At 36.3% G+C, this 72,089-nt stretch overlaps 3 protein-coding genes across 3 annotated transcripts; all 3 read left to right on the top strand.

Moving 5' to 3' along the window:
* Nucleotides 1–6,218: 6,218 nt before the first annotated feature.
* Nucleotides 6,219–7,162, top strand: LOC101824617 (taste receptor type 2 member 116-like). Its single transcript, XM_013115453.1, is given in 2 exon segments — nucleotides 6,219–6,963; nucleotides 6,966–7,162. Coding segments are annotated over 2 exon segments (942 nt in total).
* Nucleotides 7,163–39,382: 32,220 nt separating this feature from the next.
* On the top strand, nucleotides 39,383–51,000 carry LOC101824350 (taste receptor type 2 member 113-like). Its single transcript, XM_021228832.1, has 2 exons — nucleotides 39,383–40,311; nucleotides 50,997–51,000. The coding sequence occupies exons 1-2, from the start codon at nucleotides 39,383–39,385 to the stop codon at nucleotides 50,998–51,000; spliced, it is 933 nt and encodes a 310-aa protein (XP_021084491.1).
* A 7,799-nt stretch (nucleotides 51,001–58,799) lies between these two features.
* Nucleotides 58,800–59,732, top strand: LOC101824083 (taste receptor type 2 member 125-like). Its single transcript, XM_005072967.1, has one exon. The coding sequence runs from the start codon at nucleotides 58,800–58,802 to the stop codon at nucleotides 59,730–59,732; it is 933 nt and encodes a 310-aa protein (XP_005073024.1).
* Nucleotides 59,733–72,089: the final 12,357 nt, after the last annotated feature.

The raw sequence follows: 72,089 nt of genomic DNA, 5'->3' as shown, positions 1-72,089 counted from the left end.
GAACATGCCAAACTGGATAAGAAAAGATCCACAAAGCCTCAACCCTACACAATGAACAACAGGTACTGAGTAAAGCTGGGAACAGGAGACATTTTCTTCCCCAAGGGAGAGCACACCAACTGGTTTTCCAGTGTCAAATGGTTATTCTTGAAAACATACATAAAAGTAACATTATATGGACTCAACAGACATATTTGGAAATATATATATACAAATGCATGCATACAGGCAATAACAACTGATGAAAATAAGGTCACGATTTTGAAGGGAGTGATTAGTAGTATATATAAGGTTTTGCAGGAGTAAAGGGAATGGAGAAATGTAATTAAAATACAATCTCAAATCTAAACAAAGAAAAAGAGTAGATTAAAAGCACATTATGAAAAACTATGCAATCTGAAGCAGTCACATCCAAAAGCAGTTAGTTTTGTGGGGAAAATTTCAGTTTGAATTTTCATTGTGCATAAAGTAACACAAAAATAAAGTGGAGAAATAGTTTTATTGAAAATAAATCATTTGATAAGTATGATTCCAGTATTTTTGTATTATGAGACATTAGACGTAAAGTTTGCAAATAAATGTTTGGAATAAGAACTAACTAAACACACTACACCCTTAAAAATACAGTTATTTATTTCAACACATCAGGATACTCAATACAGAATATGGTCCATAACACCAGCAAAATTACAGTTATGAAGTAAGAATGAAAATAATTTATGGTTGGCGGTCACAGTGTGAGGAACTGTATTAAAAGGCCACAGTATTAGAAAGGCTGAGGACAACTGTTCTAGTGTCAGCCAAGATCACTTACTGTGGAGCAGGTGGAAAGGGCTGGGGAGCCAGAGTGAGTAACCTCTGGAATACCTGGTCAGAGTCATCCTTCTAGTTGGGCATATTAATAACCTCTTCATCATTGCCAGAAACCTTGCTATAATTGTGTTGTTTTGCTTCTTCCACTGCATTGGTACCAGAACAAAGTTAGCTGAATTCCAAGGTGAACATGGATGTTTATGTTATGCTTGGAAAAAACAAACCTGCGCGCTTGTGCGGGCACACACACACACACGCACACACAAAACAGCAGTCCATTACTAAAATTTCAACATAGAAGCTGTGGCAAAAGTATTATATAAGGAATGAGAAATGAATTAAGACGTAAATATTCAAATATTCTGAATACATACAAATATACTTTTAAAAATATAAAGAATAATGAGACTATGTTTATTTTTTCCCTTGGGATTTGGAGACAGAAGTCCCTCTGCATAGCCTTGTTTGGTCTAGAACTTACTATGTAGAGTATGTTATCTGTAAAATCATCATAGAAATTTTCCTGTTTCTTCCTGCCAGGTGCTGGAACTAAAGGTGTGTACTCTTTGCCTGGCTGTGATTGTTATTTGAATAATCTATATTACTACTTTCCAATTAAGAATTTGCAGAGCTTATTTATTATTATCAGGTAAATGTGATTAGTTACTTACACACATAAATTAAAATATATTACTTTTTGTGATTATTATATAATTTCCCTCTTCTTTCTTTCCTCCAATTCCTCTTATATACTCCTCTTTACTCTCTTTCAAATTCATAGGCACCCTTTCTTGTTAATTGTTGCTACAAATGTCTGCATGTGCATGGGTGCATGCATTGTGGATGTGGCTGTTTATAACCTGCACAGTCTTTATGATGTTACTTACATGTTTTCGAGGCTTACCATTTGTATCTGATATCAGTGGTGCCTATTTCTTTAACTTTTACCATTCTGTAGTGGTCTGTAGTTGTTTGTCTTGGCATTAGGCCTTGTGAGATTTTACCCACTCATGCAAGCATGCTTATTGGTATTTTCCTTGTTAAAATCATGTCTGGGCAATCATGTTGAGGAGACTTCATGAATTTAGCTTCTGATATTCCTAGGGGACACATCCTCACAGTAAACACACTATTTCTCCATCTCTTGCAATCACTTCTATCCCCTTTTCTTGTGATGATCCCTGAATCACAGGTGCTGGAGTGTTTTGTACAAGTGTGAGTTGGCACTGGGCTCCACAGCTTTATCTGCATTTTAATTGGTTGTGGTTCTCTGCAATTGTCTCTGTCTGGTGCAAAAAGCATTTTTCTTGAGGAGGGGCAAGGACTTACCTGATTGTCAGAAATGAAAGATAAGTTCATGAAATTGGTCAAAATTGTTACTATATTACAAATGATGCTGCTATGAACATAATGGAACAGATGTCCTTGTCGTATGAATTTGCATCTTTTGGATATATGCCTAAGAGTGGAAATGCTGGGCGTTGTGGTAGATTGATTCCCATTTTCCTGAGGAATCTCCATACTGATTTCCAAAGTGGGTGTACAAATTGGCACTCCCACTAGCAGTGGAGGAGTGTTCCCCTCTCTCCACATCCTCTCTAGCATAACTTGTCTTTGGTGTTTTTGATTTTAGCCATTCTGACAGGAGTGAGATGCTATCTAAAGATGTTTTGATTTGTACTTCCCTAATGGCTAGGGATGTTGAGCACTTTCTCAAGTGTCTCTTGGCCATTTTAGCCTCCTCTATTGAGAATTCTCTATTTAGTTCTGTACCCCAACTTTTAATTGGATCCTTTGGTGTTTTGGAGACTTGCTTCTTGAATTGTTTGTAAATTTTGGAGATCAGCCCTCTGGCAGATGTGGGGTTAGTGAATATTATTTCCCATTCTGTGGACTGCCTTTTTGTCTTGTTGACTGTGTCCTTTGCCTTATAGAAGCTTCTTAGTTTCAGGAGGCCCCATTTGTTAATCGTCGATCTCAGTGTCTGTGCTACTGATGCTATGTTCAGGAAGCGGTCTCCTGTACCAACTCATTGAAGAGTATCTCCCACTTTCTCTTACAAGAGTTTCAGTGTAGTTGGATTTATGTTGAGATATTTGATGCATTTGTCCTTAAGTTTTGTACAAGGCAATAAACATGGATCTATCTGCAGTCTTCTGCATACCAGTACCCAGTTATGCCAGCACCATTTGTTGAAGATGCTTTCTTTTTCCCATTGTATAGTTTTAGCTTCTTTGTCAAAAATCAAGTGTTCATAGGTGGGTGATGCCACTCAGCTAAAGAGTGGCTAGAGAAAATGTGGTACATTTACACAATGGAGTATTACTCAGTAGAGAAAAAACAATGGAATCTTGAAATTCGCACGTAAATGGATGGCACTAGAAGAAACCATTCTGAGTGAGGTAACCAAGTCACAAAAAGAGAAACATGGTATGTACTCACTCATATATGGATTTTAGACATGGAACAGGATAGTGCCAGTCTACACTTACACTGACAGAGAGTCTGGGAAGCAGGAAAGAACCTAAGAGAGATATGCATGGTACCCCAGAGAAGAGGAATGAGGCAAGATCTTCTGAACAGATTGGGAACATGGCGAGGGGTGGGGGGGAGTGGACGCTGGAAAGAAGAGAGGGGGAGAAGAGGAAGAGAGAGTAGGTCATGGGGGAACAGAAGGTTGAGTGGGGGTAGAATAGGGGGAAAAGGGAATCATAGGTTAGAAGACAGACCTGGCACCAGTGAGACATCTAGTGATCTAAAGGGATGACACCGACTGGCAAGCTAAGCAATAGTGGAGAGACCACCTCGAATGCTCATTCCTGATAATGAACTTGATGTCTATAAACATCCTGGAGCCTTCATCCAGTGAGTGATGGAAACAGAGGCAAACACCCACAGTTAAACACTGAACTGAACCCATGGAACCTAGTGACAGAGAGAGAGGAGCGATGAGCAAATTGGCAAAGAATGGGCTGGCAAAACCAGCAGAGACAGCTGATCTGAACTAGGGAGAGCTCTTGGACCCCAGACTGACAACTGGGAGGCCAGCATGGGGCTGATAAAGACCTCCTGAGTGTGAGAGTCAATGAGAAATCCTGGGCAACCTATGGGGCCCTGGGCAGTAGATCAGTGTTTATCTCTAGCATACAAGCGGACTTCGTGTATCCATAACAAAAAGAAGGATGCTCTCACAGCCTGGACTCTTAGGGGAGTGCCTGGACCCTGCCTTAAGTGAAATGACAGACTCTAGATATCCCCTATGTGGAAGGAAGTGGCAACAGGGTGGGAGGCTTGGGGGGGATGGTGGGGAGCTGCGGGAGGAGGGGAGGGAGAGGGACGTAGGATTGACATGTGAAGCAAGCTATTTAAAATTAAAAGAATAAAAAAATAAAAATTACAAACTTTGCTTCATGCATAGACTTGTTTAAAACATCACATAAGATTACCTGTATACTATGTATATATATGATACAATTATAAATGATACTCATATATATGATAATATGAACCATAAATGAATTTCATGTTTATACTTAGGCCCCATTCCCAAGTTATCTCATTATATATAAAAAATGTTACCATATTTAGATTCAGATGTTGAGATACAGAAAGGAGAACACGGTGATAAAGTCTATATGTAATGTTAAATCTTCAGTAAAAGATGATTATATATATTTTAGAATACATTTGTTTATTTATGTGCATCAAAACATTCTTCAAATCACCGAGTGTATCCTTGGAATTTATTTTCTTGCCCTCACATTATCATGAATTCTTTCTTTATCAAATAGTAAATATAAATGCATGTTGAATATCTTTTACATGTGTTTTTGGAGAAGTTTTCTGTTAAGTTTGGAATCTATGAAATGAAAAATCAGTCTGTAATTATGTTAATATGAGTAGACATTTATGTGTGGCTATAATCTATGTTCTTCACAACATTTTAATGTTCACATGCATGTAAAGTAGTTTTTTATGTTAAGAAACTTAAATAAATCTTCTAGCTTATTTTACCTGTAGTTCAATTATAAATCACTAATTTGGGGGTCTTTTTGGTAGGCAATACATCGTCAGTCTTACAATGATTTTGATTCAGTTACCACTTCTGCCATTTGTGTTACAATGATAATGAATATCTAGGTCACTTTTCAGGGTTTTGAAAGCTGATTTTGATGAAAACACTGGTTCTCCACTGAGGCCTCTCCCATGACTCATAGTTGGGTACTTACTGTACCACTGACTACTGGTGATAAGGGAAAGTAACTGGGTTCAGGTGCAGTGTGTGCCTTCTGATAGGGAGACAACTACTACCACTTCTACATGGAATGTCAGCAAGTTCATTATGTACCATATAGGGAAGGAGTTATCTAGTCTTGGTAGGAGGTCTGTGTAGGTGAGGAGTGTTAGGCTGTAAACATCCAGGAGGAGGTCGCTGTAGTTGCTTCATCTGTGCACACTAGTCATGTTGAGATTCCTAAGGAAGCTGTTGCTGTCCAACTGAGCCTTACTGGGGGAAAGCTTTGCTGCTCCCTTGGGGTGGAGGCATTGGAATACTTGGCCTTACTGTGCTCAGAGTCAACAACACACTCAGGATATCACTCACTCCGGGCTTTCTCTGCTCCCTATATGTCAACCGATGTCCACAAGCGACTGGAGCACAGTGCAAAGGCTTGGCACATTTGGGGATCACAGCAGCAGAGTTCCATGCATGAACTACATGAATCATAAATGCTGCATAGGAGAAAAAATATGTTAACAAAATGGGTTTGAATTCAAATGTGTATGAATATTGGCAGTGCATACCTTTGTATAAAATCAAATGATGAATAGATATTTTCTCAGTACTGAGCTTTTGACAAATGACGATTTTCATAAGATTATTTGATTGTGAACAGTTTGCTAGATGTGATTTGCATATTGTGAAAGGTCTGGAACATAGTTTTTAAAGATATGTGGTATTAAGGAATTGCAAGGCATAAGTTCAGATTTTTGCTGCCCTATATACAGGATAGAATTTTTATGTAATTTGCCCAGTAATCATGACTAGATTAATATATAGCAGAAAATGAGAAACATGATGCAAATAAATATATCTCCATTTGTATCTTAGCAAATGACAGATAAGCTTTTCCTTCATCAAAATTTGCAATGTCTCTAGGCTGCTGTGTGTAAGGCACGCCACATCTAGATGACGCTCAGTACAGCTGTCTGGGAAAATACAAGACTTTTATGATGGAAAATGTGAAGCAATTAGTAAGGCTTAATGGCTCATTTCGTATTATATTTGGAAGTTGTTCAAGAGAATATGCTATGGGGTTTTGAGAACTGAATATGCACAGCATTTTAGTAGTATGTCTTAAGAAATCTTAAGCAGTGACAATAGAAATTGGAACATTCACTAGAAGATGAATGATGCCCTGCAGATCACATTTACAGTCATTCTGAGTATGGAATTTATAATTGGCAACTTTGGAAATGGTCTCATAGCAGTGGTGAACATCATGGACTTAGGCAAGAGAAGAAAGATATCGTCAGTGGATCAGATCCTCACTGCTCTAGCCATCTCCAGAATCGTGCTGCTGTGGTTAGTATTATTGAATTGGTGGTTATCTGTGCTTTATCCAGGGAGATGGATAAATGAAAGACTTGTTGGGATAATACACAGCATCTGGACAGCATTCAACCAGTTTAGTCTCTGGCTAGCTACAAGCTTCAGCATCTTTTGCTGTTTCAAGATAGCCAATTTTTCCAATACCATTTTCCTTTATTTTAAGGTCAGAGTTAAAAACGTGGTGACAGTGACATTGTTTGTGTCTTTGCTTCTCTTATCTTTAAATATTGTAGTTATTAATGTACCTGGGAACATCTCAATAGCTGAATATAAGGTAAATATGTCTTACAGCTTGAGTTTGAACAACACACATATTTCAATTCTATGGTTTTTATTTGCCAACACCATGTTTGCATTCATACCCTTTGCTGTGTCCCTCATCACTTTTCTCCTGCTCATCTTGTCTTTGTGGAAGCATCTGAGGAAGATGCAGCTCAGTGTCCATGGATGCAGAGATGCCAGCACCACAGCTCACATTAGAGCCTTGCAAACAGTGATTGCCTCTCTCCTCCTGTATGTGCTTTTCTTTTTATCTATTGTTGTAAAGTTTGGGGGTCTCTGCTTCTGGAGAAAAGGATGATACTTTTTTTCACACAGGTTGCAAGAACTGCTTTTCCATCTGTGCACCCCTGTGTACTGATTCTAGGAAATACTAAGCTGAGAAAGACTTTTCTCTCTATGCTGCTGAGGTGCAGACACAAAGACAGGGACTCTGTGGTGCAGAGAATCAGGACTTAATTGTGTCATCATCCTGTGTACCTTTGAGAAATAATGGATCACAAGAAATTCTTGTATTTAAATATTTTCGGTTTCTGAATTGTATAAAAGTGTGTGCTATCCATATGAAGCCATTTTCTATCCCATGTATCTAATTATTACAGAGTGATAGTCTGAATTCAAGGCACATAAACCTTGCAAACACATCTTCCTTTTGTACATTCCTCATATTCCCTTTACATAAATGAATTTGACCCATCTTGATGATTTCTTCAAAAAAGTCTATGAATTTTGATTAGATTATTTCAAGTGTACAAATAAACTTGGAGACTCAACCATCAAACACTATTCAGTCTTCCAAATCATGAACATTATGTTGCCCAAATCATTTTTCTTCTTAGCTTCATTCTGAACTCCTTCATAGTTTCCAATGTGGAAGTATTTTTAAAAGCTAATAAAATTATTTCTAAACATAAAACAGTATGCTATCTTTTCAACTTGCAAAAGTGTTTTGAGTAAATGCTATCTAAGCATGGTACACTCTGTAGAACATATGAAACATGTATGTTAACAAATAGATGCTAAAATTGTATAAATGCAGATCACTTATAAGTAAGAAATTATTACAACAAACCTTAATTTTATACCAGTTAATTCCTTTCAAACATCTCAGAACTAAAAATCTAAATAAAGGATATATATTTACACATGTTCCCTAAAGGAGAACTTTATGATTTTTGTATTCTGTGCTGGTTAGTTTTTTTTTTTTTTATCAACTTGTTACAAGCTTGGGTCATCTGGGAAGAAGATATTTCAACTGAGAAAATGCCTCCATCAAATTGGGCAGTAGGCAAGTCTGTGTTATATTTTCTTAATTGATGGCATATAGGTAGGCCCAATTATCTATGGGCAGTACCACCCCCAGGATGGTGGTTCTGGGTTGTATAAATAAGCTGAGCAAGTCGTAGAGAACAAGCCAGTAAGCTTTGGTTTTCCTTGGCATTTGCATCAGTTTCTGCCTTTATTTCCTGACTTGACTTCCTTTCTTTATTGACTGTGAGCGATAAGCTGCAATAGCCCCCTTCATCCCTAAGTTTCTTTTGATCATGGTGTCTATCACATCATGAGAAAACAAACTAGGGCATGCACTTAAAATGTATTTTTATATAGAAAGTATTAGTAAATATTGTATAAGAATTGACATATAAATTATGTATTACTGGAAATGAAATATGCTGTCCATCATTTAAAACAGCAGATTCGACTCACAAATTTTAAAATTTATTATGACATCATGCACCTATGTTTTACTAGGTTTGAAGCAATCAGGTTACCTCAGGAAAGAGGTTTAAAGTTGTAAGTGGCCAATATTAAAGAAACATCGATGTTTTATATGCTTCCATGTTGCTAGTATCCAGTGATATAAAAGAGAGGTAAATAAAAACATTAGGTGAAGTTATAAAGTGAGATGTTTCTTAAATAATTTAGGTGCAAGAGGGATATAGAGAAGGAAGCATTGCATGTGCTGTGTGTCCAGTGCTGTTTAAATCTTTAGGGATAGACAGTGCATGTTTAGAAATGATGACTCTTGTAATTAATCAAATAAATAAATTTTTTCAAATTGCTGTTTTCTTTGTTATTTTGATGTGGTTTTTTTCCTTTTTTTTCTTCTCATGTGCCAGGTCCTCTGGCAGGTAGAGAGGGGAAAGGGCCTGTCCAGTTGGTCTCTTCCTGGGGCTGAGTGGGGTGATGAGTGTCAACTCAGACCTCTACTAGTTACTGGGGGGTGGGGAAGTTATACATACTGAGTCGGGAGTCTGTGGAAGCAGGATCTCAGTTTATTCCAACAGGTAAGAACTCATATAGGGCTGAGGTTGGGGATGGGAATCTTAGGATAGGGTAAGGTGACTTGAGGAGTTAAGGGCCAATAGTATTCCACCAAGCAGGCAGGTAGCTAGGCAGGGGGCAATCTTACATCAGGTCTGACAGAGTCACCCCCACGTGGAGGTTACAGGTCAGAGAAAGGTCACCAAACTCTAGCCAGGCTCAGGAGGTTACCCTGGGCCTCACCTCCAAGCCCTAAACTCAAGTCAGGCTCAGGAGCTTACACTGGGCCTCACATCTGAGCCTTTCTTTGGCCCAACACTCATGTAATGTTTTCATTTATTTGTTAAAAAACTATAAAATGTCAAAAATGCCAACAAATGATGTCTATTTTTATGTTTTTTTCTTATAGATTATAGATAGTTTAAACAGAAACAGGTGGCATAAAATAAAATGTGGGTATTTTAAATATAAAGGAAGGTTTTTATATTAAGTTAACAGATAAACTATGTATTTCATCTTTTAATTCTTAGAAATGTTTGACTAAATGACATTTCATGTGAGGAAGCCAGGTTTCTGAGACACAAAAAGACTTAGCAGTACATTGAGTTGCTAGTAGATAGCTTAAGAAATGAACTTGGCGAGGCTGTGGATTGACACGTTTGTGAATGCCCAGGAAACCCAGTAAATGGAATGTTTCCCATGGATGAAACACCAAGAGATTAAGCCGATATACACCTGAAAGTTTCTTTTATATTGGCAAGTTTCACAATACCAGACACTCATCTCCTGGCAAAGACATGCCACCTTTCTGGTTGGACTTAATTTCCACACTTAAATGAAATTCATACCTGGCACCATTGTTAGTCCAAGAGCCTGAGACGATGCAGGCCACAGACCCTATGGGAGAACCTACTACTCTGATTTTGCTAAATTGCTAACTGGACATAGAAATAAGACAACTCCTCATGACTATATTCATAAGATAATGCATCTCTCAACTCCCATTAAGGAAGCTTCTGTTTATAATAGATGGGAATCGACACAGAGGCCCACAACTGGTCAAGATGTAGGGGATAAAAGACTGTGGGATGTTCAGCCCTAAATGAGACAACTGTGTCACATTCCTTTCTCACAATACTCAGGGATCATTGCAGTAGTTGAGGTAGGAAGAGTATAAGAACCAAAGGAAGTGGATGGCTTCAAGGAAACTTTTCTGGAGGATATAAGGAAAGCTGCATATATGAAATCATAGTTGTCCTGATAATGTGTACAAGACCTGCAAAAGCTCAATGCAGATCAAATCCTAGCATGGAGAGGGGATGAGGGAAAGGAGACCCACAGCCAAATCAAAGATATTTTGGTAATAAATAACTTCAGGGCAATAGAGACTCTATTCTTTTTTTCTACCCATTTTTTATTTTTAGAAACACTCTTATTTACATATCCATTCCCCCATTCCATCATGCCCCCATCCTCCCATGCTTCCCACCAACCCCCCCAACCCAGACACCAGCCACTCCCCAGGGATAGTGAGACCTTCCACGGGGGACCAGGCCTTCCTTTCTATATCTGGGCTGCAATAGTATCCCTCCATAGGGAAAGGGCTCCCAAAGTCCATTTGTGACCTAAGAATAAACACTGGCTCCATAGTTAGAGGTTTCATAGACTGCCTTGGCTTCCTGGCTAGTACCCTCATTCAGAGGGCTTGGCTTGATCCAATGATGGTTCCTCCACTTTACAACTAGGGTTTGCGTGGTCTCATTAGGTCTGGTCAATTGTTTGTGCAGGTATCTCCAGTTCCTTCTTGGGTCATTTGGTCATCTCTCCTCACTCTCCACAACTGGATTCCGGGAGTATGGCTCAGTGTTCAGCTGTGGTTGTCTGTTTCTGCTTCAATTAGCTATTGGGTCAAGGCTCTAGGAATGATACCCAAGGTAGTCATAAATCTCATTATAGGGGAAGGGCTTCAAAGGCAGCCTCCCACCACTGCCTAGATTCTTAGTTGTGGTTATCCTTGTGGATCCCCTACCATTTCCTCTGTGCCAGACCTCTCTCCAAACATGTACTGGCTCCCTTTATAAAGGCATCTCCTTCCATGACTTTTCTATTCCTCCCTTGTCTCAGTTCTTCTCTTCTCTGTCCTGCCTTTTTCTCTTCTCCCCTTCTCTGCTTTCCATCACCCTTCTCGGCCACCCACTCCCAATTTGCTCAGGGGTTCTTGTCACCTCCCCTTCCTTTCAGGAGATCATGAGTTTTTCTCTTGGGGTCATCCTTGTTTCCTAGTTCTTCTGGAGGATTATAGGCTGGCAAAGCCTTTCTCTATGCCACTCTATACACGAGTGAGTACATACCATGTTTGTCTTTTTTGAGACTGAGTTACCTCACTCAGGACGGTTTCTTTTAGTTCCACCCATTTGCCTGTGATTTTCAAGAGTCCAGTTTTTTCCCCACTGAGTAGTACTCCATTGTATATATGACACATTTTATCTATCCACTCTTCAGTTGAGGGACATCTACGGTGCTTCCAGGTTCTGGCTATCAAAAACAATACTGTTATGAACATAGTTGAAGAGATGTCCTTGTTGTATGAACGTGCATTCCTTGGGAATATGCCCAAGAGAGGAATTGCTGGATCTTGAGGTAGACTCATTCCCATTTTCCTGAGAAACCACTATATTGATTTTTAGAGTGTTCGTACAGGTTGCACTCCCACCAGCAATGGAGGAGTGTTCCTCTTTTTGCACATCCTCTCCAGCATAGACTTTCATTGGTGTTTTTGATTTTAGTCTTTCTCTCAGGTGTAAGATGGCATTTCAGAGTTGCCTTCAGTTGCATTTCCCTGATACCTAAGGATGTTGAGCACTTTCTTAAGCGTCTTTTAGCCAGTTTAGACTCCTCTATTGAGAATTCTACATTTAGTTCTGTAACCCACTTTTTAATTGTATTGTTTGGTGTTTTGGTGACTAGCTTATTGAGTTCATTGCACATTTTGGAAATCAGCCCTCTGTCAGATATTTTCTCATTCTGTTGGCTGTTGTTTTGTCTTGCTGACTGTGTCCTTTGCCTTACAGAAGCTTCTCAGTTTCAGGAGGTACCATTTATTAATTGCCCTCTCAATGTCAGTGTTATTGGTATTATGTTCAGGAAGCATTCTCCTGCACCATTTTATTCAAGACTACCTCCCAGTTTCTCTTCTAAGAGTTTAATTGTGGCTGGATTTATGTTGAGGTCTTTAATCCATTTGGTTTTAAGTTTTGTGCATGGTCATAGACATGGATCTATCTGAAGTCTTCTACATGTCTACATCCAGCTATGCTGGCACCATTTGTTGAAGGTGCTTCCTCTTTTCCATTGTATGACTTTAGCTTCTTTGTCAAAAATCAGGTGTTCACAGGTGTGTGGGTTTTCACTTCAATTCCATTGGTCTACCTGTCTATTTTGTACCAATACCAAGCTATTTTCAGGACTATGGTTCTATAATCGAGCTTGAAGTCAAGGATGCCTCTGGAGTTCCTTTATTATACAGGGATGTTGTGGTGATCCTGGGTGTTTTGTTTTTCCATATAAAGTTAAGTATAGTTCCTTCAAGATCTGTGAAGAATTGTGTTGGGATTTTGATGGGGATTGCATTGAATTTGTAGATTGCTTTTGGAAAGTTTGTCATTTTTACTATGTTGATCCTACCTACTTAATAGCATGGGAGATCTTTCCAGTTTCTGGTATCTTCTTTAAATTCTTTCTTTAAGGACTCAAAGTTATTACTGTACATGTCTTTAACTTGTTTGGTTAGCATTACTCCAAGGTATTTTATGCTCTTTGTGGCTATTGTAAAGGGTACTGTTGTTCTGATTTTTTTCTCAGTCCATTTATCATCTGTATATAATAGGGTTACTGATGTCTTTCAGTTAATTTTGTATCCTGCCACTTTGCTGAAGGTAATTATAAGCTGTAGGAGTTCCCTTTCCAATTTGTATCCCCTTGATCTCCTTTTTTGTCTTATTGCTCTAGCTAAGACTTCAAGTACAATATTGAAGAAATATGCAAAGAGTGGATGGCCATGTCTTGTTTCAGATTGTAGAAGAATGGTGTTCAGTTTCTCTCCATTTAGTCTGATGTGGGCTGTTGTTTTGCTGTATATTATTTTTATTATGCTTAGATATATTCATTTTATTCCTGATCTCTCCAAGAATTTTATCATGAAGAGGTGTTGAATTTTGTCAAAGGCTTTTTCAGCATCTAGTGAGATGATCATGTGGTTTTTCTTTTTCAGTTTGTTTATATGGTGGATTATATTGGTGGATTTTCATATGTTGAAACATCCTTGAATCCCTGGGATGAAGCCTACTAGATCATGGTGGATGGTTTTTCTGATGTGTTCCTGGATTTGATTTGCCAGTATATTGTTGAGTAATTTTGCGTCAATGTTCATGAGGGATATTGGTCTGTAGTTGACATTGAGGGATATTAATGACCATTGATTGTTGAATCCTGTTTGGTTTGGATTTATTGGTAGCGGTATTATTGTGTGTGGATCCCCCTTTTTTCTTCTGGTAGTTGGTAAAGTGGGATAATCTATTGCCTGTGTTTTGGTGAGTGTAGTTATCTTGTTGGGTTGTAGTTTTCCTTCCAGTACTTTCTGTGGGGCTGGATTTGTGGATATATATTCTTTAAATCTGGTTTTGTCACGGAATATCTTGTTTTCTCCATCTATATTAATTGAAAGCTTTGCTGGATACAGTAGTCTGGGCTGGCATCCTTGTTCCCTTAGTGTTTGTAGGATATCTATCTAGGACCTTATGGCTTTTATAGTTTCCATTGAGAAGTTGGGTGTAAGCCGGGCGGTGGTGGTGCACGCCTTTAAGCCCAGCACTCGGGAGGCAGAGGCAGGCAGATCTCTGTGAGTTCGAGGCCAGGCTGGACCGATCGCCTCCAGAACAATATAGAGAAACCCTTTCTCGTAAAAAACCAAAAAAAAAAAAAAAAAGAGAGAGAAGTTGGGTGTAATTTGGATACGTCTGCCTTTATATGTTACTTGGATTTTTTCTTTTGCTGTTCTTAATATTTTCTCTTTATTTTGTATGTTCAGAGTTTTGATTATTATGTGGCAAGGGAACTTCTTTTGTGGTCCAGTATATTTTGTCTTCTGTAAGCTTCTTGTACTGTCATAGGCATATCCTTCTTTAGGTTGGCGAAGTTTTCTACTATGGTTTTGTTTAATATGTTTTCTGTACCTTTCAGATGTATTTCTTCACCTTCTTCTATACCTATTATTCTTAGGTTTGGCCTCTTTGTGGTATCCCATATTTCCTGGATATTTTGTGTTAGGGATTTGTTGGACTTGAGATTTTCTTTGGTCATTTACACAACTTTTCTATTTCTAGCATCCCCTCATTCTATGTTGTCTTTATTGTTTCATTACAGCTTTCAAGTCTTGAACTATTTGTTTACTTCATGTGTTTGTTTGTTTCTTCTTTGCTTTCTTTAGATTCTTTAATAGATTTGTTTATTTCTTGAATTTTTTTATTTGTTTCTTTCTTCTATTTCTTTAAGGTATTTTCTTGTTTCTGCTTTGAGGGTCTCTATCATCTTCATAAAATTATTTTTAAGGTCTGTCTCTTCTGCTTCATCTGTGTTGTGTTTTTCAGATCTTGCTGATGTGGAGTCTCTAGATTCTGGTGGAGTCACATTGGTCTTTCTATTCCTGAGTGTGCTCTTATACTGTCGTCTTCCTATCCCTTCTTTGACTGGGTGAAGTTGGAATCTATCTGTCTCCACTGATCTACTGATGGCATGTGTGGGACAAAACTTCAGTGTCTGCAACTCTAGACAGTCTGGCTTCTCCTGGTATTCTCCACACTCAAGCATAGCTCAGTGAGTGGAAGGGGAGCCAAGATTGGGGTGTGGCAGGAATCTCCTCCTTCCTGTCTAGGCAGGTCTACTACATGGTAGGAGCAGACCTGGGAAGATCAAGACAGGGGATGATGGGTGGGACTTGGTGCCCAAGGAGGTCCCACATTCACCTGAAGCCAACTGAGGCAGGTGTGGGGAGACTCTATTATTTAAAAGAATTTAACCTTACAAACCAATCATGATCCAGTGGCATGCCATGTATCCAAAAAATTTGAGTGTGCAAATTGTACTTAGTAAGTGTTAATAACATAAAAGAAGACACAAATACATATGGGCAGGGATGCAATAGTCTGGTTCTTGGTAGAGTTATGGGTTGAGGTGGATATAAAAGCTTACTCTATGAAATTCTCAAACAACTAATGAAATTTACAAAAAGACCAAATAGGTAGAAATTAGAATTACTAGTTTCAAAAATAAAATACCAAAATAAATGAATCACATGTTTATAATTTATCTATGTGCTAAATAAATAACCAACAAAAATGTGATTATTTCACAAGTTCACAAACTAAGCTGTAAAAGTAGCATTATATAGGCTGAACAGGTTATATTTAGAAATATATGTATCTATCTATATGCATAGGCATGAAATAACAAATAGTGTGCAAGGGTCATGAATTTGAAGGAGAACTGGGAAGTATTGGGAGGTATATATTGTAGGGTTTGGAGTGAGTAAAGGGAAGGTAATCATAGTATAGGAAAGAGAGAGAGAGAGAGAGAGAGAGAGAGAGAGAGAGAGAGAGAGAGAGAGAGAGAGAGGAACAGACAGACAGAGAGAGAATGAGAAGAGGATTAGAGGTGGGCATGGCATTTTAAAAGGGAACATAGTGAATATACACAGGAGGTGCTCTTAGTGGCTGCAGCTGAGGGTGTGTCCTGTCAGAACCCCAGGTAAAGACCACTGCAGATGCCTGCATACTAACATCCTACTTCCCATTCTCAGCTAAATTTGTAACTGTACAAGCAAATGATCCTTTGATATGTCTGTGTATTGGTACCAATATTCTCAATGGACCCAAAAATATATGAACATCCAAATGCCTGTAAAATGACATTGTGTATCTATATTATAATGGCTAACATCTATTTCCAGTTTAATGGGATTAATAAACATTCTGCTTCTTGATGAGGCACACATCTGAGTATGTCTGTGAAGGCTTTTAAGAGAGAATTACCAGAGATCAAAGTACTCACACTAAATGTTGGCACCGTTCCACAAAATGAATGCCTGGGCTGAAGAAATAGAAAGACAGGGAGGGACAAATCCATTTATTTCTCTGCTTTCTGATCCACCCAGATATATGCCGGCAGACATGTTTCAACTGTCAAAAAAGATGCATTCCTGTCACCATGCTTTCATCACTACAGTAGCCTGTACCCTCAAACTGTGAGTCAAAACAAACCTTCCTCCTTGGGGATCATGGATTGCTATGAGAACTGGGCAGCCTGTGGTCATTAACATTATAATCTGTACGAAATCTGGTTATATACTATCTGTGTATTAGAACACAATGATGTCATTGTAAGCACAAGATGCAGCACATGGTTCTTCAAGGTTTGATGTTTGATTTGATGAGTATTGTTCTTGCTTTGGTTCAAGGATTCCATGTCACCCACCTGGCCTTATTTTTTGCCATGGAAAAGATTATTTGTGTCACTATATATTGGAAGTATATTTTTGGTTTTGTGAGGGATAATAGTGCAGAAAGGGAACCTTCTTTTTGCAATAGGTGGATGGTAAGGTAAAGATGTGTAAATGGTCAAAGAACTGGTGATAAGTGTCTATTAAGAAGTCTCTCCTAAACAGGGTATCTATATCAATTCTTCCAAGGCTCAGGGATCAATGAAGCAAAGGAGGAGATACAATGATAGATGACAAAGTGGAAGAGGAGGTTTGCTCTGAAATATTGTCTTCTGGACATGACATGGCCACCTGCCAGACATCTGGGGAGGTCATGTCCAAGGGTATGCCATTTTATTCCAAATATGGTAGCAGAGTCTTAAAAGTGAGAATGAGAACCTTGCAAAAAGACTGAGTAACTCTAAATATGTAGAAAAGGATGGAATGGAATATATTGCTCCTTATCATTTTAGATTACGTTTGTTATCCAAACCTAAAAATTACAAAAACTGTGAGTTCCTTTTTAAATTTCAAGCTTTTAATTCAGGAAGAGCCAGCTAGAAATTTTATTTGGCTTAGTTTTTGGAATGACTTTCTTCTCTCTCTTCATTCCATTCATGGGTTGTAATTTTTAACAATAAGTCAATAAGTTGAGACAGGCCTCTCTTTCCTTGCAATCCTGGCTTTGGTACAAGTCCAGAGATATAAAGCCCTAAAACCACCAACGCCTTCTGCCTTCATTGTTTTCAATAGTTCAGTGATGATTCAAAAGTGTATTGTGGTGATGTATTTTTATGATTTAATAAAGCTAATGGAGATGAAAATGAAAAGCTAGTCAGATTCATAGAGCCTGTGGACGGTGGTACACACTTTTACATCTAGGACTTGTAACACAGGGGCAGACTGATCTCTGCTACTTGAAGACCACACTGAACTACAAGAAATTGATCCAGTCGAAAAGAGAAACAGCTCACACAAAGGTGATCTCAGTAGTTGGGACCACATACCTTTAATCCCAGCATTAGGGATGTGGAGACAGGAGTGATATGGCTGGGCAGAGAGAAGAATATAAGGTGGGAAGGGACAGGAATCCAGAGGATTGCAGTCTGAGGCTTGGTGGAGAGCAGTTTAGTCTGCATTGCACTGTGAGGATTCGTGGATCACCCATTTTGGTCCAAGGTAGAGGTAGAAGCTAGTGACTGGTTGCTTTGCTTTTCTGATCTTCAGCTTAAACCCCAGTATCTGTCACTGGGCTTTTATTAGTCATGTTACTGTGTATTGTTTGACCTTCATGTCTTCGCAAAGTTTTTAAACTTTTTTATTTAAACTAGAAACAAGCTTGTTTCACATGTCAATCCCAGCTCCTTTCATTCCCCTCCTCCCCTTTCCCCTGTGCCCCCACCAACCATCCACCCAATCCCAAATCCACTCTCCAGAGAGGGTGAGGCCCTTTATGGGGGATCTCCAAAGTCCGTCATATATTTACTCAGTTTTTCTTCACATTTATTTCTAGTTTTATTTCATTATTTTCTGATGGTATTTGTAATTTATTTGTGGCTTTTTATTTGTTAAGACATATTTTATGGCTTAAAGTGTATTCTATAAAAAAGATCAATGGACTACTGAAAAGGATGTGATTTCTGTAGCACTGAATGGAATAATCTGCAGGTGTTTCTTGGTCTATTTGACCTATGGGACAGTTTATCTTTATAATTAATTTCTTTTCTTTTTTCCCCTAATGATCTATATATTGAAAGTACAATACTGATTATACATACAATTGTTATATATGGACTGGTTGATGTATATCTTTATGTTCAATAATATTTGCTTTATGAAATTGATGTATCCACATATAGTGCATATATAGTTAGAATTCTGGTTTGCTAATTTTTAAGAATCTAGTTGCCTTTTTACCTATTAAGACTAACTTTTGTCTTCAAGTATATATTTTATATTTACTTATTAAAATATGACAATTTATTCTTAATAGTCATTTTATATTTACTTATTATATATGATAGTTGTTATATGCACACATTGCATGATAGTTTATTCTTTTTGTTTTTTAGTTATTTTACATATGAACCACAGTTTCCCCTCCCACTTCTCCCCTGTTTCTCCACCTTTCTTCAACCTACTGCATATCCACTTGTCAGAAAAGGTAAGGCCTCCCATGGGGTGTCAAAAAGGCTTGGCACTTTCAGTTGAGGCAGGACCAATATCCTTCCCCCTGCATTGAGGTTGAGCATGGCATCCCACCATATGGAATGGAATACAAAAACACAGCCCATGCACCATGCATAGATCCTGGTCCCATTACCAGGGGTTTGACAAATCACCAGTTTGGGTCAGTTGTCTCTGTGGGTTCCCCATTATTATCTTGATGCCCCTTGCTCATATAATCCCTCCTTCCTCTCTTCAACTGGACTCCCAGAGCTCAGGCTGGCACTTGGCTGTAGATCTCTGCATCTGCTTCCATCATTCCCGGATGATTCTATTCTGACACAGTTAAGAGTAGTTACCTGAATCTGATAACAGTGGAAGGCCAGTCCAGGCATCCTCTCTATTATTTCCAGGAGTCTTGGCTAGGGCCATCCTTATGGATTCCTGGGAATTTCCCTAGCACCAGGTTTCTCCCTAACCCCACAATGACTCTCTCTAACATTGTTTCTCTTTCACTGCTCTCCAAATTTATCCCTCCCCCAACTCAACCATCTTGTTTCTCATGTTCTCATCCCCATTTATCCATCTCATCCCCCAGTTTATGCAGGAAATTTTATATGTCCCAGGGCAATCCATATGTCCCTCTTAAGGTGTTCCTTGTTATAGCCACTTTAGAAATCAATACGGAGGTTTCTCAGAAAATTGGAAATCAGTCTGCCTCAAGACTCAGCAATATCACTCTTGGGCATATACCTAAAGGACGCTCAATCATATCATAAGGACACTTGCTCAACTATATTCATAGCAGCTTTATTTGTAATAGTCAGAACCTGGAAACAACCTAGTTTCTCCTCAACTGAAGAATGGATAAAGAAAATATGGAACATTTACACAAAAAGTATTACTCACCTGTAAAAAATGGCATCATGAAATTTGCAGGCAAATGGATGGAACTAGAAAAAAAAATACTGAATAAGGCAGTCCAGATCCAGAAAGACAAGTACAGTATGTACTCACTCATAAGTAGATACTATATATAATGCAAAGGATAACCAGACCACAATCAACAACTTCAGAGAAGATAGTTTACTCTTAATTTCCATTTTCTTGGTATGCAAAGTTATAGCATTCTACTTACAATTTATGGGGGTCTTTAACAATGAGATGCATTTTGTACAGACAACAGTCAGTGATAACATCCAAAGTATAGATTGTTAATATTCCTGTCAATGGGGCAACGGTGGAAAATGTGACAACTGTCCATAAGGGAGTATTTTCAGTATTATGAGGCATAAGAAAGGATAAAATGATGCCATTTGTAGGGAAACTGGTGTAACTTGAGAAAATAATGCTAAGATAAATAAACCCAACTCTAAAAGAAAAAATATCAAATGTATTCTTTCATATTCAGAATTTAGATTTAAAAATAAAGGGCATAAAATTAGAATGGAGGCTATGTAGGTCTTAAAAGAGGTTCAGTTTCATGAAGAAGAGGTTCAAGAGATGTTTATAAGGGATGAACATAGGCAAGAAAAGTAATATGCATTATGAAGCTACCATAATGAAATCCAGTATTTTGTATGCTATAATAATCAGTGAAATAGGAATTCTTATCTGTTACAACCTAGATATGGTGTAAATAAACTTCTATGTAAACAAATTTGTGTGATTCACCATGTGTTTGGTATATTTAGTCCGAAAATTTTACTAGCATGTATCTATGATAGATTAGTTCAAATTATACAAATACCCAAGGCTGAATTACAAAACAATGAAAGAGAATATTTGCATATTTTCAATGCATGTTTTTACTTGCATACTTTCAAATGAGATCTGAGCTTTCATTTCAGAAGATCCAGTATATAAAACTGAAACCAATGGAAGGGCCCATTTATAAAATTTGAATTGATTTGAAAAAATTCTGTTACAAGGTATTATTCCTGGAAGAATATGAACAAATATCGTTTAACCCCAGATAGCTTAACAAAACATAGCAAAGTAAAAAACTCAACCCAGTGTGGTACTATTGAATCAACAACTTCAATCAGGGATACTTATGGGGACATGGATAACTTGCTGAAGAAGATATCTCTCTCCACAGAAGTAGTTATCCATATGTAGAGAGGGGATCTTATATGCAACATCATATTCTGCCATATACACCACTTGGTGAGTAGTCTCATATGCTATCTCATGATGTTTCAGTGCTTTCTACCATTATAAAAGGTAATTTTGTAGGCTTGGTCTTCTCAGGATCTTGTGTCAGTAATCACAGATGACCATGGCCATTTTATATCTATAATAAAGAGTTCCATTACATTCTACCCCTTCTTATGGCTCTTACATTCCTTCCAGTATCTGCTAAACCTCATCCACGATGGTCTCTGAGCTTTAAAGATGGCGATAAATGTCATATTCTCATATGTGGTTTTCAACTTTAAGCACTGTAACATAACAGTAATAACATTACCATTTAACTAGTTGTGTGTCTTCACATGGTTAACAACAATAATGCATTGGAAAACATAAGTTTTTTGAAAGGAATTTATGAGAAACACCATATCCAGTTAGCAAAATAATATAAATATCTTCCCCATTAGGACTTATAGACTCTCCAATAACAAGGTTTATTTTTTGTCCTGGTATACCAGTTAGTTTTACTGTTGCTTTTATAAAATCCCTTGACACAAAAAATCTAAACATTATGATGGAAAAATTCTGTCAGAAGGCACTTGAGGTCATTGGTCACATTGCATCTATCATAAATGAGAAAAGAGTGATGATTATTTTTGCTCAGCTCAGTTTCTCTTGTATAAATACAATCAGGGTTCATTCCACTTTATGGTGTTACCCACAGTGAGCAGGTTTTCCTACCTCAATGAAGCCAATCAAGGTGATTCTATATAGGCATGCCCAGAAGTCCTTCTCAAATGTGATTCTAGATCTTATCATATTGACTATTGAGATTAAATATCACAGTAGGTATTTATATATCTTTTGTTCTCTCTATGTATGATAAAAATAACCTCACATTTTATTCTACTTACTGATTTCCAGGAACCTATGATTATTACATGGCTTAGCTATTGTAAAAGGTTCTACAATAATAACACATATAATATATGCCACCCCAAATCCAGCGGATTCTGTTTGACAAGTTCCACAGACTGAGGCAATAACTTCAAAAGAAGGAGGTCTCTTGGAAATGGTTGTGGAACTCTGGGCTGGAGAAAAATATTGAGCCATAGTTCTCATGGCAATCTCTGTTCTTCTATTTTTTCATACTAATTAAATGTTCCTGAAAGCCTATGTTTACATTTTAAACAAAAGATATAAATTAGAAACCACACCCTGAGACGTGGTCACTGACCAGAAAAACCAGAACTTTTTGAATCATTCAAGTCATTCACATAATTAAATAGCAATAGTATTGATAAAAACTTTCCCAACAATAAAATTTCATATGGCTGTACATGTATGTACAAGAGCTCTGAAAGTTCATTTGTATGCCATGGTGAACACTAGTCTACTACCCAAGGCCCCAGAGATTTCTGAGGCCTCCTCACTGACACTACATTCATGGAGTCTGGATCAGTCCCGTGTTGGCCTCTTAGTCATCAGTCTTGGGTTCAAGAGCTCTCCCTTGTCCAGTGTTTTTAATGTTTGGTAAAGAAAGTTTTTAATGAAAAAAGTCAAAATAGCTCAATATTTCGAAGACTCACAAAAAGTAGGTAACAGATATCAAACGATTGTGAAATAGGTAACAGATGTCAAAAAATAACTGACCATAAAAATTTATTAACCAGATCTTAGAAACTAGACAATTAGCTATGGTTAGCACTTGAATGATTTTATGATTTATTGTTAGTCTTGGATAAGTTGTGTGTTACTGTGTCTAGTAATAATGATGTAATTTGTTCTATCTGGGTTTGCTATGCTTTATCCTGGATTAAAAGCCTTGCTTGAAATCTGCAAAATACACTCAGATTCATACTGCCTCTGTGTTTGTTTCTGTTTGTCACTGCTGAATCCTTATCCACCTTGTATTCGAGAACTCTCATCCCAGAGACCCTCATACCCAGCTGGGGTGTTCTGAGGCAAATATATGCAGAATAAAACCTGGATACACAATTTAGATTTTTTGAGAAACATTTGTATTGACATACATATCAGCTTTAACAATTTATATTGGCACAAATAGCATATACATTTCATTAAAGTTTTGCTCACTATAGTTTTGCTATTTATATGGTTTTGTTTTATATTATTTTTGAGACAGTCTGGATTTCACTCCAGATCCCAAGTGCTGGGATTGCAGTGTCTATCGCCAAATCCTTGGTACTTCCTCTTCTTGAAGATAGACATCCTGATCAGGGATGAATGAAATCCCAGTGACACTTTCACTTACATTTCCCTGATGACAGAACATGGCAAACATTGTTTTTTTCAAATGACGAAGAATTAGTACTTCCTTTCTTGTAGATGGCAAAAAGTGCTGGTGCACAAAAAAAAGTATTGGAGAAACCAGAAAATTTAATTTTGCAGGCATCCTTAAAATGATATAGATGTTTAGCCTGTCCTACTCCTGGAATGCTAGGAATGGATGTAGTTTACAACCTGATGACCCTTTGCTGTCTGATGAACCAGACTCTGCCTACATCTTTCAGGAGGCATGGTTTACTTATCCCTGTCACTTTCTCCCTAAACCTTGACCATTACTTCTAGGCCATAAAACTCATGCTTATGAGAGATGTGACTTATGCTTTACAACAGCCTAATGACCTTCTACATTACCTTTTGTCCAGGCCAAATCCTGACTGCCACAGGGATTCTGTTTACCTCGGTCATTTACCTGGACCTTCATCTTGAGGATTGCTTCTAAGTCAACAGTAAGCCTTTTTATGGATGAGTCATATGTAAAGAGCTTCAATGTAAATATGTCTTAAGATTTGTTGTACTCATTGGGCTGAGTTAATTGTTATCCAAAAATGATTTCTCCCCAAAATTGTGCTATGCTTAAATATGGCAAAAATAAACAAGCTGATGCTAGACCCTAAGAAGTCTTGGCTCAGCACTGGTTATCCTACATTCAGATGAACCAAGTTTCACTCTTCTCTCACTTGGATTGTTTTCAATGCTCTCTGTAAAGCCTGCAGGGACCACCCTCCAATTTCAGATTATTTTAATTAAATAATTAATACTTGAAATTAGGTAAGCTTAAGAACGTATTAACAAAACTCTCAATGTAAATACTATTCAAAAATACTACTAACGCCTGAAAAGTTGAAGTGATCAAATGGATTTTTTAATTTAGATGACAGTCATTAAACACACTTTAATATTCTGGGATTATGGGACAATAAATTCTTGAATCCATGGGGTACACATGTATGTGTATACTTCTGAGCACACACAGATGCATAGACATACACTTCTTAACTTATAAAAAGTTACACATAGGTATTACTTTTAAAGTTCATGTTTTAAGGAATATATATATATATTGATGATATTTCCTAGAAATTTATTTAATATGAGTGTTATTTGAGTTTCTTTGTATATAAATTCTTGGATGGCACTCAGTAAGTATGTAGTAGTGATGATTATAGGTAAAATCAAGGTTCATCAATTGATTTAGACACTACTTGCATGGTTCATGTGTTGAGGTCTAAAATTTTATTAACAAAACAAAATTGCTGAAGAGATTAAACAGGTAACAAAATTAAAAACATTGAAATGGAATGCTTCTTGATTTGCATGCTAGCAAATGACCATGTCACTTCAATCCAATATCAGTTTTGACAATTATAGAGTAGGTGATGGCAGACATAAAATTATACAAGATATTTAAGAAGTTGCAATTTTATATGCTTGTGATGGGATTGGAATGAAAGAATTTCACCATATTTCCTTTAGTCAAGGATAAACAGATTCCCTTCAGTACAGTAAAAGAGTGACAAGTAACATTTTTGTTTTTGTTGTTCCTTTCCTTCTTTTTACTTTCAGACAAAATGAATTTACTAGAAACGACTGTGTCCATCACAAAAATGACAGAATTTCTTCTAGGAAATTTCCCCAACATCCTCATAGCACAGGCGAACTTCATTGACTGTATCAAGGGAAGAATGTTGTCCTGAGATGATTGAATTCTAATTGCTCTTTCCTTCTCTAAAATTTGTTTGCTCTGAGCCATATTAATGAAATGGCATCTGAAGATGTTGGGTGTAGATATATATAGTTAACAAGTAAAATTCATTGGTCTTGTTGCTTGGAGTACAACCAACCATTTTAGTATCTGGCTTGCAACCATACTTAGTGTGTTTTATTTGCTTAAATACAGTCAACTTTCTATTTCTTTATTTCAAGAGGAAAGTTGAGAATGCTTTTCTTATGATACTCTTGTACAAAATTTTGTTCCTAATTTTGTGGTGGTGAGTGTAAATGTGACTGTGGGATGGAGTTGAGGTTGAAGGAAATCTAACTTGGAAATCCAAATGTAAGGAGAATGTAAGCCTTTCCAGTGTAACTGTATTAGTGCTAGTGAACATAAAGACTTTCATTGTATCACTGACCTATGTTCTCCTGTTGATCTACTCTGTAGGCATCGAAGGGATGTGAAATTTTACTATAAGGGATGCAAAGATCCCAGCATCATGGTTCACACAATGACTTCTCAAATGATGGTCTCCATTCTCCTTTAGTATGTCACACACTCTCTCTGCTAAATATATGGATGGAGTTCTCATAGGCCACATAATTCCTTGATCTTCTTATTTTGCCAGAATACTAGAATGGTCTACCCTTCAAGCCATTCATGTCTTCTGATCTGGGGAAACAATAAGATGAAGTGAGCCTTTCTGTAAGTTCTATGACAGGTAAAACAACAGCTAAAATAGAAGAAAAGAAATCCTCATGTTTTTAGAGAAACAACGAGAACACACTATGCCTTATAACAATAATCAAATGGATAGTATGGAGAGATCTAGGTACCTGTGGTACTGATCATGCCCACTTTGGTCGTGGCCACAGGTGAATACGGGTCTGTGGAATAAAGGGCAAGGAAGCTCATCAGCGAGGCCTGCATGCTGAGTGGTCATCACTCCAAGGCCCCTGGCAAGGTCTGAGACTACAGCCTCCAGAGGCCCTAATGGGACCCTCTCCAAGTGGGAAAGTGAGTTCCCAGAGAATAGGGCTCCATGCATGGACAGACTGGACAGGAGAGGACACAAGTGGCGGATGCCTCCCTTGCCAGTGATTGGAACAGACTCACAGTCAGCGCATAAGCGAGTTCAATGGCTGAGGTGAGGTACCTTCTGGACCTCATAACCCAATTCAGACTACTCTCCCCTGCCCTTTATTCCACATGCACCTGTGGTCACACCCAAAATGGGCGTGGTCAGCACCATAGGTATCTAGATCTCTTCCCCACAAGAAAGGACATGCCAGGCATTTTCCAGTAAGTTAAGACAACATGGAAATACATAGATTAATCAAAATGGGTTAATAGTAAAGTCAGAACTAGCCAATAATAAGCGCTAACCACTGGCCAACAGTTTCATAATTAATGTAAGCCTCTGGGTGTTTATTTGGGGCACAAGTATGGTGGGACCCTGGCAGGCTAAAAATAATACAAAATGGTGCCAGCAACATGAGGCAGGAATCTCTACATAGATCCTTAAACCTTAAAAAGGCATTTAAAAAACAAAAGAATAGAGGCAAACAGGGCTTCTTGGTAGCAACATTTTCTCAGGAGGCCTGTGTTTGCCCGAGACAAGCAGAGGCTCTCGGCTCCTTTCAGAGTGGCTTCCTGACTCAACATAAGTAGCAAAAACCACCTAACAGTTCTTTTTGCCCTGCTGTTTAGCATATAAAAGACTCATGGCTAGAAAAAGATAGAAACACACAGTAAAGACAGATTCAGGTGAAGTAATACCTCTAAAGGGTTTACAGTACATTAAAAAATATGTGTAGGTGAGCTGGGCAGTGGCAGCACATGCCATCAATCCCCGCACTCAGGAGGCAGAGGCAAGAGACTCTCTATGAGTTTGAGGACAGACTGATCTACAAAGTGAATTCCAGGACAAGCGAAAGTACACAGAGAAACCGTGTCTCAAAAATTATTGAAAAAAATGAAAGTAAAAGAAATAAAGTAATAAAAAGCCACACTAGATGGAAAATGCACAAAGAATCTATATACTGTATGCTATTGTGTTGTCTTAGAATTGTTTGATTGCTGAGGAAAGAGCAGCAGCTGTTAAAAGACATTGGATTATAAATGCTGCTAGGTTAATGACCCAGGTGATCCAACATCTAAAAACAGCTGATGTGATACAGTATCAGACTGTTACAGCCAGGAATTGGACAGGTTTCTGTGTTTTCTCAGGATCCCCATGGTATTGCAAAGCAAGCAGTTTGGAGAGAACTATGCCCAGTTTCCCAAATATTGTTTATAAATGTTGGCTGTCATTTAAGTGGGGTTTGTTATAAATGGTTAAGGATCACAACCAAACTCTTTCTAAAGGAAAAAAATGGGGATATGATATAGAATTGTACACTTTCCATTGGTATGTATTATTTTTATTGATACGACTTTTTCTGGGAACTCTTTGCATGACACATATTTAATATTAAACTCATCATGAAATTTTTCTTCATTAATGTTGTAAAATAGGGAGCAGTTCCCTACAATGATATTCATATTTGAAGGAAAACATTTTAGAATACGTTAAAAGCAGTTTCCATTAATAATGGGGACATTTTTATTGGAGACTAGGTATGGAAATAGCAGAGGCCTAATTCATTTCAGGAAAAAATGTATGGTATAATGTTCTGAAAAGAGAAATCTAATTATTATTTTTGAAAGCTAATTATCTTAATTAGGCTAAAATTCTGAAATATCAAAAATTACTATGTAAACTCTCTGAACAAATGCCTCAAATGAGGCTTAAATATTCTGCAATTGTCCTTTTCCAACGAATATTTAAATACTTCTTGTAATGGTAATTTAAAAGGAGAAGTGTGTCTAAAAGCCAGGATTTAAAAATCACCACCACTGTAAGTTACTGCAATAATCATAGTCAATTTTATGTTAGTTGTTTCATTAAAGTAACAGTTGTATTGTCTCCTTTGGTGGGAGCCAGGAAGTAAGACTTCTGATCTGATCACTAACTATTTAATAAACAAATATTTTATATAAACACATTTGCGAATTCACAGATATCTCTGAGAGAAGAAAGCACTACAATTTCTTAAAAGCAAGACATCAATACAGGTTTGAAAAGAATTGCCCCATTCTGATAGCTATGATTCTATAATTTTTAAAATAATGCTTTTCTAAGAATTTTATACAATACATTTTGATTATATTCGTCCTTCTCCCAACTTTTTCTAGACCACCCTCCACTTTCATACTCATCCACTTTTTTTATTACTTTAATTTTAAATAGCTTGCTTCACATGTCAATCCCAGTTTAACTCTCCCTCCGCTCCTCCCGCAGCCCCCCAGCCTCCCACCCTATTGCCAATTTCTTCCACATAGGGGATATCCAGAGTCTGTCATTTCTCTCAGAGCAGAGTTCAAGCACTACCCTAGGAGTCCAGGCTGAGAGAGCAACCCTCTTTGTGTTATGGACACATGAAGTCTGTTTGTATGCCAGGGATAAATACTGATCTACTGCCCAGGGCCCTATAGGTTGCCCAGGCTTCCTCACTGACTCTCACAATCAGAGGGTCCGGATCAGTCCCATGCTGGCCTCCCAGCTGTTGGTCTGGGATCCAAGACCTCCCCCCTTGTTCAGATCAGCTGCCTCTGCTGGTTTCACAAGCCCATTCTTTGCCCATTTGCTTATTGCTCCTCTCTCTCTGCACTGGGTTCCATGGTTTCAGTTCAGTGTTTAGCTATGGGTGTTTGCCTCTACTTCCATCAGTCACTGGATGAAGGTTCTAGGGTGGCATATAAGGTAGATGTCAAGTTCATTATCAGGAATGGGTATTTAAGGTGGTCTCTCCACTATTGCTTAGCTTGCCAGTTGGTGTCATCCTTGTAGATTACTAGAGGTCTCAGTGGTGCCAGATCTCTCTTCAAACCTATGACTCCTTCTGTTATGTCCTTTCTCATCCTGTTCTCCCCCATTCTACCCCCCCACTCAACCTTCCTGTTTCCCAATGACCTACTCTCTCCTCCTCTTCTCCCCCTTTCTTCTTCCCAGCTCCCAGTACCCTCCACCCCCTGCTGTGTTCCCATTCTGTTCAGGAGATCTTGCCTTATTCTCTTCTCTGGGGTACCATGCATATCTCTCTTAGGTTCTTTCCTGTTTCCCAGACTCTCTGTCATGGAAATGCAGACTGGCTCTATCCTGATATATGTCTAAAATCCATATATGAGTGAGTACATACCATGTTTGTCTTTTTGTGACTGGGTTACCTCACTCAGGATGGTTTCTTCTAGTGCCATCCATTTGCCTGCAAATTTCAATATCCCATTGTTTTTTTCTACTGAGTAATATTCCAGTGTGTAAATGTACCACATTTTCCTTATCCAGTCTTCAATTGAGGGGCATGGAGGTTCCTTCCAGGTTCTGGCTATTACAAATAATGCTGCTATGAAACTAGTGGAACAGATGTCCCTGTATGAATTTGCATTTTTTGGATATATGACTAAGAGTGGAATTGCTGCATCTTGTGTTAGATTGATTCACATTTTTCCTGAGGAATCTCCATGCCAGTCTCCAAAGTGGGTCTATGAGTTAGCACTCCCACCAACAGTGGAGGAGTGTTCACCTCTTTCTACATCTTCTACAGCATAAATTGTAATTGGTGTTTTTGATTTTAGACATTCTAACAGGAATAAGATGATATCTCAGAGTTGTTTAGGATCTGCATTTCCCTGAGGGCTAAGGTTGTTGAGTACTTTATCAAGTGTCTCTCAGCCATTTTAGGCTCCACTATTGAGAGTTATCTATTTAGTTCTCTACCTACATTTTAATTGCATCCTTTGGTGTTTTGGAGACTTGCTTCTTGATTTCTTAGTAAACTTTGGATATTAACCCTCTGTCAGATATGGGGTTAGTGAATACCTTTTCTCATTCTGTGGACTGCCTTTTGTCTTGTTGTCTTGTTGACTTGTTGACTGTGCCCTTTGCCTTACAGAAGCTTCTTAGTTTCAGGAGATCCCATTTGGTAATTGTCGATCTCAGTGTCTGTGATACTGGTGTTATGTTCAGGAAGCAGTCTCCTGCACAAATTTGTTGAAGAGTATTATCCACTTTCCCTTCTAAGATTTTCAGTGTGGTTGCATTTATGTTGAGGTCTTTGATCCATTTGGACTTAAGTTTTGTGCAAGGCAATAGACAGGGATCTATCTGCAGTCTTCTGCATGCCAATATCCAGTTATGCCAGCACCAGCTGTTGAAGATGCTTTCCTTTTTCCACTGTATAATTTTAGCTTCTTTGTCAAAAATCAAGTGTTCAGAGGTATGTGGGTTAAAATCACGGTTTTCAATTTGATTCCATTGGTCTACTTGTCTATTTTTGTGCCAATACCAAGCTGTTTTCAGGTCTATAGCTCTGGAATAGAGCGTGAAGTCAGGGATGGTGATGCCTCCTATTTTGGCTATCCTGGTCTTTTGTTTTTTCCGTATAAAGTTGATTATTGTCCTTTCAAGGTCTGTGAAGAATTGTGCTAGAATTTTGATAGGGATTGCATTGAATCTGTAGATTGCTTTTGGCAAGATTGCCATTTTTATTAAACAACCCAAGAGCATGGGAGATCTTTCCATTTTCTGGTATCCTCTTTGATTTCTTTCTTTAGAGACTCAAAGTTCTTGATTTACAGGTCTTAAACTTCTTTGGTTAATGTTATCCCCAGATATTTGATGCTGTTTATGGCTATTGTAAGGATGAAGTTTTTATGATTTCTTTCTTAGCAATTTTTTCATCCGTATATAATAGGGCTACTGATTATTTTTCAGTTAACCTTGTATCCTGTCACTTTGCTGAAGGTGTTTATCAGCTCTAAGAGTTCCCTTGCAGATTTTTTGGGTCACTTATGTAAACTGTCATATCATCTGCAAATAGTGAAAACTTGATTTCTTGTTTTCCTATTTGTATCCCCTTGATCTCCTTTTGTTGTCTTATTGCTCTAGCTAGAACTTCAAGTAAAGTATTGAAGAGATATGGAGAGAGTGGACAGCCTTGTCTTGTTCCTGATTTCAGAGGAATTGCATTGAGATTCTCTCCATTTAGTTTGATGTTAGCTGTTGATTTACTGTATATTGCTTTTATTATGTGCAGGTATGTTCCTGTTATCCCTGATCTCTCTAGGAACTTTATCATGAAGGGGTGTTGGATTTTATCAAAGGCTTATTCAGCATCTGTGAGATGATCATGTGGTTTTTCCTTTTCAGTTTGTTTATATGATGGATTACATTGATAGATTTTCTAATGTTGAACCATCCCTGCATCCCTGAGATGAATTCTACTTGATCATGTTGGATTGATGGATGGCTTTTCTGATGTGTTCTTGAATCATATTTGCTAGTATTTATTGCATATTTTTGCATCAATGTTCATGAGGGAAATTGGTCTGTAGTTCTCTTTCTTAGTTGGGTCTTTGTGTGGCTTGGGTATCAAGGTAATTGTAGCCTCATAAAATGATTTTGGCAGTGAGCCACTTGCTTCTATCATGTAGAACACTTTGGGTATTGGAATTAGGTCTTCTTTGAATTTCTGGTAGAATTCTGCACTGAAGCCTTCTTGGCCTGGAGACTTTTGATGATTGCTTCTATTTCATTAAGGGTTATATGTCTGTTTTTCCATTCTTGATTTAGTTTTGGCAAGTGATAACTATTCAGAAAATTGTCCATTTCCTTTAAATTTTCAAATTTTGTGGACTACAGGTTTTCAAAATATGCCCTGATGATTCTCTGGATTTCTTCAGTGTCCATTGTTATGCCCCCCTTTTCATTTCTGATTTTGTTAATTAGTATGCTCTCTCTCTTCCTTTTTTTGGTTTGGACAAGGTTTGTCTATCTTGTTAATTTTCTCAAAGAACCAACTCTTTGTTTCATTGATTCTTTGCAATATTTTCCTGGATTCCATCTGATTGATTTCAGCCCTCAATTTGATTATTTCTTGGCATCTACTCCTCCTGGGTGAGTTTGCTTGTTTTTGTTTAGAGCATTCAGTTGTGCTATGAATTCTCTAGTGTGAATGTTCTTCAGCTTCTTCATGTGGGCACTTAGTGCTATGAACTTTCCTCAGCACTGCTTTCAGAGTGTCCCGTAAGTTTGGGTATGATGTGTCTTCATTCTAATTGAATTCCAGGAAGTATTCAATTTCTTTTTTTATTTCTTCCTTTACCCAGGGTTGGTGCAATTGTGCATTGTTCAGTTTCTGAGTTTGTAGGGTTTCTGCGATTTGTGTTATTTTTGAATTATAATTTTAATGCATGGTGGTCTGATAATATACAGGGGGTATTCCATTTTTTGCATCTGTGGAGGTTTGCTATATTTCTGATTATGTGGTTGATTTTAGTGAAGGTTCCATGTGGCACTGAGATGAAGGTATATCCCTTTGTGTTTGGGTGGAATGTTCTATAAATGTCTGTTAAACTCAGTTGGGTGATAACTTCTATTAGTTCTTTTGTTTCTTTGTTAAGTTTCTGTCAGGAGGTCCTGTCTAGCGGTGAAAGCGGAGTGTTGAAGTCTCCTACTACTAGTGTGTGAGATTTTATGTGCGATTTGGGCTTTAGTAATGTTACTTTCACCAATGTGGGTGCCTTTGTATTAGGGGCATAGATGTTCAGAAATGAGACTTCATCATGATGGACTTTTCCTTTGATGAATATGAAAAGTCCTTCTTCATCTCTTTTGATTGATTTTAATTAGAAGTGTAATTTGTTAGATATTAGGATTGCTACACCAGCTTGTTTCTTGGGTCTGTTTGATTGGAAAATCTTTTCCCAATCCTTTACTCTGATGTAACATCTGTCCTTTATGTTAAGATGTGTTTCTTGTATGCAGCAGAAGGATATGTTCTGCCTTCATATCCATTCTGCTAGTCTGTGTCTTTTTACAGGCAAGTTGAGACCATTGACATTGGGGGATATTAATGACCATTAATTGATAATTCTTTTTGTTTTTTATTTATTCATAGTGGTGTTATTATGTGTAGGTTCTCTTCCATTTTTCTTTTGGTGTTAGTAAAGTGGGATTGTCTATTTCCTATGTCTTTGTGAGTGTAGGTATCTTCATTGGATCTAGGTTTTCCTTCCAGCACTTTCTGTAGGGCTGGATTCTTGGATTTGCATTGTTTAAATGTTGCTTTGTAGTGGAAAATTTTGTTTTCTCCATCTATGGTAATTGAAATCTTGCTGGATACAGTAGTCTGGGCTGGCATCCTTGTTCACTTAGCATTTGTAGGACATCTGTCCAGGATCTTCTGGCTTTCATAGTTTCCATTGAGAAGTCAGATGCAATTCAGATAGGTCTGCCTTTATATGTTACTTGGCCTTTTTCTTTAGCTGCTCTTAATATTTTCTCTTTATTCTGTAGGTTTGATGTTTTGATTATTATGTGGCGAGGTGACTTCTTTTTCTGGTCCAGCCTATTTGGTTTTCTGTAAGATTCTTGTATTTTATTTGGCATATCCTTCTTTAGGTTAGAGAAGTTTTCTTCTATGATTTTGTTGAATATGTTTCTGTACCTCTGAGCTGTATTTCTTCACCTTCTTCTATACTTATTATTCTCAGGTTTGGCTTCTTCATGGTGTCCCATATTTCCTGGATATTTTGTGTTAGGTATTTGTTGGTTTTGAGATTTTCTTTGGTTGATGACTGTGTATCCTCTAATGAGTCTTCAACACCTGAGATTCTCTCTTCTATCTCTTGTATTCCATTGGTGATACTTGCATCTGTAGTTCCTAATCATTTATTCGGCTTTCCTATTTTCAGAATCCCCTCATTCTGTGTTTTCTTTATTGTTTCTATTTCAGCTTTCAATCCTTTAACTGTTTGAGTTGTTTCCTTCATTTTTTTGGTTGTTTTTTCTTGGTGCTCTTTAGATTCTTTGAGAGATTTATTTATTTCTTGAGTTTTGTGGTTGTTCTTTTCCTCCATTTCATGTATTTTTTGTTCATTTTTTATTCTATTTCTTTAAGGGATTTCCTTGTGTCCTCTTTATGGGTCTCTATCATCTTCATAAAATAATTTTTAAGGTCTGTCTCTTCTGCTTCATCTATGTTGTGCTTTTCAGGTCTTGCTGGTGTGGGGGTTTCTAGATTCTGGTGGAGTCATGTTGGTCTTTCTATTTCTGAGTGAGTTGTTATTCTTTCTTCTTCCCATCTCTTCTTCCATTGGTGCAGGTGGGGTCTTTCTGTCTCCACTGTTCTTCTTTCATGAAACTGAAGCTGGGCATGCTGGAGGGTGGTGTCTGGAAGGATTGATAGCTTTCTTATGTGGGCGGGTCCTTTTGATGCCAGAATTGTGCTCCTGGAAGATTTAGGGAGTGGATGATGGGTAGGGGAGTGGTTCCAGGAGGACGCAAGGTCACTTGGGGCTGGGCGCACAGGTGTGGGGAGAGCTGTGGGTTGGGTCTGTGAGGACTGACACCTTTCCTGTGTGAGCAGATCCTCTCAATGCAGCCTCTGGAAGATTTGGCGAGTGGGTGATGGGTGGTGAAGGAGTCCATAGGAGGACCAAAGCTCACCTGATGATGGGCACGCCAAAGGGTGGGGACTGGAAGGACTGATGCCTGCCTTTCCTGTGTGGGAGCATCATCTCGATGCCAGCATTGGTCCAGGAAGATTGAGGGAGTGGGTGATGGGTTGGGGAGGGTTCCCCGGAGGATCCAAGCTCACCTGAAGCTGGGCACGATGAAGGGTGGGGTCTGGAAGGACTCTATTGATACAAATTTAAGGCAAGTTTGTTATACCTATATGTCTACTCTTGTTTAGGCATTGTGTTTATATAATTCATTGAAATGTAATATAATTAAGTATAGATTATAGATAGTTACCTATCTATAATGGTCAAAATTTATAATCTGGTTAGTTAGGTTTTCCTGATATACAGAGATAAATTTCAAATGGATACTCTTCAAAACTTTCAAAGTCCTACAGAATATGGCATTTAAAATGGTTTATGGTTTTTCATGGCAATGAGATACAACTGTTACTGGCAATACCAATTATTTCAGAGAACAAGATGTGCATTGAAGAAACTTGTTATGGAGTTTGCTTTCAACATGCAAGATTAGCCATTTTGGCAAGAAACTGCTCTTGTCTGGAATGTATAACTGTATGAGATCCAAACAGGGCATACAGGACCCATAGAAAAGTGACAGCTGAATTTGCTACAAACAAGATGGATTCATGCGTCATGGAAGAATCTACCAGATATTCTGCAGGATACAGAGAAAAATGACTGACAAACTGCCAATACAGGCAGAAAGTTTCAAATTTCCTGCTTCACTGAGAAGTCTGCCAGACACACTATGGCCTATGAGCTAAAGATGAATGCTCCAATATTACAGAGGAACTTTGGGTGACTGATCAGGCAGTGAGATGTCTTTGTCAATTCTAGCATTTATATATTTACTTCTGATGTCTTTGATGGAGTTGAAGACAGATAGTAATGGGAGATGTTATTCTCTATGTGTTTCTCTTATTGGTTAATGAATAAAACACTGTGTGCCTAGTGGCCAGGCAGGAAGGATAGACAGGGATACCAGACGAAGAGTATTCTGGGAGGTGTAGACAGAGACGAGTCATGATGTGAGGCCAGGAAGAGAGGATGCTCACCAGGCATTCTCTGGTAAGATAAAACCATGTGACAACACTTAGATTAATAGAAATGCATTAATAATTAAGACAGAGATAGCCAATAAGAAGTCTTAGTCATCAGCCAATAGTTTCATAATTAATTTAGTGTGTTTGGGGGATCAAAGGCAGTGAGACCCATCCAGGTCAAATAACCTATTGTTGCAAGATAGTTATGGTTATAGTTTTCCTTAGTTATGACAACAGACAAGTTACACATAATACTTTAGACTCATAAAGATAGGACAAATGATGGACTATTTTCATCAAATTTTGCCAAATGTTAATGGACTAAAAATTGTTAACTATAGTCCTTACTTGATAACTGTTTTATTATATTTAATTTGACTATATTAAAGTTAAAACCTTTCTTTTTATTTAGACAAAAAAGAGGATATGATGGGTGTTGTCCTTTTTTATATATACTTCTTTTATTTGCTGATAAATAAAATACTGATTAGCCAGTCAGGGAGGTAGGCAGGACTAGGAGATGAGAATTCTGGGAAACGTAGGCAGATGGAGTTGCAATGTGAGCCAGAGAAGAGAGGACACATCAGGCATTATCTGGTAAGCCAAGATCACATGGAAATACAAAAATGAATAGAAATAGGTTAATATTTAATACAGAGCCAGCCACAAGTAGCCTTAGCCATCAGTCAACAGTATCATAATTAGTATAAGTCTTTGTGTGTTTATTTGGGGCTCAAGGTTAGTGGGAATCTGATGGGTCAGAAATATTCATTCAACAGTTTATGATGCAAATTACAGACAGACTAATTTCCCTTATGAACATAGATGCAAAAATTCTCAATAAAATACTTGCAACCTGAATCCAAGACCACATCAAAAAGATCATCCACTATTATCAAGCAGGCTTTATCCAAGAGATGCAGAAATGATTCAAGGCATGTAAATTGATAACTATAATCCACCTCATAAGCACACTAAAAAACCATGATGATCTCATTAGAAGCATAATAGTTCTTTGATAAAGCATGACCCATCATGATAAAAGTCATGGAGAGACTAAGGATATAAGCGATATATATCAGTATAATAAAGGTTATTTATAACAAGCCTATTGACATCATCAATCTAAACAGGGGAAAATTAAAAATACTAAAATCGGGAACAAGACAATGACAAAATGTACATTCTTTCCTTATGTAGTCAATATAATACTTGAGGTATTAGAGAGGAAAGACAACTTTAAAGAGATCAAAGGGATACAAACAGGAAAGGGAGAATCAAAGCATCTTTAGCTGAAGATGATACATACATGACTCTAAAACATCCACCAGAAAACTCCTTCAGCTGAAAAACCCTTTCAGAAGAACATATAAAAATCAGCAGTCTTCCTATATGCAAACAACAAAAAGACAGCAAAAGAAATCAGGGAAACAATATGTTTTACAACAGTCTTACAAATAAATTATCTTGGGGTAGTTCTAAGCAAATTTTAAACACTGAAGAGAATATCAGAAGGTAGAAAGAAGTTCATGAATCAGTAGGATTAATATACTGAAAAGGATCATCTTACAAAAAGCAATCTTCTGAACATAATCCCTAACAAAATCTCAACAAAAATTTTCACAGTAATTGCAAGGAAAATTTTCACCTTCATATGGAAGCACAAAAAATCAGGGTTGTAAAAAAAGCAACAACTAGATAATAAAAAATATTCTGCAGGCATCTCCATCCCCAACCACAAATGGTGCTACAGAGTTATAGTAATAAAACTAGCATGGCATTGGCATAAATATAGACATATTGATCAATGGAATCATACTGAAGATCCATATATAAGTCACTATACCTTTGAACATCTGATCATTAATAAAGAGGACAGAAATACAGTCCTGAAAAAAAGACAGCATTTTAACAAATGGTGCTGGTCACATTTGATGACAGCATGTAGAAGAATGAAAATATATCCATATCTACCACCCTGCACAAAATTCATCTTCTATTGGATTAAAGTCCTCAACAGAAAACAAGATACACTTGATAGAAAGAAAGTGGGGGAATAGTCTTGAACTCCTTGGTACAGGAAAAGTCTTTTTGAACAGAACACCATTAGTGCAGAAATTAAGAAAAACAAATAATAAACAGGACTACATGAAACTGAAATGAAACCTCCAGTTTGAGGAATGGGTTATATTTAAGTGAGTTTGGCCAAAGAGGCCCAATGGAAATGTGCAAACAACTCAGCCTGTGAATTCAATGCACTGCTGCTAACTCAGGAACTGACTTTTAATTTGTTTTCTAGATTAAGCTTTGTTAATCATCCCATTGTTATTCTCAGCATGTGTAGAAGATGCTATGAAAGTAGAACCTTGAGTGTTTGGAAGACAGAGTGTCAGGAGCTGTGGGGTGCCCCTTCTCATGTGTAGCTACTGATGAGTATCAAAGTCTTGAATCTTTCCAAGAATCTGCCTGCTCTTTCCACAGAACCTCACCCCACAGTCATTTGCATGTCTCTTTGGCTTTCCTGAGCTCATCTGACAGGAGTTATATCATACAGAACTGCCTCCGTTTTGGTAAGCTGTAATTTTCATTTATTTATTTGTTTTTATTTTTGGTTTTCCTGAAAGAGTTTCAGTGTTCTTTTATTATACCTGTGTGTATTTGTAGGGTTTTAAAAAGCAGATTTGACTCATTTACTTTGCACAATATTGTTCCAGGAGACAAAAGATAGTCAGTCTCCCACTCCATGAAATCATAGCTACTGTATGTCTTTCTCAGTCACCCTTAATATTTACAAAACATTTTTCAGCTGTCTCTGGAAGTAATGCTAAGTTTGGCTTTGTTTACCCTTTCCCTATTGAGGAGGAACAATCCTATGATACTGCTAATTGTACATGTTGCCTAGGCAGCAAATCATCCTTTTCTACCTTGGTTCCTATAATAATGATCATAAAATAGACATTTGTGTGAGGGATGATGGATTAAATCTGCAGATCATTCATGCTAATAAAATTTCTCTTACTGGTAAAGAGAAAAGAGGTTGAAACAGATTCTTTGTATATGTACAGATTTACATTTGAATACTTCAAGGGAAGACAAAGAAACTTGTACCCATTTTCACATGGATAGAGCATTCAACTTAGGTTAATGAATATTTACATTTAATACTCCATGGTGTGTTCCTAAGGTTACTGTCTAAACAATGTTTAATATCAATATACTAAGTCTGAACCAGATGCATAGTAATGAGTAAAATAGCAAGCTGAATTTTTGCACTAGAGAGGAATTTGGCACCAATTAATGTGTATTTATATGTTTGTGTGAGTACACATGCCTTTGTATGAAGTTAAGTGATAAATAAGTATTATCCTCATCATCAAGCACATAAGAAGCCTTAATTTCAGACAGACCTTAGGTAGCAGTGCATACACTAACGTTTGAGTAAGATATGCACTTGTCCTTGTGCTGACCCCCATTTGAAGAGTCTAAAGAACCCCTATGCTTAAGAATTTTCACACACTAGTGCAGGCCTCATTGCTTCCTAATTTAATTAAACATTACTTTGCCCAATACTCAATTATTCAGAAAATAAAACATGTTGAAAAGCAAACAAAAAGAGAAACTAAATATTGTTATTTGTATGTTGACATACAATACAAAAATACAGTGTTTCCTTCAGTATCAATTAGAGATGATTCCAGAATCCTGCCAGCTAGTTAGTGTATTGATGAAGTTTCTGTGTGGACTGTTAGTCAAAGATTTTCATGGGGAAACATGTGGACTGGGTCATTAAGAAATCTAGGTGCTTGTTTTTGTGATATTATATCTGCAAGTTTTAAAAAGGTGTACAATACATATTTTGAAGAAACGTAGGATGAATATACTGACAAATTCTCAGTAGTGACATTAGAAATTTGGGCATTATTTTACAGACAATGGTTGCTGTCCTACGGAGAACATTTGTAATCATTTTCAGTGTGGAATTCATAATGGGAACCTTAGGAAATGGATTCATTGCTTTGATGAACATCACAGACTGGGTCAAAAGAAGAAAGATTTCTTTAGTGAATCAGATCCTCACTGCTCTGGTCATTTCTAGAATCGCTTTGGCTTGCTTGGTATTCCTAGATTTGTGGATATTTGTGTTCTACCAAGCATTACACATGACTGGAAAAATGTTAAGATCGTATTTTATCTCTTGGACAGTGATCAATCATTGTAATCTCTGGTTTACTACAAGCCTAAGCATTCTTTATTTTCTCAAGATAGCCAACTTTTCTAACATTATTTTTCTTTATCTAAAATTTAGAGTTAAAAATGTGGTCTCAGTAACCTTGTTAGTGTCTCTATTTCTCCTGTTCTTAAATGTTGTAGTTGTAAAAATATACTCTGATATGTGTGTTGATGGTGTTCAACAAAATGTATCTCACACTTCCAGATTGTGTAACTATGCACAAATTTGCAAACTCCTTTCATTTACCAATCCTATGTTCTCAGTTGTACCCTATGTTATGTCCCTGGCACCATGTTTCCTGCTTATCTTCTCCCTGTGGAGACATCTGAAGAACATGCAGCACGGGGCGAAAGGATGCAGAGACATCAGTACCACAGCCCACACCAGAGCCTTGCAAACTGTCATTATTTCTATACTGTTATACACTATTTTCTTTCTAACATTTTTTGTGAAAGTTTGGAGTTCTGGGTCACATGAAAGACACTTTATCTTTTTGTCTGTCTGGGCTCTGGGAAATGCTGTTCTTTCTGCTCACCCATTTGTTCTGATTTGGGGAAACAGTAAGTTGAGGTACACTTCTGTTTCAGTGATGTTGTGGCTCAGACACAGGCTAAAAATAAAGAAGAATAGGCCGGGCGGTGGTGGCACATGTCTTTAATCCCAGCACTTTGGAGACAGAGGCAGAAGAATCTCTGTGAGTTTGAGACTAGCCTGGCCTACAAGAGCTAGTTCCAGGACAACATCCAAAGCCACAGAGAAACCCTGTCTCAAAAAACAAAAACAAAAACGAAACAAAGAAAAAAAGAAGAGCCCAGACAATCTAAGGAATCCTTTTGCATATCTTAAAAGAAAACCAGTAGACAAGAACCACCCTGAAGGAGCCCAATTTCATCTGATCTCAGAAGATAAGCAGGGTTGGGCCTTGTTAGTTCTTGGATAGGAGAAAAGAAATTCTCACACAAAGAAGTTCATATATTGTAAATATTTTGCTATAAGTACTTGTGAGTTAAACAATGGAATAGTCTGGAAAGAATACCATGTAACCTTTGTCATATTCCTAGACAGAAAATAATATCAGTATGTTCCATATGTTCCACTTAAATGGAGATGTCTTTTGTCAGGTTAAGTGCTTGAATGATGCAGAGTTAAGATCCACAAACAAGAGAATATAGGAGGCATTTGTCTTTGAGGGTCTAGTTTATCTCACTCAGTGTAACATTTCTAATTCCACCCATTTACTTGTAAGATTCATGATATAGTCTAAAGTAACCACAGAAACCAGGAAAATAGAAAAAGAACATGGGGGAGGGCCAATGCTGGAACTCTAGAGGACAGGACGCAAGTGCTATGGAGTGAAAAAAGAATAAAAACAATTGAGGCTCTTTTATTGTTGGGAGGCAAGAGGAATGACAGATAAATAACATTAAGGGTGTTTGAAAACCCATGGAGAAATATTACTTCATAAGTCCTCACAGATGTTAATGTAATGGAGTTGTATCACATTGGGTAATAATCTAATACAAGGGACACAATCTACCTAACAAATTTCTACTGCCAAATATGGGAAACCTCTCTTCAAAATTTTTTGCCAGGGGAGCCCCAGAAGCTCCCCCTAAATATAGGCTATTTTCATTGCCTTTGGTTGCTCCCAGGACTTGAAGTAAGCTTCCATTTTGGAAGCCATCACACACTTTACATGCAGATCTAAGAGGAATCAAATTGGAATTGTCTTGAAAGCCTCCTCTCTGAAGGCTAGCTCTCATAATATCAGAAGGTACTATGTGGGCTAAAATGTAAAAGTCACAAAAAGATGTCTATAGTCATAAGCATTATGAATTTTGTTTAGGAATTATTCTTTCAGAAATGGTAAGATGAGAAACTTATTGGTGGTATTTATGAACCAATGTGAAGATTTATTATTAAAATAATATGGATTAAAATAGCTAAAATGCTAGCATGGACAAGGAAGGGGCTCATAAATTCCCACCCCTTATTCAAGGAGCTATTGGCAATTCATGGCTGCTGGGGGAGGGGGAGTCAATTTTCTAAAGAGATGTGGCCCCTGAGAGACTACCCATGCTCCAGTAAAATGTCCTACACAGAAGCATGTATAACAGCACCAAGAAGACTCAGTGGGTTCATAAAAAATGCACGGGAATTTGGGAAGGAAATTGATGGGGGAGTAGGGGCCATCAGAAGCAAGGGATTGCAGGGTGGGTTTGATCAAAACATATTATATGCATGTATGAAATGTTCAGACAATAAAGACATGTTCATATGTTTTTAAAATATGTAGAAAAAATGTCAAATAACAAACAAATTACAGTATTAGAAACAAGTTGGAACCCAATATTAGACAGAATTCATGATGACAGTAGAACAAATTGGAAGAGACCTATTAAATGTATGTAAATTTGCATGTATTTTCTATTGTGGGTGATATAAATTTTATGATATTTTGTAGCTGCTTACTTTATACACAAAATTTTAATTTTACTTAAAAACACTTCAGTCAGGAGCTAGAGAGATTGCTCAGTGATTAAAGGCACTGGCCACTCTTCCAGAGATCCTGAGTTTAATTCCCAGCAACAACATGGTGGCTCACAACCATCTATAATGAGATCTGGTCCCCTCTTTTGGTGTTCAGGCATACATGCAAGCAGAACACTGTATACATAATTAAAAAAAGACTTAAATCAGTTTGTGATTTTGGTTCTTTATTTCCTTTTTCCCCCTTCCTTCCTCCCTCCTATTCTCTCCCTACCCCTTTTCCTTCTTTCTTTCTCTCTTTCTTTCGTTCTTTCTTCTTCCTTCCTTCCTTTCTTTCTCTCTCTCTTCCTTCCTTTCTTCCTTCCTTCCTTCCTTCCTTCCTTCCTTTCTTTCTTTCTTTCTTTCTTTCTTTCTTCCTTTCTTTGTGCTGGACATTGATCTCAGAGGCTCACACAAATGTGAGGCAAGTGACCTTCTTTCCCTGAATAAACCCCAGGTGATAACAATTCCCATATTTTCATTCCAAAATGCTATTTTAATGTTTTTGCCAGCAACCTTAATAAATTAGTAATTTTTAAAATTGATGATATCTTATAGTCATATTTTAGTAGGCTATAAAGTTTTTAGATTAGTCACAGTTCATGAGTGGTTTAGGAATATGGACCTATTTAGATAAATTGGTGTTTTGTCAAACTGTCTTCTAAATATCTGTATTTGTACCAATAGATTAGTCTCATTGTTAGTCTTAGAGAAGCTTTTCTTTGCTGCATATGGTGGTTAGTTCAGACTAGTAACTGGTCAATGTTCTGAGAACAAATGGCCATTGTGTAATTGGTACTTTATATGGGGGCAATTATGTCATCCCTTTCAAGACTTAGGTAATGTAGGACAAGTACGAGAAGAAGGAATGTAAGAGCTGAAGGATGGAGGATCTAAGTGTGTTATAAACTCTCTTCTATCCGTGATCATAGTTCTGTTGCACCCAAGAACTCACAGTCACAGTGCTTACCTGCATTAGTTCTTCACAAGACTAGGCCAATCAAGATTCCATGATGGACCTTGTAAAGCTCTCTTCTCCCTGAGGAGCTAGCAGTAGCAAGTTAATGGTTGGCTGCAAGGAGGCCAAGTCATATTACTCAGTTATACAGCCACTGAAACATTGTAGCTTAAGTAAATAACATTCTAACTACAGTCCTGTAGGCAATTCCAATTAAAGACAGAAAGGCACAAAAACAAATGAAGTGTGGGGAGGACAGTAGAAGGAATGCAGTAGAAATGTGGTAAGATATCTACCCCGCCCATATCTGTGACACTAACAGGCCCATTTGGGCGTGGTCAGAGATGAGGACATTATCTGGGATCTAGGATCCCAGAGATCTCTTTTGCTGCTGTTCTGGTCACAAGGAGGATCCTTGGAGCTGGAACCTGTGGCAGTCATCGACCTCTTGTGTAAGTGTAATCTCCCTGAATAAACTTCACTTAACCTGTACTGAGTCTAGTGAGTCTTGATTCCCACACAATAGCAGGATAGAGAAGGAGATAACAGAATATAGGGGAGGGCATTGATCAAATATCACACAAATCATAGAAAGGTGTTTATATATAGGGTGCTAGTACTGATTTTACAGCAGTAATAAAAGACACATAAGAAAATTAGTAATTTTCATAGATAAGTGAAAAACTTTAAACAGATTAAGCCTGAAAGGTCAACTAGTAAGTCAAGGGAATCATGGCCAGCTACCCTATGTTCAGTCCTGTTATGCCTTCAGTAATTTAGAGTCTTGGGAAGCTTTAGAGATGAGGAATGCTTTGTTTATGTCCTGTTTTCACCAACAAATTATCCTAGAAGTCAGGTATTGCATTCATTATAGAGTTATTTTCTTCATTAAGGTATTTATTTATTCATATGTATATATGCCTCCAAGTTAGCATCAGCTGCGAACTTGATACAATGCAGAATTTTTCAAGAGAGTCTCAGTTTGGAGTTTGCCATGACTAGACTGACTGGGGAGTATGTCTGTGGTATATTTTCTTTGTGGCAGGGGTGTAGGGGAAGGCCCAACCTTCTGTGGGCAACACCATCCCAGGCAGGTCAGCCTGGGCTGTGTAGGAAAGGCAACTGAATGCAAGCCAGAGATCAAGTCAGTCAAGAAAATTCCTCCAAGATTTCTGCTTTAGTTTCTGCCTGAGTTCCTGCCTTGACTTCCCTCAGTGACGTACGGACTGTGACATGGAAATTTAAACCAAATAAACCTTTGCCTCCCCAAATTGTTTTTAGCTATAGTGTTTCTCACAACAACAGGAAAGCAACCTAGAACACAGTGTATCATATTTTGTTTTAGTATCCTAGAGATACTATAATAAAAATATATGCTATAAAATAAGAAGTGAACATACGCATTTTGGAGCTACTCAAAGAGTGTATTTTAATATTTATACAGCAAGTGATATTGTCTTAGTTGCATTTTTATTGGTATGAAAAGACACCAAGATCATGGCAACTCTTTTATTTCCTAGATTTTTTTATTAAAATTAGAAATAATCTTGTTTTGTGTAACAAAATCAGTTCCCTTTCCCTACCATCCTCCCATGTCCCCCACCAACTCCCATCCCATTCCACTTCTGCTCCCAGGGAGGGTGAGGCCTTCCATGGGGGATCATCAAAATCTGTTACATCATTTGGGACAGGGCTTAGGCACTCTTCCTATGTATCCAGGCTGAGAGAATATTTCTCTGTGGGGAATGGGATCCCAAAGTATATTCGTATACTAGGGATAAATACTGTTCTACCAGATGTCCCATAGACTGCCCAGGTCTCCTAACTGACACCCAAGTTCAGTGGGCCTGGTTCTATCCTATGCTGGTTTCCCAGTTGTTAGTCTGGGGACCACGAGTTCCCCCTTATTCAGGTCAGTTGTTCCTGTGGGATTCCTCCCCACCATGGCAATATCTGCAGCTATACCACCCTGAAGGCACCTGATCTCATCTGATCTTGGAAGCTAAGCAGGGTAGGACCTGGTTAGTACTTAGAAGGGAGACCATGGCAACTCTTACAAAGAAAACATGTAATTTCAGTGGCATACTTAGAGTTTCAGAGGCCCAGTCCATTTTCATGAGGATGGAGAGAGCAGCAGTTTGCAGGCAGACATGGTGGTGACTACATCTTGATCAGAAGGCAGCAGAAAGTCCACTAACTTACTGGGGAGTATCCTGAGCATAGGAAACTTCAAAGCCTACCCCACAGTAGCACACTTCCTTCAACAAGATCATGCTTCTTAATAGTGCCACTCCCTATGATATTATGGGGCCAATTACATTAAAACTACAGTAGATATGAATATTCTAAAACCCTTGGTAATAATATAGCTCTCATGTAAAAATGTTTGGTCTTCAGATGATAAAAGATCAATCTAATGGTAATAATGGTGATGGGGATCTAGAGTGCATCAGGAGAGAAATTCTTTAAAAATTCAGATGAAAAAACCAAAGGCAAGAAGATTGTTCAAGCCACACATATCTAGTGATTTAAAAAAAAGACCTATAAAATGGGCAATTTGAGACCCAATACTAAATGTTCTCAATTTCATAAAGTATTTAATAGCTGGTGAATGTGCTATAAAGAGGTACTAATACAATTTTCACTTGTTTGCAGGATGGGAAAACAACTGACTTACTAAATTAATGTTAGATTATGTAAAAATTTATTTACTAAGTTAATATAAAATGAAATTTGATGGTGCTACGCTAATATTAAATACAATTTATTAATATTGATAGATGCATGTTTAAAGTTAAATAGTAAATGCAAAATGTAAGACATTATTGCAATAATTATAGCTATGATGACTTTTCAAATATAGTACCAAGCAACAGGTTGCATTTTGATAATGGAATGAAAACTACATTCTGGTATAGTAAAGTTTTAAGTATCTCATAAGATAATGTATCAGGCAGAAATAGTAATGAAGGAAGATAGAGAACATTAACAAGTACAGTTTAATAAATAAACATGGAATCTTTGAGCAACAAATATACACAACCATTGCAAAGAAACACTTAACTTCTGCAAATACAAACCTGCAATTATCCAAACATTTATGGTTTACAATATCTATTGTGAACACACAAACATTACTTAAATCTCAGAATAAAAATTATCATCATTCTCTAGTAGTCTCCTGAGGACATTATTCTATAGCAATATTCAGACATTTTGATTTTTATAAGTAAATAAGTATATGCAAACATTTACATATGCAAATATATTGAGGTCCGTTTACACTTGTTTTTCTCTCCAATAATTCTGATATTTTTCACTAGTTCAGGATTTAATATTAGTCTACCTCATGCTCAAGACCGTGGCAGATCACCCAGTTCTTCAAAAAACCTTCAGTTAATATTAACTATGAAATATAAATGTTCAGTAAACAATGGAGTGCTTCCTGTGCATATGAAAAATACTGGAAATCTGCTAATGGTGACATTGAACAGAACTCATACTCATTCAATGGCTCTACTCTGCCCAATAGAGCTGATACCTGCATGAGTTCCAAAGCCTTCAGACTTTATTCACACGCTTCCCTAGCATCTGTTTTAGGGATGGCAGCAGAGATAATAAGATAGATCAAAGACGTCATGCAGAAGCATGAGGAGTAAGCAGAATGACACAGCCGCTCTTGAGGTCTTGACAAACAACCGAAGAAAGTGAAGCTGTAAATTCTATCAAAAAAAAAAAAAGGAAAAAATCCTGCCATCAAGTTCACTGATGGCACAGAAAGAGATGGACCATTTTATTGTTAATAGTCTAGATGCCAACTGTATTTTCCTAAGTGACACCTAGTAAAGATAGGTCATCCAATATATGAAAAATGTATATGATACCCCAAGAGAGGTATTTTGAGTAAGAATAATAATAGAACATCATGTGAAACATTTACACAAGACTTCTAAGAACTGAGGAAAGTATAACAATAGAGGTTATACAGGAAGGAATCCCTCTCTGGCTCAGCTCCAATTAGGTGGTAAAATTGAGTACTGAAAGGCAGACAAGTCAAAAGAAAATAATTACTTGAGAGATCCATGTCCAGTGAGTTCAGGTACGGGAAATTCATGTAGTTCATAAAGAGACAGACATGACTCTTTAGAGAGGGCTACTCTTGCCCTGAGGAGATTTCCTTTGCTCACTGCAAAGTCTTTCACTCTATGTAGGGAACACCTTAGGTTTGACTTCTACTCCCTAGGAAAGACAATCTTCTCTAGACAAGAATGCTAAGAAGAAAAATTCCCAGAAATAAGAACTCATTATGGACTAAATCTACCTCATACATATTTTCCATATGTGCTTTTGAATAGGATGTTCTTGACACCCAAGAGATGGAGATTTAAACATGAAATTTGAATGTACTGAGGTACAAATTACAATAGAAAAGAACAAGAATTTATAAGACAAACTTATATATCTTTGCTACATATAAATATAATCAAGATTCATTAAAAGAAAATAATATTAAAAAGTATATGAACAAGATGGAGTCACAATTCCTTGTAATCCCTAACATATAAATAAAAAGTAACTATATTATTTGAAAACTCTAAAGGCATGGTACATATGTCTATGTATCTATCTATAATATGCATATCGAAACATGCATATTTATACATCTTTTATTTAATAAACATAGGCAAAAACTCTATAGGTATGTTTAGAAATAAATGATTACTTGGTAGAAAAATCCTTGCAAGCAAGTTTCTGTCAGGTATCAAAATGATTGACTCCCTCACCAGGAAATCAGAAGTACTTGTAATTTGTAAATACATAAAGAGTAATTTTTCATATTAAAACTCACAAAGCAAGAGTAAAGAGAAGTGTCAGCAGTTACACCTACTTACTGCTCTTTCAGAGGAACCATGTGTGTTTCTCAGGACCCACATTTTGTGGCTCCTGATCTCCTGTTAGTAGAGCTCTAGGTGGATCCGATATCTCTAGTGCCATGGATTTTTGAGTTCACATTCACATACCCACACAAAACACACCCATTGGTACACAATTAAAAATAAAAACAAAGTTCACAAAAAAACCAATTCTGAAGATGACAAGAGCTGGGAGAATTTCACCAGCTGAGAAGATATATAATGTAGCTCATCCAAACTAAAAATAAAACTGTGTAATTACTTGGGTGAAAATTATGCTCAAAACAAGTTGACCTACAAAGCTTAGTAAATATTAAAAGGTGGGAGTGGACAAGCCCACTGTCCATGCTGGTGGTGTTCAATCAGTCTAAAATTCTTCCAATATTTGATTTCTGGATGCAAACTAAGTAAACTTCTTGATGTTTATATGCTATATGACTAGTGTTCATCAGAAAATCATAGCAGCATGCTGAAGGAAGAGTAAATAAGACAGTTCAAAATTAATTCAGTCTGTAGAATTATGTTACCATCATAGGCTAGAGTCTTTCAAGGTTGATGTTGCAATAAAAGCTGGATTCTCATTTGCTAGCATGCAAATGAGGAAATATTCCTTGTCATCATTTTGCTGTGTTTTTCTTTGCCTAACTTTTGCATCATTTGGAGTCAGCAAGCTTTGAGGTCAGGGCCAGAATATAGAAGCCTAATTAGAGAAAGTATGGCAGATTTACTTAAACTGATGGAATTCAGTTGGGTGCAGACAGCCTGAGTGTTTCTTGTTACTATTTCAACCAAACATCTGATTTTGTGAAGAAAAGCTACTTTAAAAATTTGCTTTTTCCTTAGCTGTTCTTAGGTGACACCGTGGCCATGCCAACTCTTATAAATGTGAACATTTAATCAGGCTACCTTACAGTTCGGAAGTTAAGTACATTATTGTCTTGGCAGGCAGCATGGTGGCAGGTAGGCAAACATGCTGCTGGAGAAGGAGCTAAGAATCCTACATCTTGATTGTCAGACAGCAGAAGCAACTGTGTGCCATCTAAGCACATCTTGAGCACAGGAAACCTCAAATCCCACCCCACAATGGTATATCCTCCAACAAGGTCATTTTATGCGAGCCACATCTATCATGTCATTCCCTACGGGGGCAATCTTCTTTGAAACCACCACAGCCTTATTTTCCTTTAAAATCCTTCAACTTCTTTTGGGTACCAACAGGAATGTTAATCTCCCCTTCATTGGATACCTAGTTTTGTTACCTGTAAGCTATAGTTCATCCCATCACCTCCACTACCACCCAAAGATTTCACTTATTTCCTGAAAGCAATTAAGGACAATGAGCAACAATTTATTTTCCTTTCATTTTTATGTGGTACAGTTTTGGAGAACTAAAGGTTATTTAGATTTCCATTCCCTCTAAATCTCCTGGGGCAATATTATTTAACAAACATGCTTTCCATGTTTAAGCCTCTCACAATGACTTTTTAGATTTACTCTGTTTACTACTTAAACATTTATTGTTTAAAGTATTCAGCTATTTTCTTGACATTGCTAAATTCAGCCTGATTTTTATTGGAGGTACATTGCACACAAATGATGTTTCAGAACAGTTACCTTAGGAAACTGATTTTGTGTACTACCAACACTCCTCCTATACTTGAAAAAGCTATTCACTGTCAGGTGTTTTGTTCAAAATTATCTGAGACAAATTCTTTAGTTGTTTGTCAAGACCTGAAGAATGGCTGTGTCATTATATTTACTCCTCATGCAAATCCGAAGCATGACATCTTTGATCTGTCTTATTATCTCTGCTGCCATCCCTAGAACAGATGCTGGTGTGAGGTGAAGCAGGTGGATAAAATCTGAAGGCTTAGGGGCTCATACAGGTATCAGCTCTATTTGGTCAGAGTAGAGCCAATGAAAGAGGGTGAGTTGTGTTTAATGTCACCATAAGTAGATTTCCAGTATTTTTCATGTGCACAGGAAATACTCCATGGTTTACTAAAAAATTATATTTCATAGTTAATATTAGCTGAAGGTTTTTTGAAGCACTGTCTTATCTGCCGTGGTCTTGAGCATGAGGTAGACTAATATTAAAGCCTGAACTAGTGAAAAAATTAGAATTATTGGAGAAAAAAAAGGTAAATGGACCTCAACATATTTGCATATGTAAATGTTTGCATATATTTATTAACTTGTAAAAATCAAAATGTATGAATATTGTTATAGAATAATGTCCCCAGGAGACTACTAGAGAATGATGATAATTTGTTATTATGAGATTTGAGTAAAGTTTGTGTGTACACAATAGATACTGTAAATCATAAATATTTAGGAAGTTCCATGTACCAACTAATATATATATATATTGTTTTCTGAGACACATTCTCAATATATATACCTAGCTGTCCTAGAAAGCCCCATATAGACCAGGGTGGCCTCAAACACAGAGTAGATATCCATCTACTTCTTGAGAGCTGAAATTTAGTTGTGTATTCCATATCTCATCCCATATGCTAAAACTCTTCTTGTTAGGTTTGTTTTAATTTTGTAATGTTAGTTGTCCCTGTAAACAAATGATCATATCAACATATATATGCTAGGAATTTAAATACTGCATTTTGTTTACAAAGTAGTATATGAAAAGCTAGCATTTTTTTAACACCAGCTGCAAAAGACTCCAGGTTATTGTGCACAAGGTATCTACTGCTCAGATAGGATATAGGGGAAGATGTAAGATTTTTAGGAGGAAAACTATGAAGCCAGAGACCGAAATATCTTGAATTTCCCCTAATTTTGCATGGAATGTGTGAGATTCCAAAGAGAGACTCTTTCTTATTTTCCATTTAGCAAACAGAAATATCATCTTAGATGAATGCAGTGTAAGTAAGAGACACTGTGTGCTTCTCTTTCAGGTGATGGCTGCTATCATCAAGAGCATACTTATAGCCATTTGCCTTCTGGAATTTGTCATTGGAAACCTGTTGCATGCATTCATAGTAGTGGTGAATTGTCTGGACTGGGTTCAGAAAAGAAAGATCTCTCTAATGGATCAAATCATCACTGCTCTGACAGTCTCCAGACTTGCTCAGCTCTGGCTCGTAGAAACAACTCTTTTGCTTTTTCTTATTCGCTCAGTAAAAATGACAGAAATAATAGTAAGAATGACCAATATTGCCTGGGTTGTGACCAATCATTTTAATCTTTGGTTTTCTACCACACTCAGCATTTTTTACCTCCTCAAGATAGTCAATTTTTCTAATTCTATTTTTCTTTACCTAAAATGGAGAGTTAGGCAGGTGGTTAAAGTGATCCTGATGCTGTCTCTGACCCTCTTGTTCGTAAATGTCATAGTCATCAACACCCATATTGATGTCTGGATTGATGTGAATAGAAGAAACTTGCCTTTTAATGTAAGTTCGAGAAACTCTACTACATTTCTCAGACGTCTTTTACTCACCAACTCTATCTTTGCAGTCATCCCATTTGCTGTGTCACTGGTGGCTTTTTTCCTGCTAATACTCTCTTTGTGGAAACATAAGAGGAGGATGCGTCACAATGCCAGGGGTTCCAGAGATGCCAGCACCAGAGCCCACATCAAAGCCTTGCAAACTGGAATTGCTTTCCTTTCTCTTTATGCCATTTTTTTACTTTCCATTGTCATAAATGTCTGTGGCATTGAATTGAAGGAGAATTATGTGATTTTTTTATTAAGCTTGTTTATTGGAATAGCTTTTTCTTCATGCCACTCCTGTGTTCTGATTCTGGGAAACACTAAACTGAGACGGGCTTCTCTTTCTGTGCTGTGGGGGCTGAGGTGTAGGGCTAAAGATGCAGAATCCCCTAGTTCCTAATAAGTTTTCCAAGTTCTGAGGGAGAGTCAATTCCTAAGAAATTCTCTCATGTTTAACTTTGTTCCCCCTATAATCTTCTTTTGTCTACAATGCTATTACATTTATAAAAATATATTTGGAAAATGATATCTTTATAAAATATATTATAACCACTATGATAGTATAAATTGAGGTTTCCAGGAGGGGAAAGCTTCACCTATGCCCAAGATTCTGTAAAAATGATGTTTTATTTATTATAATTGCTTATTGTGATCAGTTGGAGTCTCACAGATCCAGAGTTAAGTTATGCAGAGATAATTTTCCTTCCCTTAATAGTCATTCCTCTGTGTCTTACCTAATATCTTCTAGACTAGCAAGTATGGTTACTGTAATATATTCTTGGCAGTTAGGATCTTTCCCGAGACCAAAGCTAAAAAACAGTCATCATGTAGCATCTAAAACTTACATAGACTGTTCCTTGTTAGCTCTAATTGCCCTGCTCTGCCAGTGTATTTGGCAGATAACATGATGCATAACTTTCTTTTTTCTGTGACTATTAAAAGATTCTGTACTAACTCAGTGCTGTAACACAGTATTTAGACATCCTGAATCCATGTTTATAAGCTGCAATAATTATATTTGTCTTAACAAAGTACAACTTACTGCATCCAAGGGTATAGCTTTGGTTTCATCAATAAATTTTTTCAATAACTTAAATTGAAACTTTTAGGAAAGTCATGCTGTTTATTTTTGTGAACCATTGCTATTAAGATATAATTAATAAATTTAGATAAATTATAAGCAATTTAATGAAGATTGCCTAAAGTTGTATATTAAAAATGAAGATTCAAGCCTGACTTAGAAAGCAGAGCTATGAATGCATCATTTCAAATATAAGACCCAACTTATAAATGAAGTTTAGAAATTCCTCCAAACTGTGATCATAGCTTATTGATATTTTCTATCATTATTATTAGGTTTAATGTCATGAATCTTAAACATAGCTATAATTAGGAACATGTATTTTACATTCAGAATGCACTGTATTCCTGCTGTAATTTTTAAATATGCAGCACTCTGCTTTAAATTTTAATACAGAAGACCCTAAATCTTTTCTGCTAATAGTTTTCTAATTGAGGTTGATGATTTTGTTATATTTCATGTCATTATGTGCCTATATTTTAATATGTTGGGGAAAGTCACATTATGACAATAAAAAGAATTGTACATAATTTGAGTGATCAGTACATACCATTACCTTTTCCTGAACAGATATATTATTGGCATTGTTTGCTTGAGAAAATTAGAGGTAAAATGATGAATAAAATACACGTAAATTTCAAAAAAATTAAATGAGTAAGGGTGAGAAAAGAAATGCTCCTGTTTCCTGTCTTTACTTCAAAGTTGCTAACTTTCAACAAGAGGATTTCTCTCGTTCTTCCTTTCCTTTCTTTCTTTCTTTCTTTCTTTCTTTCTTTCTTTCTTTCTTTCTTTCAGAAATGAAGAATTAGTTATTTAAACTATTTTTCAAAAGAAGTCCATCAAACCACACCTGATTTAGTGTAGTTCTTCTTGAGTGCCTCAATTATTCATCTTTTCATTAAAAAAACAAAACACTATACTGAGTTTGCTTTTTTCTTCTTACTTTTATTAGATTTGTGAAAATATCTTACAGTGTTTTACTTACTCACCTGCCCCATAACTCAAAATCCAAGATCCATCATTCCCTTCCGACCATCCATTTCTGCACTCACTCATTTTTCCAACTTGTAGAGAGGCCGTATTTGCAAGCATAAAGTGGTTGGTTACTCTCATCATATTTGTGCCACTATTGTACCACTGGGCCTGCTTCACCAGGGCAGTCATTGTTATAGCTGGATCTGATTGGTCATTTCTTTTCTCATTCTGTAGCACATGCCAGTACTATGGATGTTTCTAGCTCAGTATCAGCTTGATATTTTCATGTCTGATGACTCAAGTGTAGGGTACCTTTATCAATAGGGCTTATCATCAAGTTTTGAGTATAAGCAAGAGCATTGTCATCAGCCTATAATACTGAGGGAAGGGATCTTATGGAGCCTCACTTGCTAACACCTCCAACAGTGGCAGCTAGGTCCTGGTACTAGGTTTTATATTTATTATTGAGTGGTGTATAGTATGGGCATTGTTGCCCCATTATGAATGATTCTGGACTCATATATTATGTGTGCATGTGCATATATTAGGAAGCTTCTACACTTACATGTTTCCGTATGACTTTTTCCCCCAAATGTATTTAGTGTTAGTTAACTTTTCCTGTATTCCCTTTACTACTTTGCCTTTATCACCATTTTTAACTCTTCTTGTAGCACTATTTCCATTTAATCCTTTATAGAAGTGCATTCTGTATCTCCTTCATTTAAATCCCACCCTCATAGCTCTTTACTTGTTTTTGAAACATTAAATTCTGGGTGGGAACTCTAAACTAAAATGTGGATATGTGACATAGTCAGTGAAAGAGAAAGTGTAAAACATCTGTGACAAGTTCATTTATATACACTGACTAGTGCTCACATATGCATGCCTGTGATGTTTCTGTTTTGAAGAGGCTGAAGTTCTGATGTTTTAAAAAGCTGGCTCTGTGTGAAGATGATAGTAGCCTGTGCAATTGGCCATTGGCAGAGTGAGATTTCCTCAATTTACATGAAGCATCAAGTGGAAAACTATCCATAGAGACACATGAAATCCATTAGAAAAACAATGTGCCAGAATATGCAATTTGAGTGTGCTGAAGTTTAGCTCTTAATGAGGGCAGGATGTGAAGTGGGTGGACTCAAGATCAGTGATTGAGAAATTAAACATGGGACACTTGTCAGTTTCATTTTATGGGAGATGAACTGAATGGAAGCACATCTCGGTATTACTTGACCTCATCTGACAACCTGCACCTCTCACAGGCTTTATTAACACAGGAAACCATTTCCTCACAGATTGTATTCATTGATTACAAAGTGTTTTCATAACACATAGCTTTTCTAAGTCTTTCTTGGTTATGTAAGCATATCAAAGTAAAAGAAGCAAAGTGAGCAAACAGCAAATTTCATGAGAACTAAAGTCTAACATAATAAAATAAATATAACTCAATGTTTTCCCTTAAAATTAGTGTCATAAATCAGAGTTTTATGGCACCAATTTTACATGTTTTCTCTTTCTGATATTTTAAGTTTCATTTGTACATCACAGCTATTGGACTTTTTAGTTTGATGATTTTTAAATAAGCTTCCTTATCAAACTATTTCCCTTTTCTTTTGAAGATAAAGCCTCATATCATCCACACTTAAGTGTAATGACTGTTACATCTTACTGCCAATTATTTGTGGGGTTTAGTGCTGATTGATAAGTGTTTGGAACATTGAAAATTCTAAGTAATTGGTGTAAGCTGGCATGGCTGTTTGTGAATTGAGAGCATGATAGTGTTTCAGAAGAAAGGATAATACTATTTCTGGCTTTGGGATAAAGTTTGTAAAATTATCTTTACAGAATATCTTTCTTATGTCTTGTGGCAAAATGTGCTAAAAGTGCTTAGTATGTACTGTTATTTCTGAGATGGTTTTACAATAATTTCTTTGCCAACAAATTAAAATAATGATACAAGGTAATATGGCATGTTAAGCATTTTTTTCCCGTGGCTCAGTTGATTCTAACATACAAGAACCTGTAACAAAAATGCAACAAAAACAAAATTAAACTGTGATGGTTAGTGATAATCGACAACTTAACCGAATGTAGAATCACCAGAAGACAAGCTTCTGGGTGCATTCAAAGCACAGGGGATGATTGTGAGCTATTAACTGAAGTGGGAAGACTGGCCCAATCTGGATCACTGTCTAGGACCTTGGACTATAAGTATCATACATGGAGAAAGGAAACTGAGAAGCAGTGAACATTCTTATTCCCACCTCCTGCCACTTCCTGTTTCCTGGCCGTGGATTTGATGTGATTACTTCAGGGTTCTGCTTCCATGATTTCTCTGCATTTGAACTGTGAGGCAAAAAATTAATCCTTTTTCTTTAACTTTCTTTTTCAGAATGTTTTTATCACAGAAATAGAAAAATAAACCAAGATAAAAATAAGAATATTAACAACAGTGAAAATAACCTACTATTACAGTTTCCACACCCTATATTGGGTTTAACTGTAAGTTTATAATATATTTCCATTTGCATACATTGCATGGAAACTTCAGCTGTCACAGGCATACTGAAACATAAAAGACGTGTGTTAGAAATCAACTGCTGAAAATATGGAGTAAATACTATCAAATTATATTCCATAAGACACAGGAGGCATAATTCTAAAGTGGAAGGAAGTATACTTACAATTCTGAATTCTCGGCTAAATATATGGCCAAAATTTGAATCAATTAATATAATTGTCAAAAAATACTAGTGCTACTTTCCACTCCCTCCAATTCATTACAAGTGTGGTTAAGGGTTGTCTTCCAAATTTCTATTATGGAGTAAATTGTTTGAACCTCATGCAAAACAGTGTAAACCAAATACCAAGAAACAAAACATGGAATTGATTCTCTCTGACATGCTGATTGAGTTGGAGAGAAGGGCATGCTGTAAAAATTGTCTGGAGGAATCCTCTAGTTCAATAGGGGCTTAAATATAATAGGAATTAAATTCAAATGGCATATGTTGAGGACGAACACGTAAACTCAGAGGAAATGTTGCCTGATAAGGCCACCTGACAACATACCAGTGAGATATTCCTCACCAGAAAATCAACCTGCTGGACCTTGACCTTGGATAGTTCTATCCTTCAGAACTGTGAGAAAATTAATTTCTATTGTTTGAGCCCCTTGACATTTTGTTAGTTTCCCAACACATTAATATGAAGATATAAATCTAAAAGGAAAAGAGTAATGTCAAATATATAAGGACAGTTAGCAATGAAAATAAAATTTTACAGATCACCTATGGTAATTGAATGCTTTATAGGGATCTGAAAACATGCTGAGGTTTGGACTTTGGTTGAGAGGAGACAGGGATGCAATTCAGATGTGATTAGTAAGAAGATTGTTAGATAGACTAGAAAGTATGTGCTACTTACAAAATAAATAAGAATGGTACACTCATGAAGAGACAGCAAGGATACAAATCTAAGCTGGTCCATCCATCTAAGATGAAACAGACAAGGAGAGTTGCTGATAATCAGAAAATGCATAAGCACTGTCCTTGGATAGGACTCATGGCATTGACTTCTACTTTAAGGCTTTCCCATGCACCTTTCCAATTCTTTCATTTTCAAAATGCAAACTATCTTAGGACACTAACACTGTCTTATAAATTGAGTACATAAAGGTGGTATTTGCTTCAATGAATCTGACTTTGCCAAGTGCATCAGTGAATCTCTGCTACCAACTAACTCATAGTCATATTGCCTGTCAGTATCATGGATTAATTTTTCATGTTTTCCAGGAACTTTACTTTGTGGTTTATATCCTTGTTACTCTCTATTAAATTTCCACAGTTTTCTAAAAAGAAAATATTAGGCAAATTAAGTTTAAGCTTTATGAACTAATTTGTTATAATAATCTTGTAGGTGATGCATATATTTTCTGTATGGTAAACACAGTTAAGGAGGCTGGGGGGGGAAGGGGAGTGCGGGAGGAGGGGAGGGAGAGGGAACTGGGATTGACATGTAAAACAAGCTATTTAAAATTAAAATATAAAATGATAAAAGAAAAAAAGATGTCATAAAATAAATATGTCTTAACTGAGCAGAATGCAAACTCTAGAGATGTTAATTTGATAAATATGTTTTAATTCATGTTGGTTCTACAGGAAAATTGAAACAATTTAAGGTTGGATTACAAATATAACACTCTTGATTCAGTGTCAAGACTAGATTGTCTTTATTCTAGGGTAGGAGACAAAGGTTGGAACATGCCCCCCTCAGTTATTCCAAGAACATACAATATGTCAAAATGAAATGGTTGATTGTCCAATCATGGATGTGGCTGTGCCTTCATCTTAGTATCTCACCTTTTTATATGAACTTTTTAATGAACCTCAGTGACTACTTCAGGGAACCACATCCCATGTACAAAGGACCCACTACCCAAAGTTTAACAAATATTCACATTTATCACTATATAGTTTGATGTGGAAGACTTTGAAACAATTTCTTATTAATTACAATAAAGCATGAACTCAGTGCATGATAAATGTCAAGCAAATTAAAACAAAATTATCAATGAACTGAAAAATGAATATTTAGATCTCAAATAAGTGTATAGTTACATATGAAGATTTATAAAATTTTTCTAAATCATAAACTTATTTTTAATATTATATACTCAAGCAATAACTTTCTACAAGAAGTTATTAGATAAGTATGAATTTATAGAAGAGCTTTGGTGGTAAGTCTCAATCTGAACTACTGAAAATATCTTCAATGTCCAAGAACTCTCATAGCCTGAGAGTCTTGTTGCCTTCTACAGGCCTTGGGATGTTTTGAATACTTCTTGCCCATAGCTCAAATTATCAATCAAAATATGTAAAGGAAGAAAAATGAGACAACCAATGCAAATCAACATGTCTTTATATATATTTCAGCATTAGAGATTTCAGAATTTCCTTCAGAATCAGTAATAGTTGATCCCCAAGCTACCATAGGACCCATGGAATCTGGATACAACTCAGTGGGACTGTGTCAAAAACCATACTTTCATAAATACAACTACGATCTTCTGCATTGTTACATCTTGCTTTCTTACTTGTTGCTGTAGTACGAGTGTTAGGAAGATGTTATGAATTTCTTTAAAAACATTTAAAATGAACAGATTAACAAATATTCTTCAGTGACTACGGAAATTAGGATATTCTCATATGAACAATGGATATAGCCATACAGATCATATGTGCAGCTATTATCATTGTGGAATTCATAACTGGGAGTGCTGCAAATGGCTTCATAGCACTGGTAAACATCACAGACTGGGTCAAGAAAAGAAAGATCTCTACAGTGGATCGGATCCTCACTGCTTTGGCAATTTCCAGAATAAATATGTTGTGGTCTGTATTTATTATTACACTAGTATCTTCACTGTATCCAGATTTAGAAGTGTCTATGAAAACGGTAAGAATAAAAAATAGCACCTGGATTGTTGCAAATCATTTTAGTATCTGGCTGGCCACTATCCTCAGCATCTTTTATTTTCTCAAGGTAGCCACTTTTTCTAACCATATTTTTCTCTACCTAAAATGGAGAATTAAAAAGGTGGTTTCAGTGACATTGCTGCTGTCTCTCATCTTCTTGTTTGTAAATATTTTAGGGATGAACATACACATTGATGTTTGGACTAGTGCATCTGAAAGAAATCTGTCTTACAGTTCCACATCGAAGACTTACACACAGTTTCATAGACTTATATTTTTAATCAACACGATGTTCACACTCATCCCATTCACTGTGTCCCTGATCATTTTTACCCTCCTCATCTTCTCCCTATGGACACACCTGAAGAACATGCGATACAATGTCAAAGGCTCCAGAGATCCCAGCACCGTGGCCCACATAAATGCCTTGCAAACAGTGGTCACCTTTCTTCTCTTCTACACAGGTTTCTTTCTAACTCTTGCCACACAAGTTTGGGTATCTCAGTTTCTAGAGAAAAACGTTTTGTTTTTTGCTGCCATTATAATTACTTTTCCTTCACTTCACTCATGTGTTTTGATTATAAGAAATAGTAAGTTGAGGCAGGCCTCTCTTTCGGTGTTGTGTTGGTTGAGGTGCCGGTCCAAAGATGTAGACCCCTTTGTCCCCTGATGTGTTTTGTCAATAATTCTTTTTTTTGTTTTTTGATGTCAATAATTCTTAATAATGAATAAAGAAATTACTGTGTTAAGAAATTCTTGTTCATTAGCAAATTATATTTTCAAGTTTATTTATCCTATGTTACTTTCTTTATTAGTCATGTTTAGGATAAATGCTACATGAACATATTACATTGTTTATATATATATATTTGTAATGATTTTTGGCCCACCTAAATATAAGAATACTTTATATCAGCTTATATGATTTTAGCAGCATTCTGAATCATATATGAGGTTTTGAAGTGGCAAATTTACATAATAAAAAGCATAGGTGAATATGTATGCATGTGAGAGATAGTAAAAATAATACTGTACAACTGTATTTTCAAATCTAGAAAATAGGCCTTATTTGAATTAAAAATGAGGAATGACAGGAAGATGTTCAAGTGAAGAATTATCTCAGAACTTTGATTATGTTTGACTCCAGTTAAGCTATGAGTGCTATTAATTTGTAAAATAGAACACTCACACCAGAGAGAACACTGCTCAGAATTTGTAATTTATATTTGGAAATACAATGCACGTTTGTCTGTAGTTTTCTATCACAAACCACATTCCATTTTAATTTTACTCATTCGGGGCAATAAATCCATAAAAATGAAATTTTATAGAATATTTCTTTTCTTTTCTTTATTCTTACGTACCAGTATTAGACTATAGGGAACACTCATTTTGTTATATGAAAAAATTATCATATAAAGCTAATGATACAGTGGCATGAATGTCATGGTTGTAACAAAAAAACTTTCTGAATCATTTTAAGGCCTGATACATAGAATGTAATTCAAGCCTGTTAATATTAATTGAATTAAACATAGACTATTATACTATTATATTTCCTGTGAAAATATGGCTATTAAACAGATTACATTTTATTATAACAAGTTTAAAATACTTTAGTATAGTAAGTATAAATATTTTATAAGCTTCAAAGCTAAATTTAACCTTATTTAAATTATAGGCAAAATTGAAATAAAATATATGTATCAATTTAGTTGAATAAAAATAAACTAATGATTGAATTACTTTCATGAAAAAAATGTGGCATATAAAGCTCATTGATACCACATTCTCCTGTAAGAAGATGTCTATAATCTTATTCAATAATTGAGTTCTAAGTGACTGTGGTAGTTCTTTTTGATCTAGTCTTTTGAGTCTAACACTTACGGCACGTGGTAGGGAACATTTTCATAAAGAATGAGTGAACAGATGATTAGATATTAAGACTGGAAAATAATGAAAAAAGCCCTTCACCAAATCTAAAGACAGCTTAAATATGATCCGGTTTGTGTTGAGGTTATAAAAGCATTTTTAGAGCAAAAGACTAATCACTTCACAGTTCTACATATCATTAAAATATAGCCTTGCTATAGCCATAATCAGGAGCAAAAATGGAAAGAGTAGATAGAAATATGGAAAGTTGTTATAGTTCATTATAACCCAATATTTAGGAGAAAAGCACAATAGATTGTAATAAATTGGAATGCAGTTTTCTATTGTGAATCATAAATTCTCATAATGATATTTTCTAGTCATGTTTTCCAAACAAAAGTGGAAACTAACTTTGCACAACTTAATGACTTGTTTCTGTTATAACATGATGTTTATAGCAATATCTTCCTAAAATCTGCACAAATTTATTTTATATTTTCATATTATAAATCCACAGAGACCGAACAAGTAACAATTTTGAAGTCCGTGAATGTCTTATCTTGGGGCTTCTAATCTAAAGTCAGTGCCGTGTATCTAAGTGATATATTTGTTTGAGAAAGTAAGGGAGAACACATACAAATTTCTTCTCAGTGTTGCTTACCCACATATCACACAGAAGTATCCTGACCTCCGATGCTGTATGTTTTTTTTCCTTTGGAGTGCCCTGTGTCTTTTTATTGAGCTCAGTGGTTAGAAGGATATCATTGTTAGCTTTTTCTCTGCTGTCACCAGTTTTTCCTGATGTCTTGTGTTCACTGTTGGTGAGTAAAGGGTTGCCTGACATTAATTCAGCAGTGGTTTTTGCCTCTCTTTTTCTATGGCTAAAGTCAAAGATAGAGTGTTGGCTTTATCAAAGCAGATTCATTTATCCACTGTGGCATATGAGAGTTATTGAAAAAATAAATTTTACTAGAAATAGTTTCCTGGAAATAATTCACATAACTGTTTCAAACTTCCAGATGGTAATCTTCGTCTCAGAGTTTCCTCACCAGTAATGGTGTTTAGATGTGTTTATAAAATGAAGAAGCATGGTTATCTATCATATGGGGAAGGAAAATAAGAAACAGTACGAGTGAATTGTTTTCCCCCATATGTTTTCAAGCTTCTTATATATTCACAGGATGTAAGTTTAGAAAATAAGTGACGTTTGCATAATTTCTAGGTGGAATGTGAAGCCTGTGATGTGAAATATCACACTGGATACTTGCAAAGGCCAGAGTGTTAGATCTGGACACAGCTAACTCAAAATTCTTGAAAAACTACTTATACACTTTTCATCATTAGTTAACATACACCCGAGTGCCAAGTCTATCACAATTCATACTGTTTACTTACAATACTTCTTAAGTCAGTTATGAAGTAAGGGAAGCAAATGCAATCACAAGGTTTTCTTTCTCGGTTTCACATTTACCTAGTACAAGTGTCTCCAGTGGAATACATAACAGCATCTACAGATCCCTGCATTCATTTTTGTATTCTGGCTGAAATTTTTCAGTCTTTAGATAAATTAATAGATGTTATAAATTAGTGTCATGAAATGTGTAAAGTTTTGTTTCCAAACTATTAAAAGACCCAATGAACACTTTGGCATTTGAGTGATAGGAAACAGTGCACTAGTATGGAATTCTAAAGCAGACTGAATAGAAGGATAAGGTTTTGACAAATAAAACACGTGATGACAATGGCATCTGTAGACTTATATGAGTTAATCTCAGTATTGTTCACCTTCTGTGTGACTTGGTTGTACTCATGCTGTGTGTTATGGTGGGCTCTTATGAGCATGTGGCTTTTACAGGGTCCAGGGTCACCACAACCTGACACATAATCTAATCTTCTCCTCTTGAAGTCTTTTTTCCTTTTCTCAGACACATGGTGCAATTCTGTTGAAGATGATGTGTACTTTTACTAACACAGTAGGGATATGGCCCCCCACTTCTTCTGAGGGTTGTGCCAGAACAATGCACAGTGTTCTTACCAAATCCAGATCATTTTTCAGATTGTGCAGTATTCCAGTCTAAAGGGAAAGAGTTGATTCACATAGAAGGTAACTGCAAAGACACAAAAGACACCCATTCCATATACCTCTCCACAGAGGTAGGGATTGGGAACATTTATTAAACAAGCAAGGATGATAGTCTAAGGCATCCTTTCGCCAGTTTTTACTCCAAGCAGAAGCAGGGCATCTCTTCGTCTTCCTTCCTGTCTTCAACACTCTGCTGGCAATTCAATAAATAATTTATGCCTTAGTTTTGTGTTCTAGTTAATTCTATAATTGAGGGATCATCTTGAGTTTAGAATCAATATTGTCTCCTCCTTGGATCATATGTTCTCATGTACACCAATATTGGCTGGCTTTCTGCGGATATGATGTTGTCTTGTTCACATGGCCACATACTAAGAAAAAAAACCTATTGTGTAATAATGTTATATTATCATTGAAGATTTCCAGAAAGAGTACTTTTGTTTCTGGTGAAAATGGGTGTGTCTTATACAGTTGTAGTAACTTTTATGGTTTTGAGATTTGGTTAATATAGCTCTTATTCAATAACAACAGAAAAGAGACCAGTTCTGAGTCTTCATTGTTTTGCTACATCTTTTTTTGTACAGGCAAGTAAACAATGTGAAATCTTAGTGAAGGGACACATTGTGTTCCAATTATATATGCAGAAATATTTAAACAATCACAAAACTAGCAAGTCCACATTGGAATTCATGTGATTCAATGATCCAGGAATCATCAGTTCCTCCCACTGGCTGTTTTTTTTTTATTCTCATCCAATAGTGTTGGTTCAAAATCTATACTCTTGTGGAGACATGTCTCTTTCTTTGGCGCTCTTATCTCGAGAACTGTATAACACATTAATGCATATTGAATTTTCTTAAGACACATTTGATAGTCCTTTGTCATGGGGAATGAGATTTGCCTACAGCAATGACAGCATTGTCCTAGTATAAATATTTGGTTAGGGCTTTGTTGAGTGCCCACTTTAGAGGTCAACTTCAGGACTTAGCTTCAGTGTGTTTTCTCAGCACACATCCACTGTAATTTTTATTTTTCTTTGTCCCCACTGTCCCACTCCTGGAAGTTCTCTTTGTTATACAGAAACAGCTCAACCAGGGGACCTTTCTTTGTCTAGAAGGATACCACAGTTCTGTTTCAATTTTTTCTGCAAAATATTTTGAAAACTATCTTACTTTACTTTTCATACCTAAACTAACTTAACTAACCTTTCAATTGAGGAATTTCAAGACATTTGGATTCACATTGTGTCCCCATTATTGCCTTTAGCGTCTAAGACATGTCAACACTTTATGACCATTTCTTTTTTTTTTTTGCTATATATGAGGATTATGGTTCATGCTTTTATTTTCTTGGTTGGATAATTGGTCTTGAATTAGTTTATGTTTGCTCAATTATTTTTCAGATGTGTAAGAATAATAGCATTATGGTATGTATCCTCTATCTTAGCAGAGAGCACATTGTTTTTATTGATCTTGGTGCATGTTCTGTTGGTTAAGAGCAGATTCCAGTGGGAGATAAAAGGGATGTGGATATAATCTGAAGGTCTCTGGAACTGTTCGAGGAATTTGTTCTACTGGCCAAAGAGTAAGAAAGAATAAAGATTATGCTGTCAGGATGAGTTCCTCCTTCCCAATGACTGATCTAGGGGATGTCAATAGTATTCATGTGTAATAGAAAAATTCTTCTAAGATAACTGATTAGATCAGTAATTCTGTATTGTTAACATGGAAGTTCTCTCTCTCTCTCTCTCTCTCTCTCTCTCAACTTCTTTTTCTTTGTTCGTTTTTATTTGTATATTTGATTTTTCAAGTGAGGTCTCAGATAGTCCAGGACGGCCTCAAATTACCTACATAGGCAAGAATGACCTTGAATTTTTGGTTCTTCCACCTCTACTTCCCAGGTGCTGCAATTTGTTAGCATTTGAAAAACAATGTTTTAACTGTCAATTATGATAATAAGAATGTGACAGATGCATGAGAAATGTTGACTAAATGGAAACCCTATTCTACTAAACTGGAAAAGTAAGGAGATTTAGATCCAAATAACGTGTGTGTGTGTGTGTGTGTGTGTGTGTGTGTGTGTGTCATTGTAAATTAAAGGTAAGTATCCTCATTTAAGAATGATCAAAGACTATTGATTCATATGAAGTAATAAGATATCTGATAGTGTTTATAGGAAGTGCATTGGACAAAGCAAGCACAAATATCTCTTGCAATCTTAATTTAAACTGATTAGAACATCCTTAGATATTAAAAGATATCCTACAACCAGATTTTATTTCTTCTGTTTTATAGATTATATGAAGGTTTTGTCCAAAATTTGACTTGTCAGTATAAAACATGCAGTGAAGACAAAAACCACAAAATCAATGCAAATAAATACATCTTCATTTGTGTATTAGCTTATGTGAGTTCACTGTTTATTTCATCTTCAGTTACACCTGCTTCTACTGTAGCACAGGCACCTGAATGAAATGTAGCTGGATTGTGTTAGAACTGAAATGCATTCATAATGGAACTTCTTCATACCGGAAAGTCTTGTGCTTGCTTTTTTGTCACTGGATTGGGAGATGTAAAAGTGAGTATGCTTTAATATTTTAAAAGCCATGTAGACTTAGCATTATAAATGAATGCACTAACATATTTACTTCAGTGAATGCAGGTATCAGTACACTTTCTTACAGGAAATAGTACTGCCATATAGATCATATCTGTAACCATCTCCATTATGGAATTTGTAACTGAGAATATTGCGGACATTTCTATTTTTGATGAACTGCTTGGATTCGATTGAAAGAAAAAAGATCTCTGCAGTGGATCAAATACTCACTGCTCTAGAGATCTCCAGAACTGATATGCTATGGACTTTATAATTATATTAATATCCTCAGTGTACTAAGATTTAGTGACAGCCATAAAATTGGTATCAGTGGCTAATTTTGCCAGGACAGTTGCTAACCATTTCCAGTATCTGGTGGCTACTAGATTTAGTGTCTTTTAATTTTTCAAGATAGCAAGATTTTTCCATTCTGTTTTTCTCTACGTAAAGGGGAGTTAAGAAAATTATTTTAACAACATTTGTTATGTCTCTGTTCCTCTTCTTTTAAAGCATTATAATGATGAACACACATAAAATTATGATTAATGAATTCAAAAGGAACTGGTCTTACAACTCTAGATTAAAGACTATTGAGCAGACTTCCAAGTTTCTTTTATTAATGATCACTATATTTATGTTAATACCATGTACTCTGTCTTTTCTTGTTGTTGTCAATTGTCTCCCTCTGGAAACATCTGCAGAAGATTCAGGACTTTTTCAAAGAATGCAGAGATGCATTTTTCCAAAACAGAAAGGTGTTTTACTCCCATTGCTATGGGTATTTTTAGTTTCATAATGAAGAACAATGCACCATGCATAACCCTACTAGGGATGTGTAATTTACATTTGGAGCTGTACTACAATTTTCTTTATGGAGTTCTAGCATGAACAAGAGACCATTTTAATTTAATGCTTCAAATCCTAATATAATGAGCATTGGCTCCCTGAGTATCCCACTGATAGGTCTGTGATCATGTTTGACGTTATGTCAGTGGGTAACAGCATTATTTTATGGTTGTTATAGAAACAAAATTTAGAATGCTTTCTGAGTTAATTATGAAAGTACACAATTGATATCTTCTTTTTCTGTATAGGCATATTGCTTGCATTGATATTGTGATGCAACTAAAAGGGTGAACTACACAAAGTTATTGAAATCATTTTTAAAAACTAGAACTAGGTTGGGGAATTGATACAAACAGAAACAGTGCTTTGTGTTTCACTGCTTTTAACTTTTCAGTATGATGCAATCATTTACCTTTTAAATAATGATAAATTCTTTGCTCTTATTTTATTTTGACAAAGAAATCCCTTTAGAGTGTGGGGTGGTATTTCAACAGACATTTTTTACTGAGTTTGTTCATTCTTCTATTTCCTGATTGAAAAAGTGTGTACTGGCTGTAGGGTCATAAAGACATTTTAATGGACACTAGACATTGCAAAACAGAAAATTCATGTTATTTGTGCAAATATATGTGATTTAAACACATCTATATTATACACATGATAAATATTTATTTATAGACTGGAATGTGCTGGGATTCTGTATATCTCTCTGTCTGTCTGTGTACTGAAATTAAAGCCAGATACTTTACAAAGTATAATATTAACTTTGTGCATTGAATTTACTCTCTTGTCTTTGTAAACAAGAAATCATATAATTCACATTTAATTTGTATTGTTTAGGTTTCTTCTTACTTATAATTATATATAATTTTACTTTTCATATTAGCTCCTTAATAAAATAATGAAATTTTCCCAATGATAAATAAGTACACTAATACTTGATCTTTTGATCAATGAAATGTTTCTTAGTGACTGTCATACCACTTTAAATTTTGAGATAGTTTAAAATTATCTTTATATAGAATCATTTCTTTCTGTTTTTATAATAAAATCCATTATAGCTTTCAACTGTATATCTTTATTTACTAATACAATTGTGTATTTCTCTCATGTAACAAATATAATGATAAATGTTAGTAGTGTCACATAGCTTACAATTGTGAATTTCTCTCTTCTAATAAATATGATATATGTTATTAGTGATACATACATTACATATTAAGTATTATTATGTCCAGTGAAATGTGAAGGCACCTGCTGCCAAGCATGACAACTTGAGTTTGATCCCTTGGGTCCTTACTGTTGAGGGAGAGTATTGATTTCTCTAAATATTCATGAACATACAGTCACATACATGCCTGCATTCATATATATAAAAATAGCAAACAATAAATTAATAAATGTAATTTGCAAGCTACTGTAATGGAAAACGAAGGAGAGTCAAATCCAAAGAAATGTGGTGTGTGTCTGTGTACACACGTGTGTGTATGTGTGCATGTTTGTAATGTTACAATTAGACCATTATGCACCAAAACGAAAGAGAGAGATCACACTTTGAGGTTCTGGAGATTTTATTATATCACCATATAACCTGTTCACTGATTGATCAGGGCTGCAGGAGAAGGACTCAGGAACATTGTTCCTTCTGATAACCCTGAGCAGGAGAAGATGGAAGTTTATAAGCATAAAAATCACAAAAATTTGTTGTCAAGTTACAGTTACAATTTCACTAATCAGAAATGGAAGATTAGGGACTTTCCTTGTGTCTTCCACCATTGTCTACCAACATACAATGCAAGCTTTTCAGAACAACCAGTCAGATTCATCTGTTCCTTCTGTTGTTAAGAACAGCCATAGTGTTTCAAGAGAACTAAGGATAGATAAGGAGTATTTTTGTGGTGTAGGGAGGATTTTGGTCACTGGAAAGTTCTCAGCTTCCCTAGAGCCTGGGAACCAGAAATGTATTTCCCCATACAGGTGAAATGGAGTCTGAAGTCAAAATGGCTGTGCTTAGGTCAAGGTGCTTTTTGCACCTTGAGTGAAAAAGTAGTAGTCTCATTATCAAATGTCCAAATTCTAACTATCTGTATGATTTTTAATACATAACTAATAGTTTATAGGTGGATATTTGGATATGTATACATGGAACTTTATAAGGTCTGAATTTACACAGTTTAAAAATTCTTGGTACTAATATCACCAAGTTTTGAATGGCCTTGCCTAGAAATCTATGTGTCATTAGAAAATATATAAATATGGCAAAAGCAGAAAGACAATGTATATCTACATATCTTTTAAAAAAATAAACAGCATTTTATTTTTTATAGTTCACTTATTTAAGTCATTTTACATTCCAGCCTAGGTATGTTGGAGGACATGGGAGAAAGGGTGAATATGATTTGACTACAATGTATGAAATTCTCTAAGAATTAATTAAAATATGTTTTTAAAGTGACTTAAACAACTCCTATACATACATTCTCACTGCAATAGCTAGTAATGGATCTGCTTTACAAAGACTGTAATGAACTGATTTGTTTCCAAACTCTGAAGCTTTAACCCTCAGTGTGATTGTATTAATGATAACTATCTAAAACTTAATCAATAAAATTAAAATGATTTTATAAATCAACGTTCTAATCAGAAAGAAGAGAGGCTTTAGGAGTCAGTGTACACAGTATAAGACTGTGGAAATGTGTCCTTTTACCAGATACTAAGAGAAACCTCACTAGATTCCAAATCCTCTGGCCTCTTGATTTTCACATATATCCTCTGGAAGTGTGAGAAAGTAACACTTGAAATTCAAGCTACTGTGAATGGAATCATGCCACAGAAACTTGGACAAATAACACAGAGAGAAACAATTTAAGATAAGGAGCTATACTGAGGAAATGAAATAATAAACATTAATAGAAAATGTACAAAAACATTCTTATTACCTAAATTAGACTGCATTTAAAGTTGTAAAATTAACTATACCATCAAAGCAATTAAGTTTTAATTGTTTATAATATTCTTAAATAATACTTATTAGTAAAACAAAAATATTTGCATAATACCCAATGGAAAAGTTTATCTATTTAATAGGATGATAAAATTGACAGAGTCTTTGCCTAATTTAAAAAGAGAGCATGACATAATCCAAAAATGATTAGGAAGCTAAATGTTAGGCATATGAGCAAATACTTGTTACAATTATTAGTGAAGGGTTGGAGAGGTGGCTCAGTGGTTGATGTCATGTACTACTCATTGAGAAGAGTAGAATTTCATTTTCATCACTCACACCAGACAGCTCACACCAGTCTATACTTCCAGTTTCAGTGAACCTATTGTCTCTGACTTCTTTGGGTACCTGCACACATGTATACATGTTGACACTCTCAGAGTAAAAGATCAGTTCTTCCAATTCTAGGGAAAGTATTAATAGAGGCAAGCTCTTAAGCAGCTACATGAAAAGTGTGAAGAGAACTTAAATATCCAAGGAAAGTGAAAATAGCAATGACAGTAATAAAAATAATATTTTAGCAACATATAAGAAGAAATCGCTAAATGTATATATATATATATACATGTATATTATTTTGGATGACATATTTTCATCTATGTTTAGTTTTCATTTCTTATTAACACTTTGAGAGTTTTTGGTTTCATACACTGTGTTCTAATCACCTCTGCACCCTGTAATCTAATTTTTCTCAGGTTTAACCCCATAACCTATGCACTCATCTTTGTGTCCTTTGTCCCCTCCTAAACCCATAATAACCCATTTGTGCTGCCCATCCATTCTCACATGTGTGGTCTTCCATTGGAGCATGATCAAAGTATCAGGGGCTATACTCCTAGAGAAACCATTACTCTCTCCCCTAAATGTCAACTATTTCCATTGCTTTATGGTAGCTGTAGGATTGTGTGCCTACCTGGACTCTCTCTAATGCAATTTGGTCTGGCTTGAGCTTGCACAGGTTTTGAATGTGCTGTGAGTTCATATGAACAGTTGCCCTGCTATACCTAGATGGTAACTTATAGTTAGTTATCTACTGCCTCTTGCACTTACATTCTTTCTACTCCCCCAATCTACAATGATGGCCACTGATATATTGTACAGTCAAATAAATTATAGTAAGGAATGCCCCCAAAACTTCTGTTTATGCAGAGCAGGTCACAGTCTATTCTCATAATCACAGAAAAATTTTATGAAGTGGTGTCCTTTAAATTAGGTCATCTGGGTTCAAAATAAGAATGATGATAACCATGTATTTATATTGATCTGTGTAGGACCTGAAAATATGTGTGTTTGAAATATTATTAAATATATAATGATCTTAGTAGAGAGAGATCTGAAAGCTTTTAATTACATTAATTCAATATTGTCAGCATAAGAAACATGAATGGCACCATTAAGATGAAATGTGACACATTCTAAATATGTGTTAAATTAAAATTTACAAGGAAATATGTAAAGACCCAATAATCTCTGAAGAACTGATTTGTCACTTTAGTTTTGGGATGAAATGCTGATGTCATTCTCACCTTGTCTGGAAGATCACCTTTTTCAAGGAGCTGCTATTGGGGTAGAATATAAGTTATGTTCAACCCAGTGTAAGGTAGAGGAATTGGTACAGCAATACTATTCACAGCCTCCTGGATTCAGAAGTTTATCTGTTGCTATCACACATCCACAGTTACTTATGCTTTTCTTTGTCTACTTTGCCTCCCTTCTTCTTTACATGGAAAAAGCCAAGCCAAGGGACTTTTCAAGTCTCTAAGATGATACTACAATTATGCTTCTGAAATTTCCACAATATGTACCTTACTTTCTAGACAGTTCATAGTGATCTTGTTTGCTCATTGTTCCTTCAGAGATTACAAAGTATGTGAATTTTACACATGGCAACACTCTAGATCCTTTATGACTTCACAGGAAGTTGATTATGCATCTTTTCTGTATTGACTAGTAGATATCTCTGAATTGTTTCATTATTTCCTTGCTTTCTCTTTAGCTGTTACAAAACAGGAGCATTGTGCTGTTTATTCTTTGTCTCAAGCAGAGAGTATGGCATCACTTTTTAGTTGATTATAGAGCCAACAATGGTAGGGTTTAAAGAGAGGCTGACAAAAATCTCCAAGTCCTAATGCTCAAAAAGGAGTTTTTTCCTATTGGGTGAAGAACAGGAAGAGTGTGAGGAGCACTCTTATTCTAAGCCTGAGTCCCTTCACCCTAGTGACTGCTTCAGAGGGGTCAGACTGATTTGTACTAGTTTTCACATGCAAAAGAAAACTTTACCTAAGCTTATTGAATCACTATATTTAGTACCCTTTTGCTCACATGGAACTATTTTTAAACATAGTCGGTACCTTGATACTAAGAATAAGCTACATGAGTAATAAATGTTGATTAAGTATAAAGTCTCTCACATTGAAGTGGAAAATTTTGGAGACAGAAATAAATGCGAGGTGTGTGTGTGTGTGTGTGTGTGTGTGTGTGTGTGTGTGCATGTATGCCAGATTAGTTGATGAAGTAGTTAATCCTCATTACTAACTATTCAAGGACTAAGGATCTATATCAGGTTATTAGAAAACTCATAGTTTGGACAATATGAGCTTATGTCTCTCTGGAGTCCTAATTTG

Source organism: Mesocricetus auratus, unplaced genomic scaffold (assembly GCF_017639785.1).
Source record: "Mesocricetus auratus isolate SY011 unplaced genomic scaffold, BCM_Maur_2.0 Super-Scaffold_100001, whole genome shotgun sequence".
NCBI classification, from domain to species: domain Eukaryota; kingdom Metazoa; phylum Chordata; class Mammalia; order Rodentia; family Cricetidae; genus Mesocricetus; species Mesocricetus auratus.
Note: the sequence above shows the minus strand (reverse complement) of the source record. Positions and strands in the feature narration are given on the sequence as shown.

Excerpts from the sequence above, each read along its gene's own strand:
- LOC101824083 (XM_005072967.1), top strand. The coding sequence starts at position 58,800 with ATGGATATAGCCATACAGATCATATGTGCAGCTATTATCATTGTGGAA.
- LOC101824350 (XM_021228832.1), top strand. The coding sequence starts at position 39,383 with ATGGTTGCTGTCCTACGGAGAACATTTGTAATCATTTTCAGTGTGGAA.